Source organism: Mercenaria mercenaria, chromosome 17 (genome assembly GCF_021730395.1).
Source record: "Mercenaria mercenaria strain notata chromosome 17, MADL_Memer_1, whole genome shotgun sequence".
NCBI classification, from domain to species: Eukaryota; Metazoa; Mollusca; class Bivalvia; order Venerida; family Veneridae; genus Mercenaria; species Mercenaria mercenaria.
Window position 1 is genome coordinate 40,836,660 of NC_069377.1, and position 72,089 is coordinate 40,908,748.

Below are 72,089 nucleotides of genomic sequence, written 5' to 3' on the forward strand. Positions count from 1 at the left end.
AATATATGGATTTCTATTTATAAATCATATGCTTCTTTCCTAAGCAAAGCAATTTCAATGGAAGTTTCTCCATGGAACTATTTTTACTGAACGTAAGTTAAATTTAATGGGAATGTCTAATGGCCTTTGTATCACTTGTAAGGAAAAAGGAGAGAGCTTAAGGCATCTTTTTTGGGAATGTAAACATGCTCAATCAATATGGGCAAAAATATTTCCAGTGATAAGCAATATCGCCGATCAATCATCAAGTAAAAAAACAACAATACACATTTACTTATTTACGTTAAGAGTTACAACTTTAAAACAGTGCAAACTTGTTTATCGCCATTAGTTTAGTTTGTAGACCAAGAATTATAACTCTGATATGCATTTATTTAGTATTATGGCCTTTTTTGTACTAAGTTAATTTGAATTTCTTGGTTAAAAGTTTTGTTAAGATCCTTTTTTTCTTAAATGCTATATATCGGAGCTTTAGCTTTGAAACTTTGCAGCTTGTTTATCATTGCCTTTGTACGAACTATGGCTCTTTCTGTATTGCGAAAATTTAAATTTCTTGGTTAAAAGTTTTGCCTAAGTCAACTTTACTGCTCAACAGAAGAATAATTGCTTTGAAACTTTGCAGATTTTTTTATAATCATAAGGTTAGTTTGTAGACTAGGAACTTTTAACTCTGACATGCATTTTGTCAGAATTATGGCCCTTCATTTACTTAGAAAATTTCTTGCTTTAAATTGGTTCCAATTTTTTGTTGGGTCCACTTTTCTAAAATACCATGGTAACGATAGCTTCCTAACTTTGCAGTTTTTGTTTATTATCGTTAAATGAATACGTTGACCAAAAACTATTACTCTGATGTTATAGCTTTGAAACTTCTTACACGTGTTATCCCCTGCCGAAGGCAGAGATATATAGCTTTTACATTGTCAATCCAGCCGTCCGTCTGAAATTGAGAATGCTTATCATTCAAAATCTATTGTAGCCAGAATCAACAAACCTCACATATAGCATTATTTCCCTTCACCCAGTAAAAGTAGAATTATGTCCCTTGATTTGGTCTGATACAAATGAATACCCCTACAGGGCATAGGTGCTGGCGCAACTATTGTCAGGATTATTTCAGTAACTTCAGTTATTCTCTTTTAATTGTTTTACAATCCATTCATCAATTCCAACATAACAAAGTAATAAATTGATGCATCGAATATAGATCACTTGTGAACGATGGTGCATACACATCTTTCATCCGGATATCTTCAGCAGCTGCAGAGTTATTGCCTTTAATCTTTTAAAATTCATAAATACCCACAAAAATACTAACCCATAGGCGGAATTTTATGAAACTATATAAAATTTTAGATCAGTATAGGGCGATGGTGCTCACTCAAATTCTGTCAGGATATCTTATATATAGTATATTTAAGTTCCAGATATTAGCGGATGGTGGTCTCAAGTTCGAGATATTTGAGGATAGTGAATGACAACGAAGATGATAATGTTCCAGACAGAAAATCTAAGTATTGGAGAGCAGTGCACTATAAATAGCATATTTCAGTTCCAGATATTGGCGGGGTGGTCAATAAAGAAATTCCTTAAGTTCAAGATATTGGCGGGTAGTGAACGATAAAGAAAACAATAAATAGTATTGGAGAGCAGCGCAGATGCTTAAATTCTAGACCATAGAGTTATTACCTAAAACTCTCACCTGAAAAACTGAAGAAGTTGCAGTGATCGAACTCCTGCACTTATTGTTTAGTATAGAACCACCAGCTCAAAAATCCGATCTACAAAATCATAGAATGGTAGTATGCGATTCATTTAATGAAAAAAAAAGCATCACTGGCAGAGACGTACGATTATTTTAATATCGCTTTTAATTGAATTAGGTCTTTGTGACTTATTTGCTACTTGAGTAATAAAACAAGGATAAATATCAAACAGAGAATGTCACGTTTCACAAACTCCCCAAAACGAAACCCACAGCACGCAGATGTGCATACTTCTAACACACACACTCACATACAAAGCAAACACACGAGGACAAAACAAATACAGGAACACAGTGGGACACCGCCTTGGAACGGTCAGTGGCAAAAACATAGGCGTAACCAGGAATTTTCGGAGGGGGGTGCGAGTTGACATGTGGGGTAGGTGTGGGAGGGGGTAACCCCCTCCCGCAGGTGGGGGTATGGGGGGCCTCGCCCAGAAAATTTTTTAATTAAGAAGTCATTTCGTGCGATTTGGCGTGTATTTGAAAATTTACTGATGGGTAGATATGTGACTCATTTTGCGCTTTTTTTCTGTGAATAGTACATAATGTCTTTTTAAGTTCACGCAGGTGGAGGTATGGGGGCCGCCCCCAGAAAATGTTTAAATTTAGAAGTCATTTCGTGCGATTTGGCGTGTATTTGAAAGCTTATTGATGGGTAAATATGTGACTCATATTTTCGCTTTTTTTCTGTGAATAGTACATAATGTCTTTTAAGTTCGCGCAGGTGGGGGTATGGGGGCCTCCCCCAGAAAATTTTTAAATTAAGAAGTCATTTCGTGCGATTTGGCGTGTATTTGAAAGCTTATTGATGGGTAGATATGTGACTTATTTTTTTCGCTTTTTTTCTGTGAATAGTACATAATGTCTTTTAAGTTCAGATCAGTAAGTTAAGATAATGATAATAATACAAAAGTAATATCAAGAAAGACACACTATTTTAAAAAAAATATTTGACAGATGTGATGTGCATAGAATAATGTCATTGTTGTTTATGAAACAAAGTTTACATCGTACCATCTATTAGAAATTAATGTAAACTTAAACTGTTATTTTTATATATTTCATTCCACTATTGTGAAAAGGTATAAAGCTATACATAATCATTTTTGCATAAAAGTAATCCTCTGGGTTTTCTAAAAATCATATAATAAGATACAAAGAATAATTACATGTATATGTACACAGCTGAGAATATTTAACAAGTAATGCCTAGTTTACATTTGGCCTGCGATGTGTCTTCGGAGCCCGTAGACTGCCCGTATCCTCCTTTCCGTGCAGGAGGCGGCAGAACAATTTTTGTTCACGGGCTCCGCAGCCTCTACGATTTTGCTTAGTGAAAAGTTATACAAATTAGAAAATTCGAAATCCCGTAACTCGTAGACGTGTTGCAGATGGCATTGCAAATCCCTGCACGGGCATCTTTAGGAGGCCTTGCGCTGATCGTGCAGCCAACGCGCGATTTTTCGTGGATATGTTGCCCAAACGAAATCGTACGGAGATTGTAGACTCGTGGGACCTTTGCACGGCCCTCGCACAGCCGCAAGGTTGTCGCTTGCTGCCCGTGCGGTACCCATGAAAACGCACGAATTGTAAGCAATCATCGTTCGGCAACCCTACAGCGGCCACATCATCCACATTTTTCAGATGGTTATATATAAATGGCCATCTCCGACATGTTTTCATTATTTGTCGGAGAAATGATAGTTTTCCTAAGACTCAGAGCGGCATACCTGCGGTTGCAGTTGAGGCAGGTCAGGAGAAGAGCAGATGATTACAAGCCTGGTCGTTCTTGATGAGCAGCAGGCCCGACAGAGGCACAGGAAGAGGACGGTATGCGTGAAACCCTTGCTGCTGAGACGGGCCACCCTCGGACACTTGGACACCCTGATGCAGGAGTTGATGCCGGAATCCTATGGGGACTTCTAAGCTTACCTCATAATCGAGCCTACCATGTTTCGGGAGATGGTAGACAGACTGACCCCCAGAATTTCTAAGCACGTAGACTGCCGTCCAGGCTTTTACCTTGTATCTTCTCTGCGCAGCCTCTTCATGCACGGAAGCAGTACAGGCTTCGTACGATTTCCATACATAGAACCAGTACAAAAATGGCACGATGCTTGTATATAATGAGAACACATACGCCGTAGCCCATAGCCATCTACGATGCCCAAAAATCCGCAAGGAATTATCGCGCACCGCCCGGTTTAATGTGAATTAGGTATCAGCTATAGAAAGAAAAGAAATAACGCACGATAAAATAAATTTTCTGTTTTAGCAGCTGTACTAGCATGACACTGTATTTTTCTTACAATATATCTACAATTAAAAAAATATACTGAAAGGAAAAGGCACAGCTGTAAAATTTGATTTCATATGCAGTTCATGTAAAAATTACAAAATAACGTCTGTTAGATTTATTTCTCATCAGGTTAGTTGATAGATACATCCAACCTTCTGTAAAATGGCATGTTCTAATCTCTGGCCTGGCCTGGCCCGGCCTGGCCTGGCCTGGCCTGGCCTGGCCCGATGAGCTCTATTTTCGACTGGGCCGGGCCAGGCCAGGCCAGATTTTATTATACATAGAGAAATGAATGGCATAAAATCTAAATATACAATTACAATAGCAGGCAGTATTAACCTGCATTGTTTACTTGCTGCATGTCAACCAGTCCCCTGGAGAATCATTAATTAGCCGTCGTTCATCTTATTTGAAATACAGATTTGCACTGAAGAAAATGGTGTAACTAAATGATAACTACCCATTTTTTCTGTAATCAAATTATTTAAAGTCAACTTTAACACTTGGTTTTAAAACTAATGGCTAATTTCATTGATAAGTTTACCTGCTGCAATATAACTGAATATTTACATGCACTGAGAACACATCTCTTTGGGAATTGTAATTACAGGTTGTGTCCCTACTATCCTTAGCTGACCTTTTAATTGTTCAGTTGAACTTTTAATGTGTTTGGTTTAGTTAAGCTGATGTTCAATTTATGGAAGAGTAATGAAAATAATATTCATTAATTGTGGGACCTCTAACTCATTGTCAGGGTGTTGGCATTTTAGATTATTGATATTTTTCTTGCACAAAAAAAATAATGGTGCATTGTGTTTATGTTATTTCTAAGTGATATATTTCATGCTAAAAGATGCTCTTGAGCCTGTTTCACAAGACTTTGTATGATTTTTTTCCCACATACTTGGATCAATATAAAAACAATCTTACAAAAATATTCAGTATGTGTATAACCTAAACTACAAAATTTATATATCGCTTCCCCGAACCATACTATCCCAGGTTCTAGAACGGAGGTAGCATTATTTTAGAAATTGAAAGTTGTTGTCCGTTAGTATTGACAGGTGCCACTCTTTATTTTACATCATATTTGTAACCTGAACATATCTAAATTGACCAAAATAAGGGATCATTGAAAACCTGGGATGGGCTCATGGGATGGGCTGGTGGGATGGGATGGGATGGGCTCAAGGACATGGGCTGAACTTATCTGCCCCTAAAATTTTCTCAGATTCTCGAAGGTTTCTTAAGGTGAACAGTTCTCTATAAAATAAATGATACTCCAGGGAATTCATGCCATACTGTCAATAAGATCTGGTCGAGAGTAACAAAATGGGTTTATGTCTTATTCTATAGGCTAATAACAGTAACTACATTTTCTTATTATTAATTGTTATCATTATTATTGTTATTTCACTTGATCTAGTCAGTAGTACACTTAATAAAACAGTAATAATTTTAAAGTAATATTATGAAAAAAAAGAAACACGTAGAACAGTAATAATTTTAAAGTAATATTATGAAAATTAAAAAATATATACTTCCTGCATGTGTATTTATAAGTGTTACCTTTATGAAATAAAAGTAGACTTATATCGTGGAAAAAATGTATTTCAAAAAACAAAACAATTTGGTATAATGAAGAATTATGAAGATAAAGGGTAGAATTACATGTATATATGTCACAGGGAGAAAATGATGAATTCAATAGTTGACCTCTAACCCAAGTCAGAGAATGAACCTACAACATTAATTTGTTTGATGAAAATTAATTTTGAGAGAAAATATGAAATGGAACTTATGATCAATCAATTCTGAAAAAAAGTTACTGAAAATAAAAAGAAAACAATAATTGACAAATTTCAGAATAAAAAGATGACAGAAATGAATTTAATATATTAGACATATTATAACATATGAAAAGGGAGATTCTCAAACATATGGCAATTTTCAGTTTATTGGTAATCGATTTTGATGTTTACATTAACAAAAAGCGGACAATAAATGACCATATTTTGTTCCATATAATTACTTTTTAGTTCTACTTATCACAAAAAAGAAGTTTACATTAACACCAAGTGGACAATAAATGATTATATTTTGTTCAAAGTAATTGCTTTTTTGCTTTACTTATGATAAAAAAATACAGTCCATAATTTTTTCATCATTTATATTGGAACCGTAGAAGTACATTCTAACGGCATGTTCTAATCTCTGGCCTGGCCTGGCCCGGCCCGGCCTGGCCTGGCCTGGCCCGATGAGCTCTATTTTCGACTGGGCCGGGCCAGGCCAGGCCAGGCCAGGCCAGATTTTATTATACATAGAGAAATGAATGGCATAAAATCTAAATATACAATTACAACAGCAGGCAGTATTAACCTGCATTGTTTACTTGCTGCATGTCAACCAGTCCTCTGGAGAATCATTAATTAGCCGTCATTCATCTTATTTGAAATAAAGATTTGCACTGAAGAAAATGGTGTAACTAAATGATAACTACCCATTTTTTCTGTAATCAAATTATTTAAAGTCAACTTTAACACTTAGTTTTAAAACTAATGGCTAATTTCATTGATAAGTTTACCTGCTGCAATATAACTGAATATTTACATGCACTGAGAACACTTCTCTTTGGGAATTGTAATTACAGGTTGTGTCCCTACTATCCTTAGCTGACCTTTTAACTGTTCAGTTGAACTTTTAATGTGTTTGGATTAGTTAAGCTGATGTTCAATTTATGGAAGAGTAATGAAAATAATATTCATTAATTGTGGGACCTCTAACTCATTGTCAGGGTGTTGGCATTTTAGATTATTGATATTTTTCTTGCACAAAAAAAATAATGGTGCATTGTGTTTATGTTATTTCTAAGTGATATATTTCATGCTAAAAGATGCTCTTGAGCCTGTTTCACAAGACTTTGTGTGATTTTTTCCCCACATACTTAGATCAATATAAAAACAATCTTACAAAATATTCAGTATGTGTATAACCTAAACTACAAAATTTATATATCGCTTCCCCGCACCATACTATCCCAGGTTCTAGAACGGAGGTAGCATTATTTTAGAAATTGAAAGTTGTTGTCCGTTAGTATTGACAGGTGCCACTCTTTATTTTACATCATATTTGTAACCTGAAAATATCTAAATTGACCAAAATAACATGCAAAGTTTACCAATGGCATAGTGGCGTAGTGATAAGTTCTCCGACTTTCACACATGTTACCGTGGGTTCGATTTCAATTCAGATTGTTTTCATTAAATCAATATAATGTCATTTTATTGATACTGGTTTTATTCTTACAACATTTTATGGTAATAATCTACTATGTAGAAGAATGTCAAATACTTGTGTATTTCTTTCAATAAATGAACGATAAGTGATAATTTTCCTGCATTCTAAGTTTACAGAGGAAATTAAAAAAAAATGATAATGAAAATGGTCAAACAGGTGTTTCGAACTTACAGTCCCGAGATTGGTAGCTGAACGTTTTGTCAGCACAACTTTATCTGCATGTATGACCAGGCAGTAAAGAAATGTTTATATTTTATTTGGTTTTCAATATTTATATTTTTATTTATGTTTGGGCACAATTTTTTTTTACGGAAGCATACAAAATATATTCTTGAGTGCTAGTTCAATAATTTCGGACAATACTAAATAATCCTCAATAGACAAAATAATAAAATTAGTTAGGTTATTCAATTTGGGGAAAACCAAACCACCAGTCAAGGGTCAATTGAGGTGGAGATCCCCTGATAATAGTCATAACAATTAATCAGGCATCACCTTTAAATTAGACATAATAGTTATGTTAGCTACAGGCTTATTCCCAGGTGTATAATTTTACAGAGTGGGAGTTCAAAATGTATTTATATAATGTTTGAAATATCCAAACTTATTACAAAAGTCAGATTTTAAAGATAATATAGAAATCACTTTCACGAAATTGAAATCTATGGCCTGGCCTGGCCTGGCCTGGCCCGGCTCAGTCGGAAATTGGGCTCATCGGGCCAGGCCAGGCCAGGCCAGGCCGGGCCAGGCCAGGCCAGAGATTAGAACATGCCCATTCTAACAAGTTAGAAGACAAAATGTTGGCATTTTCTTACTTTGTTTCCCTTCTTGGCAGCCAGTACAGTGTGAGGCCCATTCTGGGAATTGTAATTAAAGGCTGTGTCCCTGTTACCCTTAGCTGACCTCTTAATTGCCCAGTTGAACTTTTAATTCATGTTTCTCACTACATATTTCTCTGACCTTGGGCCCACGATCCCATGACCTTCAGCCCATCACATCCCATCCCATGAGCCCATCCCACGAGCCCATCCCAGGTTTTCCAGGCTGCCCCAAAATAACATGCAAAGTTTACCAATGGCACAGTGGCGTAGTGATAAGTTCTCCGACTTTCACACATGTTACCGTGGGTTCGATTTCAATTCAGATTGTTTTCATTAAATCAATATAATGTCATGTTATTGATACTGCTTTTATTCTTACAACATTTTATGGTAATAACTTGTATGTAGAAGAATGTCAAATACTTGTGTATTTCTTTCAATAAATGAACAATAAATCACGATAAGTGATAATTTTCCTGCATTCTAAGTTTACAGAGGAAATTTAAAAAAAATGATAATGAAAATGGTCAAACAGGTGTTTCGAACTTACAGTCCCGAGATTGGTAGCTGAACGTTTTGTCAGAACAGCTTTATCTGCATGTACGACCTGGCAGTAAAGAAATGTTTATATTTTATTTGGTTTTCAATATTTATATTTTTATTTATGTTTGGGCACAACTTTGTTTTTTACGGAAGCATACAAAATATTTCGGACAATACTAAATAATAGACAAAATAATAAAATTAGTTAGGTTATTCAATTTGGGGAAAACCAAACCACCAGTCAAGGGTCAATTGAGGTGGAGATCCCCTGATAATAGTCATAACAATTAATCAGGCATCACCTTTAAATTAGACATAATAGTTGTGTTAGCTACAGGCTTATTCCCATGTGTATAATTTTACAGAGTGGGAGTTCAAAATGTATTTATATAATGTCTGAAATATCCAAACTTATTCCAAAAGTCAGATTTTAAAGATGCTATAGAAATCACTTTCACGAAATTGAAATCTATGGCCTGGCCTGGCCTGGCCTGGCTCAGTCGGAAATTGGGCTCATCGGGCCTGGCCAGAGATTAGAACATGCCCTGTAAAATCGCCAGATTCAACATTGAAACGTTAGGTAAAAAGCTGCGGGTGCTCAATCCATTGATTTTTGAGATATAGATGATAATCAACAGACTTTTTACAAAGGTTACAGCGTCAATATTAGTAAATATATGTAAATTGGCGAGCATAGCGAGCCGAAAAAAATCAGACTGGGCTTTCAAGGGTATTTTGGTGTAATGAAAATTGCAAGCTTTGCCGAAAAAGGGGGGTGCGATCGCACCCGTCGCACCCCCCCCCCCGGTTACGCCCTTGAAAAAAAAAACACTGGGGGGGGGGGGGGGGCTAAACCGGGGCTGGTTCGCACCCAACCTCACTCTTACCCATACCATGTTCCAAAGTCACGGGACAGTGTTAATATGTAAATAAAAGTAATCCCCGCCAGGTGAATCTCTACACACGCAATGGAAACAAAAGGCATGACATGTTAAACACAAAAATGCTCCTGTATAATTATATAAAACGCAAACCTTAAGAACCAAAAACGTATGTACTCAGTGCCTTTGCAGAAGGCAGAGTATCAAGAGAAACACCCCACTGGGCCAGAAGACAGAAATCAAAACAGTTCAGCCCAGGTGGGATTTAAGAACTGCTTCCCCTCTTCCGTCAGATACAATCACATAGGCAAGTGTAGTGTCCAACTGTAAACGGGTTGAACACTAAACATGCGGTGTGTCTAAAAACAGTTGTTGGGTCTTAACCTCTTTTAATAAAACGTTTTATAATTTTACCAAATACAGTTGGAAAAATACCATGACCCAAAATCTTGCGAAGTTTGTAAACAACATCCCCATAAAAATCGGTTTTTGAAATGCCTTCTCGCGAAGTGTCTTTAAATTACTACTGTAATAACCCATTTTATCTTAATTACTAGTTGCAGATATTTTAATTAAATAAGTCCGACCCGACTTATGTATTGATGACTGCGCTAATACTGAGATATTAAACACCTTAAAATGTTTGTTCATCAAGAAAAGTTCATGTGGCATCTGTGTATTAACTTAAAATTCTAATTTGGGTGGCAAAATGTGGCAAGTTGAACATTTTGTAGAACTATCGTTTGCACTTCTGAGAGGAAAGATGTGAGTTAGCCTTCTATACTTGTTTTGTAATCTCTTTGATTAATTTTTTGCGCTACATGTATGAAAGAAATTTGTAACTAATTAGAGCGCTTATCAAATTGCAAGTGTGAGTATATAAGCATCATTGTACTTCAATACAGTAGCATACTAAGATAAAATGCGCTAGCTCTAAATCTCGTTTTTCGTTCGACTATAGAATGGTACAAGGAAATTCATTGATGCAATCATCAAAGACGCCGCCAAGTGTTGTGTCTGAAGTACATTTACTGCAATATGAGAAATTACCTAATCATTACTGTATTAGACTGACTGGTTACAAATTATCAACATTAGCAACACAATATATGTTATAAACTGTTAAAAGAATAAACATGATAAAGAAGTATTACCATACAATACAAATCCTCTACCTGCAATGACCTTGACATTGCGAGTAGGTGATCCCTTTACTTACAAAATTAAATTAATTATTTCACCAACTAAGGTCAGCACCTGTGGAAAGTTCTTATATGCAGATGCATATTTATGAAGTTTCACATAAATGCAGTTTGTTTGGAAATGAGGAAAATTTAATGCTGAAAGTTAATTATTTCAGAGTTGTGGTTCACAGAAACCATTATTTTTATTATCATAATGTAATGAGTGTTTTCTATTCACTGATAAAGTTTAACGTGATCTGGTTATGTCATTTTCTACAATTTCATTGGATATTTGGAAAACATTGCTCTTTCGGAAAACTTTACTTAGAGTAACCTCCCTTATCAATAAATCGGATCAACATTTTGACGAATGTTTAAATAAAAAAACTATTTTCTGCTCTACAAATAAGGAGAGGAATGACATATAACATTACTTTATATCACATAATAATTTGCATTACATACATTTTTGATGTTTTCTTTTTGCAATTTTTTGTTTATTCACTAAATTTTATTGTGCAATATCATGGGTGCTTTAACACACTATTCACTGAGTTCTGTTTATCGTTTCGAAGCTATTCATTACCATCTTTACATGGTCCAAAATAAAAGTGTATCCCATATACTCGACGCCTCCTCCGTCGAATAACAGGTAGCATGTCTTACCTTTTACCGGTAAAAGTGATAAAATTCTATTAGAATTTGATGTAATAAATATGACCTTTGCTTTCATTGCTAACGAATCACAATTTATCACTTTACAAATAATAGTTTCTCATACTTTTCATGCAACTCATTTAAAATTTGGGAATGTCCAGAAGTGCTAATTTTAAGTGATTTGAAAATATATGAGGGTCGAAAATGTAGATGGGAAACGTCTTTTGCTCATTTTTTAGTTAGAAATAATGCATATTCACTAAAATAGGTAAATTGTTTAGGTAAATAACGCCAGTAAGGAATGATCAGATACTGACACCAAAATAACTCCATCTAAAATAAAATTATTTCGCTTTTTATAATCAGAGGACGTTTTAAAAGTACTTATGCTTAAACCCGTTTGTCTGGGTTAACCAGTTTATTGTTATTGCTTTTTATATAAGAAAATATATATAGAGAATAATAGGTTAGTGCCGTAGATGAGAAAGTTTATCTGGCGAGGTGGAGGAGGGTATCGGGTGAGACGAAGGAAAACCTGATAACGTCCGGAGCCGAGCCAGATAAACTTTTTCCATCTTAGGCACTAACCTATTATTCTATTTATCTTGTCATTACTTCATTTTCCGATATTTGGCAATTTATTTTACAAAAATAAGTGTGCGACAACCGTTTAAATGACGTCATATTTGTAATGACGTCACTTATATAATGACGTAATCACCGACACAGTAATGTGGTTACAATTAAAAATCGCAATAACTTCTTCGTTTTTGAATAAAAACTCATTATCTGACCACTCATTTTCTTAGTTCGGACATTTCCAACACAATGGTAATGGTTTCAATGCAAAATTTCTTATGACAACAATATCGATCATAAGGTCTCATGATCAACTGACCTTATATCACTGGTCGCGTGTCAACTGACCGTAGGCCTATATCAAAAAAGATATACGACACCCTGATATCGGGTCGAAAATACTGCAAGTGACAGGATAAATTGACATACCCTGCATGTTTTATATTTATATCAGTGCTTGTACAAAGAAACGCAATTGATATATCGTAACGAAGCAATACCACATTCAAATGAATCAGCATTATGAGAGGTAAGTAAATATCCCCTCTCCCTCCCCCTCTCCCCTCCGACCCCCGAACACAAACAATCGGACCTCCTTCAAGAGGGAGGCTTATTTTACCAAAAAAATAAAACATTAAATGGAGACCATAATTCCAAAAGTTCGAAACTATAATAACACAGAGTCCAACATTTCCAACACATTCATGGTCATTGTATTTTCACAGCCATTTCACAGTTTGACACTTCAGCTCCCATCTTTGTATAGGACCGCCGGGCCTGAACTGCTAAGTATTTGTTAGCCCACCGGGCCTGAACTGCTAAGTATTTGTTAAAGCAGCATGCCTCCAGATCGTTCGACAACAAAAAAATATTTTTTTTAGATATCTTGAAATAAATGCTATATTTCTTAAGAAGGCTTTAAAACTTACTTTATGTTACGGAACCACATGAGAATTTGCTGTTTTTACTACTTTTTACGATGAAAATCGAAAAGCGTTTGTCACGCTTTTACTCCAGGTAAACTGTCTCGATTATAAATATCTATATTTCGATGTAATTATTCACTACTTCAGCTATAGCGCTATCGGTTACGACGACGGAAAAATGTCTTTATTGCCGCGGAGGTCCGGGGTTCGATTCCTGGCGCGGTCATATATTTTTTTCTTGATTTGGAACTTTTAAAATATTTTAGAAACAAAAATTCATATTCTAATGTTCATAACATGACCAAACTTCAATTTGAAAGAAAGATTATTTTTAGCCAAATCTGGAGGCATGCTGCTTTAACTGTCTCGCGTCCTTCCTTCTGCAATAACATGTATATGCATCGCTAGGTCTTTTTGTAAAAAGGAGATCTGTACGTACGTACGTATCAAGCTGTATCAATTTAACGAACATCTTCTGCCCCCGCCCCATACCGAGATTTACTTTTCTATATATAAAGAAGGATATCCAGGAATTCCATACAAAATAAACACCGAAACATCCAATAAGCATGATACTGTAGCTAAACATATTACAGTTCAGGTACTCTTACTAATATTTCCAAACTTTTAACGTCGTTTCTTATTGTTGTCAAATAACATGTGAAGAAGTACTGTGATAAAGTGTATGAGAATTCTGGGATGAATCTATCAAGGCCCGGATCTAGGGCCGGGCCGATGGGGCTCGTGCTCCCCCCCCCCCCCCCCCCCCCCCCCCCCCCAGTTGAGAAGTGACCTATACTCATCAAAGATGCACCCTACTATTTTGGCAAAGGAAAAATATTTTCTCAAAATTTAAACACAGAAACGCAACAGAGGCTACCATTTCATACCTGTACTTCAATATTTTCCAGGGGGCGCCATCAGGCGGGGAGTAATCCCACTATTACCTAAAAATTTATACCTAAAATGCACCACCAGAGGACACCATTTCATGCCTGTATTTCGAAAATTTCCAGAGGGAGAGCCCCTGATCCCCTCAAAGGAAGGGAGTAACCACACCAGCAAATGCACCAGAGGCCACCATTTCATACCTGTATTTCAAAATTTTCCAGGGGAAACCCCCTGACCCCCCTAACATGGACAGAGCCCCCTCCCATAACTACCCATTCTCGGGGCTGACGTCTTCGTTCTAGACTGGTGTCCCCCAGTAAAATATTTCTGGGCCCGGGCCTGTCTATTCTGGTCAGATAACAATAGCGGAGACGTACTGACAAATTCATAACCTACCAAATTGAATATATCAGTACATACGATTTCTCATTTCTCTATTTGAAATATTATTGCTCTTATCGAAAAAAAAATTGCTGGAGGGAAATACAATTGTTTGGCTTGTAATTATGACAGAGCATTTTTACTAGTAGTATTGTTAAACGTTACAATCTGTGGACGTTGTTTGTCAGACCATCTCCTTTTCATTAGACAACATTTTTGTCAAGTTTGATAATACTGGTTTCAAATATTCCCACGGGAACTAAGTGCGCGCCGCTTGTCGCAGACTTGTTTTTATATTGCTATGAAGAGATTTTATGTTAAGTTTATCGCCGGATATGCAGACAGATGTCATCAATGCTTTTAACAGCACTTCACGCTATCTGCACGATATATTAAACATGGATAATCCGTACTTTGCTCTTATGGTTGCTCATATATATCCTAGCGAGCTTCAGTTAAATAAAGCTAACGATGATGATACCATTGCTTCGTTCTCTATTAATAATGGTATTATACGTACAAAAGTATGACATGAGAGATGGCTTTAATTTTGATATTGTCAATTGCCCTCACCTTGATGGAAATATACCCCGTGCCACATCATATGGGGTTTATATTTCACAGCTTATATGATTTGCAAGAGCTTGTAGTCATGTTGAAAACCGTAAAAAGTCTCCCCGTACTTCGATTCAGTGTTGTAATATTTTCTGGTCCTTTAGAATTATGGAGTCCATTCAATATTTATGTAATAGAATTCCGCTTAAGCTTGTGCAACGGGGCGTGAGAGGTGTTGCACTTTCCATTACTTCTCATGAACAGAGTCTACTGTTATTTTGCTTGGTTGCATTCTATGCTTCACCAAAGGAACTTTTTTCAAATTTTATCAACTATCACAAGAACAATCTTCAAGTGCCGTGTGTCTGCCGTTAAAGTTTCCCCGTACTTAAATTCACTGCGGGTATATTTTCTGGTCCTTTGGAATCATGGAGTCCATTCAATATCTATGTAATATAAAATTCCGCTTAAGCCGGTGCTAGGGGGCATGAGAGGACTGTTGTACTTTCCATTACCTCTCATGAACAGACTCAGTCAAACCGAATCTGTTATTATTTTGCTTGGTTATATCCTATGCTTCCAAAGGACCTTTTTACAGATTTAATTCAATCAACGTCATATTGTTATTACAAGAAAGCTTCTTCAGCAAGGCTACCGTTACCATAAACTTGGTAAATCGTTTGCCAAATTTTATCAACGGAACTGGTGATTAAATTCAAAAGTAATCTAAAGACTCAAAATTCAAGGACATAGCCATTTCCGACCATTATTTATTAAAATTATGAAACGTTTTATTGCTTAGAGGCTTGGACTCTATTGTTCTGAGGCACATTGCATGTTAAGTTTTCAGCCCTTTTACAGTTGGCCACTACGCTTTCTCTTTGATTGTGCGATGACGGAACAGGCAGGGGACTACATGGTAGCTAGCTCTTAAATCCCACTCTTGGGATGGATTTCCTGCCCTGCTTCGTCGTGTCCTTAATAGTGTTTCCATTGGTGCTCTTGCATTTGCAAAGTCATTGAGTATATGTTTATGGTTCTATGGATTTTGATTTATTATCTACGAAGAAGGAGGGGTATATTGTTTTGCAGATGTCGGTCGGTCGGTCCGTAGACCAATCCGTTTCCGGATGATAACTCAAAAACGCTTGATCATGAAAGTTGATATGGAGGTTGGTCATGACCAGCTGATGACCTCTATTGATTTTGATTGTAATAATGTTAAAATTCAAGTTCTAATCGAGCTTCATTCACCGCGTAAAACACTCAAAATACAAATATAACGCACGTTTATAAACTTTACTCATGTTAACTTCATTCAATCAGAACCAATTATGTTTATTATTGAGAGAAAATCGAATGTACTTTTTTTTCTTTTTAAAATTAAAAATTTTGTGCCAAAAAATCAACTTGACGCTATGTAAGATGCGAACTACTCATAACATTACTTTTAACCTTTGAATTGTTAACCAAAGCATTGAGACGACTGTTGGGACGTGTTTGGTGGACATTTTGGACAATGACTGTGTGCCTCAATGCAATGCTATTCTCTGACAGCTGGATGTGGAGCAGAGAATAACACGTCTAATATTGCCATGTCAAATACACAAATTTATTCAAAATAATCTACAAGAGGACAATTTTATCTAAACACGTGACATGAAAATAGCTTCCACAGTTAATATCAACGCTCAGCATCTAAGCTTTATAAATATCTCGTTTATGAATTTGGCTATTCGTACTCAAAATTTTTATTGTATCCATCTATTTGTAAGAAATCAAATGCCCATATATTCAAATGTTACCAAAGTTATATTATAAATTTGAAAAAATACTTATGCACATCAAATCAAAGCTCGAGTTCTACACGACAGAACAAGCATTGGGAGCTGGACAGGTGGATTGCAGTGATAGAACCATCCGCTGGACTACCTTACAGTGACAGAACTTCGAAGACGCCTTAAACATTGATAATTAATATACGATGTTCATAAATGGAACTATTTTTAGTAGCGCAGTAACATCGTTTTGTGAGTTATCTCATATGATTTTCAAAATTCTGGTAATAGGTCAAACCGTCCCCCAAAAAAGAAAAAAATTATGTGTTTGTTTCAGCATAAGATGGAAATATAAGAATAGTTCACCGAGTGAACAGAGGTTGCAAACTTCTCTCGTTTGCAAACTTCTTACGAGAGAAAATGTAAGATAGTTTTTGAAGCGTTGCAAACTTGGCCTAGATTTTATTAAGGAAACAATCTGATAAAGTTCAAATATATTACTGAACGAATATGGCTGATTATGTTTCAACAATGTAAACCCAGGCAATATATGCAATTCCAGGGCGTTTCTCTGATGGAATTGGTCAATTTTGTCCGTTTGCAAATTAATGCTAGATTCGGCCACTTTACGTTTTACATAAGATTGCTCAAGAATTCGACATTTAATGTTTTAACATACATAAAATATGACGATTTATAACGTATTATTAGTTAAGTTGTTGACGGAAAACAGCGGACCAAAAGTAAACACACTAGTTCACACTTAATAGCTCAGGTGAATTTAAGTAAAACCAATTGTATAATACTTATAAAAGCCTTTCCAAAATCGATCATTTCGACGAACTTTTCACTCCTTCTAAATCATTTTGTGTTTATATATAAACAGAAGCAAATAAACAAATTCATATAAAACTAGTTCAAGACAAGTTTAAACATACGCCAGACAAAACAGATTTGGTTTTGAATAAACGCAGTACAGTTTTATTGCAGGGTACTAGACGTTCCGTCAGGGTCTCACCATTATATTGGAAAAAGAAATAGAAACTGAGAAATCGTTTTAAAAATACTAAAGTGACACATCTTTACTAACTCTTCATATTTTAATGTTTTGGATAAAGTGGAAACTAAAATTCATGTAAATAAAGTAGTTATTATGATATCATCGAACAAAGCACCGTAATAAGTATTTTAAAACTAAATACAGCATTTGATTTTTTTATTTGTTCGGTTCTCTTTTTTATAGATTCTAGTTTGAATTTCAAAAACACGACAGAAATGTTTTTCAGCTGACACCATCTTTATATATAGACACTTTTCTTTGATGGTATTTCATTAGAATTTCGCTGTCACCAGTTTTCGACGTATTCGTCATCTATGTACAAGCCACCACCGTAGTCATCGGGTCGGATTAACAGATTTCTGTTAAGACTGACAGGTCCTGCCCTTTTCTTGCCTCTGAAATTAGAAAGTATATTTAAGTATCATTTTGGTGTTATGCTTTCCGACAATTCGCCACGTTCCTTCCAAATTTCAGTGAAGCTGAAAGTTATCTGGGTAATTATTTCGGAAGAAACAAGTGTTTGTTATTAATATTGAAAGTTGAAAGTATAGCAGAGAATGCCAAAGTCCACAGGTGTACATCAAAAGTGATAATTTCATGTTTCTGTTGTAATTTTGCAATTAGTTGCCTTAAAAGTCTAATAAATAAATTATTTCGTATGGGAATAACAGAATAGCTAGTAATAGATAAACTAGTTACATCAAACGGTCAATTAACCTGTACAATTTTCAACCGTACATATTTTCCTGTGATGCAAAATTAATACGTCCCATGTCTATCTTACCCCATTTTAGAGACCAACATAGCTAAAATACAAAATCCTTAAACGACTCTTGTCATGGCTACCTTGATGTGATTGATCTTCACCAAACATGGTCTTTAGCTTTCTTATACACACATGTGTTCAAGTAGCATTGTCTGGCTCCTGTTAAGGACAGCCAGAGTTAGAAACAGAAAAAAGTCTTAAACATTTTTTATGAACTGTTTAAGGATCTTCACAAAACTTGGTATGTAGTATCTTCTTATTGTCTTAGATTACTTTTGTTCAAATGTTTATACTTTACTACTTTTAGGGCCACCTGAGTTAAAAGTAAAGGAAATATTTACACTCCTTCTTCTCATGAACCAGATGTTGAAATCGTCAATAAATTTGTTCAAATGGCCGCGTTTATTGGACTGATGGGTATTTACCAAACTTGTTTCATGGCATCTTTGCATGTGCCGTTCTCTATTTTGTTTAGATGTTTTCGTTCATAAGGGGATGCCATAGCTAAATACAGAAAAATATATAACAACTTCTCGAGAACCGCTTGAAAGAATTTGGCTAAGCTATTGTATATACTTTTCTCAAAGAATTTCAATTGATTTCAGGCAGGTAAGGGCTGCCAGAGCAGACACATATTTAAACAACCTCTTCTCATACATGAACTTGATGAACCAAACCTAGTTTTAACTACCCTTGATTGGACCTCTCCTTAGTTATAATGATTATACATTTTGGGGCCGCTTTCAATTGCTTATTTATGAACTGTTTAATGGATGTTCACCAAACTGTTAAAGCAATGTCAAAATATAAAGTTGAGCAACTTCGATTCATTTGGGCACCTTGTTTTTAAAGTCATTTTGACGCTATAAGATACGACTTTGAGTCAGTATGTTACGGTGTGTTTTTATGTGGGGGCATAAAAAAGTAAATTAAAAGGTTTGAGCCCAGTTTATGTTTGAGCGCGCTATAGACATTATCATTTGAGCCGCGCCATTAGAAAACCAACATAGTGGCTTTGCGACCAGCATGGATCCAGACCAGCCTGCGCATCCGCGCAGTCTGGTCAGGATCCATGCTGTTCGCTAATGGTTTCTCTAATAACAATATTCTTTGAAAGCGAACAGCATGGATCCTGACCAGACTGCGCGGATGCGCAGGCTGGTCTGGATCCTTGCTGGTCGCAAACCAATTATGTTGGTTTTCTCATGGCACGGCTCATTTAGAAAAATGATTCAGCTTATAGTATCTGCATAAAATATTACAGTTTACCGTTTGATGTAACTAGTTTATCATTTCCCTAGCTAATCTGTTTTTCCCATATGAAATAATTAATTTATTAGACTTTTAAGGCAACTAATTGCAAAATTATCTGTAACTTAAATCACAGACTCGCTAGCTTAATTTCAACATTCCGTCTTCAACTGAAGTGAATATGATTGCAATTCTTTGAGTATGAAAGTGCAATGTTCTTCGTTTCAGAAATCGCAATAATATGTCTGGCTTTTCATACAATTGTTCCGTATCAAATTTGTCCAGTCACAGGGTAAATAAGTCTAACCGATGCCAAAACATATATTTACCTCGGCACCAGTAGGAAGTATTGACACAATGTATTTTGTTAGCCTATTGTCAGACGGCCAAGCATGAATGCGTGATGACGCATATTTCACTGAACGATTAAGGCAGTTCATATCTCTTGGCAATCATGAAAGAAGTGCCAGATTTGATACTGATGTTTGACGAACACTTAAAAATTGGCAAAATATTACGTTTTATATATTTTACAAATTCAGTTGGGGAAAATTTCCATTTGGCGAAAAACGTGAGTTTTTTCCTATTTCCCGAACGAGAAACTTGTTATCAAATATAAAATTTTGATTCCCGTGCGGGAAGCAAAAATAGCATTTTGGACTTGTTTCAACGTGGGTGGTGGTGGGGGGGATAGACACTAATTATATTCTTATGCATCTAGCTTTTTTAATAAAACAGGCCAGAAATGGTGATTTTGTTTCCTGAAGGGGCAGCAATTTATTATATTTAGTAGCAACTTTCCTGTTCGGGAAGTACTGAAATCCCCATAGATAGTTTCCGGAAATGGATGTTTCCCCTACTGTACTTTTCTCGTCGTTTCAGTAGGGTAAAAATGAAAGCTGGTTCCTAGTGATATAATTTCTATTTTGCAATCGCATGGTATCTTGTGTGATACTCGATAAAAGGACATTATGCCTTAATGTCATACTTGAAAAGTGAACTATTTCAACAAAATAAACACACAAAATAAACATGTTTTGTGTATAAACAGTATAACGACCCTTAGTAAGAACACTACCACTAGCCGCAGTATCAAGTTATGGCATCTTTAATCAATGTACAACTTGACATTTATAGTTGTGATGCAGCTGTACAAACAGGGTATTTAAACTTCATTTAATTAGGATTTTCTACGTTAAAGTTAATATGATTATCAATTGGCAAAGATGCCCACGGTATATATTTAACATTTCAAGGTCATTTCTTAGATACAGAAATTTCTTGCCTACCTGGCGGGAAAAGTTTTGAATTGCACTATGTCGTACCAGTAATAAATATCCCTATGTTTCCATTGGGGAATACCTTGCTCTTAAGTGGGGTCACTATCGTTTTAGCTATTTTATGACGTCTTAAGCAGGAAATAAAAGAAAAAATATATGTTATCGTGATCTACTATAACGTGATGGACAAGAAAGATCGTTTTGCATGTCTGCCAGTGAATGGCAGCTGTTTTTCCAACCCTCGGGGCAGCATGTACAATAAACCTTGCTAGCACTCGACTTCTTATTCTATGCTGTACCACGGGTATGGAAAACCCTGTCTGAAACAGAGAGGCATGTATGATCCTTATACTCTGAAACAATAAATATGTGAAACCATTATGACAAGTGCAAAACAGCAACAGCCTCCCATGTTTGGTCCTATATATTGAACATTGAGTTTGATAACGTATTTTGCATTACCTTGACCCGAATTAAATAGAGATATTTGTATTCGGAATGCAAGCATAGGAAAGCACTCTGTCACTAATGAGTTCTTTCGTTATTTATTTCTAGAATTACGCGGAAATGTTTTTAACTTAACATATGTTGAACAATGTACGATTATTGCCACTATGTGATTCATTTTCGCACATTGTAATGGGTTTAGCAAATCATACCAGCATTGACATGGTTACAGAATTGACAGAATGCGTTATTATGATGAAAATGTAACCAGTTTCCATTGCAAAGTTAGCTATAGTACGTATTGATTCCATTTGTATGTTATTTACCCTCACCCCTTGGCACATGCATGTTCACTCTGTAATATACCATAGTACTGATAGATTTGCTAATATATAATAACTTTAAAACACGTATCCATCACACGTCAGTAATCATGTTATGCAAAAAGAAAAGCATGGAAATGCACTTAATATTTTTTCCAACTGCAAATTACAAAGACGACCAATCCATTTTAGGGTCGCAGGGATAAATGTTTCTTGCTATATATATCCAATAAGTTAGAAAAATTTGTTTACCATCAAGATACATATACAACTGAAGTGTTATAACTAAATACAGTTAAAAAAAACTGAAATTAAGTATCATAGACGCTATGTACTAGTAGATTTCGTTTTTGTTATTAATTAGAATTATTCATCATTAATTCGAACGTTCTGGTCAACTGTTTTGTTGTATTGTTAAATGTATTGTTACTTTTACCGTTGTATATTTCTCTTGTAATTCCAAATTGAATGGCCATTTACTTGTGTTTTAATGCTTTGCTGTATATTTGTATATATATTGTAAATGGAAGAGACTGAAATAAATAATGATAAAACATATTATCCAGTGCAATACTGTGAACACCACTTTTTATCATGCATGAGAAATTCATGTGCACTTTATACATTGCTGATGCTAGTGAAATACATCTATGACATAGGATTATCTAAAGTTGAAGATTTTTGAATGATGTTTACTTTTATACACTTGCAAATGCTAAACAATGTATGCATAAATCGTTATTTAGAACTTCAACTGGTATACTCATATCCTTGACGGCCAGCACATTTTTATACAATCTCGCCAGGCATACGTATGTTTTTGACAACACAGAAAACAATTTCAGCCGACCTTCTTTTCCCGGAAATAAATGAACGGCTAAACTTGAAAACGAAAGGTCCACAGTCAGGGTTCAGGCGCAGGGCTCACCCCATCTAAATGTATGCGCGTGGACATTTTTCTTTTTGCTACTGGGGAGTCAATTTTCAGGGGTCCGTAACGGAGCAAGCGTATATGGAGTTTTTTTCAACTTCGTCAAATCGTTCAAAAGGTCCTTTCTGATGTTGTCTAAAAGTGTCGGTATATGCTTAAACTATCGTGTTCTGCTGTATTATTATTTACAAAATTCTTGTAAAAAAACACACGTTATTTTACCCAAGAAAGACACTAAAACACGACATGTTTGGCTCTATCGAATAATTTAATACAATTGTCATGAGCTTGGGACTGTTAAAACTAATATAGTTCAAGTAATCTCCGACTCTAACGTGATTACACTGTGACTCAAAAGATCGAAGCCTTGAATATAGTATGCGTATTTCTATTGATAAAATGAGAAAATATTGTTCTAATTACGTGAAACCATATTAATCCACCTTTGTGATTAATTATTTTTGCAGATTATCCATGATACAAATACAATATTAAATGATGAAAAAGATGCATATTTAGAGGTGAAAGTTCGTTCTACTTAACATATAAGAACTAGTTCAAGCAATAGTGAAGTATTATAATATAAAAATCCTAGACCGGGAACCCCACGGTTGAAAGAAGTGTGAAGGAAGCGATTTATATCCGTGCGTACAAACCAGAGCTGAACAGGAACGGAGGCCATTTCAGTCTACCGCACATTTGGCACAGCACGTTACTATCGCTCACCCCTACATGCGGTGTCAGTCAACAATAGGATGAAGTCTATTATTCACATACGAAAGCTTCTAGGTATAATTTTGAGTATACTTCGTGTGTGAAAACCTTAGACACTTTATTATGCCTTCTACATGTCAATACCTGAACAATTACTTTTTATCAAGACTCGTTGGGTAATACAGTCAACGTATCTTTAAAAATCAAAGTTTACTTCCGTGAATAGAGAACTGTCATCTAAATCACAATCTGAATTATGATCAATACCACACAGTTAAATTTCCTTAAAAAAGCTAACCCTCCATTTTTAGTTAATATGTGTATTTTCGCCTAAAATAAAACATACTGTTATCCGAAATTACCACAGCTGAACTTTTGTTGGATGATCATTAATTACACCACCAACAAATTGTTTATTAAAGTATTATGTAATGAAACATCATAGCTATCGCACTCGTTCCAAAGTTGCGGGTTACCTATTGGGTTGCAGAATGGAACATCTTGAAGAATAAAACAACATTGCATAAAATCTTTTGTTAGCCTTTGAACTAATTTCTAACTGCACGAAACATTTTCACTTGAGACCAGACATTAGAAACAGCTATTTTAGTATAATTTGTTTGTTCTAAATTGATACCTTCGGTGTTTATTTAGTTCATAATGTATATATAGTAAATCTATCAACTTTTATTTTCATTAGTCTCCGTTAAGCCTTACGCATCATACTTTTACGGCGCTATTTATTAATGTTTGTTGAGCAATAAACCAGACTCGATTTGTATGTGACGCCATTGCTTGCGTTTTAACGCTGCTGCCTCAGCGTGAATTCATTTTGCATTTGAAGTATACTGAAATTATTTTGTACTGTAGTGTTTGAATAGAAGCAACTGAGCCACAGGCTGTGTAACATCATATATCAAACATTTTATGATTTTATAAAGTCTGTTATCGACTGACATTAGAGACATTGATTTAACTTGTTGAAACAATGAATAAGGTTACTATGATATAAGAATATATATATATCTTTTTAATTTTTGGATGACTTATTACTACTTATCTTACTTAAACATGTGCGCACGTTTGGATACCTTTTTTGCCTGACGAATGTTTTTCGGGAATTTTTCCGCCGAGCATTTCTCTACAGGCAATTTAGATAAAAGGAAATTTTGAGTTTTTTATTGTTTTGTTAGCAAATAATAGTGTAGTTTACAGATATTGTCTTGTGCAGTATCCCCGCTGAAAGTGGTACTAAAATTGATCTTACTATTTATTATTTGAGTAATGAAAAACCCACAAATTGATTGAATGTACTTTAAATTACTCAACATTCCTTTTTTCAGTGACTCACAAAGTCCGTGAAAGTAACGAAGTAATCTTACTACTTAAATGCATAAATTGTTGTCTCTTTCATAGTTTGGTTGTAAAAGTGCTTGAGATTTTCCATATAAAAAGTCACTCTCGAATTAGAAATAATGGTGCCAATATATTGTCGAAACTGACTGACTCTATGCCCATCTTCTCAATACCAATGTTGACACAGACTGTGCTGACACTGACTGTGTGGTTAATTTTACTGTAGGACTTTCAACAAGTATAGCTTTTAAAAAATCTAGAAAGTGGCTCGCTGAGCTCTTGTTATGAGAGGGCAGGGACGGAGCTCATGAAAAAGGATCTATGAATAGTACTACCTCAATATTATTTGCCGATGCAAATTTTGCCACCAATCATTATTATCACCAAAGAAGCAATCATTCTGCCTAAAAATGAATACAAACGTTTATCCAGTCCCTGAAATACTTCCAGTGTTAAGATCCTAATGGCATTTGTTTCAAATACGCAAGCTTCTAAGTGCTCAACTGCTTTATTTATCCTAAGTTCATCTAACTGTTAAGCTCATTTCTGCAATTATGGAGAAGCAATTGATGCAATATTCTACTTGCGATAGATTGGTCCTTGGCGTTTTATTGAGCTCATTTCCTTCATTAATGATGGCCGCGGCCTTATCTTATAGGCATACAGACACTAAATAGGAAAATGGCGCGAAAAAAATGGTGGTCGCATAATGGCGGATTCAAATAGTCCTCAGATTTTTTGCTCTGTAAAACTATTTTCCTTATTTTTCTTTGCATTTTTTTTTTGATGTAATCACATAACAGATCTATGCTTGACATGTAGGTAGCATTTTCATAATGAAATAACAACATAACAGAATTTTTCATGGAAACTTAGATCATACACCACCACTACAATGTGGGGTCTCATTTTTTAGCTGATTTTGCAGTTGTGTGTTTGACTGAAAATATTTTTCTTGCATCAAACATGACCCCCACTTTTCTTTTGATTTTTATTCAGCACTGACAATATTCTTCAAGAAAATGTAAGTTGCAGAATTTTAAAAAGGGTCCTGATATGTGCTGCGGCCACTGGAAATGTATCAGTTTTATATAGAATAAAGAAGAACAGCTATTTAGTGTGTTGTAACCTATAGAGCACTATGGCTTTTTTCATAAACGAAACGCCATTTGCTTTAGGTTGCTGGTTTGCTCTTTGTAATTGAAGGAAAGAGCTGGGAGCCAGGAGGCATTTTAGGTAGTTTTTCATAGTAAAATCCTAGTCTGTTCCACTGATCTGTCTAGCAATACAGATATGTAATATGTAGTATAAACGCGTGGAATTAAGAGTCTAAGTAAAATTCTATCATAATACTGTCTCGCAAGAAAGGCAAACTGTTAAATATAATTCAACATTTCACACGTTCCGGACATGAGGCATTCGTACTAAATAGTCCAAAGAGCAGTCATCCATTATCTTCATCTTTGAAGAAAACCTATCACAGATTACGGACACTACCTTACCCGGATTAGATACATTAAATGAGCCGTGCCATGAGAAAACCAACATAGTGGCTTTGCGACAAGCATGGATCCAGACCAGCCTGCGCATCCGCGCAGTCTGGTCAGGATCCATGCTGTTTGCTTTTAAAGCCTATTGGAATTGGAGAAACTGTTAGCGAACAGCATGGATCCTGACCAGACTGCGCGGATGCGCAGGCTGGTCTGGATCCATGCTGGTCGCAAAGCCATAATGTTGGTTTTCCCATGGCACGGCTCAAATGAAAAAGAAAAAGAGTAATGTGTGGGATTACATACACTACCTGTCCATTTTCCTGAAAGAAAGTTCCGTGTCTATAGGAAAATCTCAAGAACATTTGAGGCATGCCAAGAACTCCAATTTAATGCATCAGTTCAAATTGTCGACTTAATTTGGATGAAATAATATGTAGGAAACTACTTTGATTTTTTTTTTGAAGTATACACTAGTTTATGGCTATTCATTCTATTGATGTTTCCGTCAGATCTACTGGCAGTATTTAAATTAGGTAGTGTATTTACAACTGTAACCGTCACATCATTAGATGTAACTGTATTTCAACAGCCCACAAAACGCTGACCCTACTCCCCTTCGTTTTAAGACATATGCGCTGGCCCTTACATGTAGTAAGTAATCAAAGAAAAGAAGCAATATCATTTTTGTAAAGTTCCGTTACTTTGTAATTACCTAATATATCGTTTGTCATCGGCGGCGAGGTTTTTTAATGCATGGTAAAAAAACCCTGGTAGGATTGCTATGGTCCTTTCTTGTTTCATCATGGTACCCTACGGTCCATCTACGTGACAATGTAAACATGGATGACGAACAAGGGTTAAGGGCAGGACTTGATAATTTTCTCTGACGCCGGTCAGTATTATCATTTTGACCTTTTTAGTAAAAACAATTTTAGTAGTTTGTTTGTGTCATATAATACATATAATATTTGTAAACCAATTCCTAAAACATAGAAATATATCTCCCTAGAAATAATTCTGATTTTTCAGAAACACTTTGGATTTTCTACACGCAATTTAAAGAAATAATACTTTGTTAAACAAAATGAACAAACTTGACGTATTTATAAATTTAATCATTGAAATTGCTCTGTCTGTATCTTTCTTGTAATAGTTTTTGTAATTTTCTTTTTTCTACTTGGAGAAAACTAATATCATTACAAACATAATAACAAAGTCCAGATAAATCTGTTCGAGCTTTTGTTAAAAAAAACCACACAAGCACCGAAGTAAATGTTGCAAAATCTAATTAAACTGGCAGCTTAAACAATATTTATTTTCAGTTTAATTTTTTTTGTAAAAACAATCTTACAAATTTCTATTTCTACTGAGTTTACATTCGTTAAAAAAAAAGAAATTGAAGCCTATAAACACGCCCTGGTGTCAGTCATTATTAAATATATTTTAAGATATATTTTGTAAAAATATTTTATATAAACTTCATACTCTTTTTATCAAAGTCTTATATCTGTTTATTTTTGGTTTGGTGCCGTTCTTCAACAGTATTTCAGTTATCATATGTTACAGAGGACAGTTAACTTATTCCTGGATACTGTACCAGTATTAACCTTATCTCCAGAGGTACCTGCAAGCTTCTCGGAGCTGGAGGTCGAATCATTTCAGACGGAATATGTTCTACCAACTGGTCGCAGAAAAAACGCCTTGCCAGAGTATCACATTTAATACCACACAATACCTAGATCTATACCCTCCTCACCTAGAGATAGACCCTAACATTTTCATTGATAGAAATACGTTAAATAAAGTATAGAAATTGATTTCCAAGTCCTTGAAATTAACAAATATGATTTCACAAATGTGCAATGTATGATAATTTTGCTAATATCAATAACAGAAATTTTAAGATTTAATTCAAAGTTGTGATCCGCAAAGAATGTCAACTCTTGCCTTGGGCTAGTACTTTAAAGCAGAGATATCTATTAGTTTACTTCCCTTGCAAATACACAATAGAGTAGAAAACGAAAACGGTTTAATACACATTATTATACATTTTTGCACAACAAAATCGTTTAGGATTTATTACTATGTGTTTGATTTACCTCTGAACCACTGGTTCCTATGATTTTGTCAACTTAATTATGGTAAAAATTAACTTTTAACAAGCCGATAATAAAATGAAATACCAGTAAGTATTTTATAGTGCAGATAATACAGTTTTGCTTGTATCGAAGTGTCACAATAGAAGCACTTTTGTATACAGAACACCTGGTAGGATTAGTAAGGTGCAATTATATTGATCTCTTTTTCCTATGCCTACCTCACCTAGCTATGCGGAGTATAAGGGCAAACATTGATTTAAATGACGAGAAATCTTATACCGAAAACATATACTTACATTCGTCTGAAAAATTCTGAAGGTTGCGTTGTCCCTTTAAGGGCTTTTTGTGCTTTGTAATTCATCAGAATGAAATCACCTGCCTGTCTTCTACGTCTAAAACAAAGTAAAAAAGATTGCATAAAAATCGATAACAATAAAGTAGATACGTGTAGAGTTTTGGAACGAGTGCTTGGACCTAAATAATGTACTTTCAAATCAGTACTTTCATTAAATGCGGAACTCACATGCAAAAAGCAGGTAAATTTTACCTGTTGTGCTTCATATTTAATTCGACTATGCTATTGTAATTTAATGCAAAAGGGTTGTTGCACTTTTGCACTGTTTACACAGAACACTGGAATACATCGAGCAATGGTTCGAATATTGTTTTGAAAAAGCAGCACATTTAAAGAATTACTTGTCGTCAAAAGTGTATGCATTAGTATTCAAGACTTCCCGATGAAGAGGTTTATTTACATATTCTACAGTTACTTGACTTAAACATATTTCGCTTGTGCTCAGTGACATGTCATTCACCTCTTCGTCAATTTTCTTTTCCTTTTTAACGCTCAATTTGTGGCGGTCTTCACAATCAGTATTGACAATAAAATTTAAATGGAAGTGGTACGGAAAACACATGTCAATGTATTTTTTTCTGTTGTTTTGTTGGGTTTAACGTCGCACTGACACAATTATAGGTCATATGGCGACTTTCAAGCTTTTGATGGTTGAGGAAGGCACCAGGTGCCCCTTCCAGCATAATTTCATTACGGGCGGGCACCTGGGTAGAACCAGAGACCTTCCATAAGCCAGCTGGATGGCTTCCTCGCATGAAGAATTCAACGCCCCAAGTGAGGCTGGAACCTACATCGGTGAGGGGCAAGTGATTTGAAGTCAGCGACCTTAACCACTTGGCCACTCCCGCCACCGCCCACTCCCCCTATATGTCCATGTAAGTAGCTTGCTACATAACACACACGCGCACGCTCATTAAACAAATGGTGAATAGTATTTTCTATTTTGCAATTATTGCATAACGCTTTGCTATCCTTCAATAAGTTTTGACAGTTGCGTTTTATGTTGAAGAGTTTTTGTGTGTATTGTAGTGTGTTCAAAAGGGTAAACATGAGAAAATAATAATTATCATATAATATTTTAAAGATAAGAAGTAAAAATGTGGTGTTAGCTTTGGTCATGAAATGCCTTTTATTACCCTTTCAAACAATACGACAAAAGCAAACGATAAAACTGTTAACGATTTTATAGCATTAACAAGTCCTCTTTCATGCTTTTCTGGGAATTTGTAGAACTAAAATGAGCCGTGCCATGGGAAAACCAACATAGTGGGTGTGCGACCAGCATGGATCCAGACCAGCCTGTGCATCCGCGCAGTCTGGTCAGGCTCCATGCTGTTCGCTTTTAAAGCCTATTGGAATTGGAGAAACTGTTAGCGAACAGCATGGATCCTGACCAGACTGCGCGGATGCGCAGGCTGGTCTGGATCCTTGCTGGTCGCATACCCACTATGTTGGTTTTCCCATGGCACGGCTCAAATGTAATTACCACGTCGGTGTGTCTCAGGTTACAGCTGTGAATGAATCCGTCTTAATTTGTATTGTTCAAACTAGTAAACAAAACTCTGCTTATATTTTGTTTTCATTTCGAGGAGGACTGATAAAACATATACAAACCAAAGACTAAAAGCGTCGAGAAAGTTTGGAATGTAAATACATACATAAACCAGCATACATGTCATTTTTCACTTCGCTGCTTAGGCATTACAGACTTTATTTTAGACATGACAGTTCGCAAGATTAAAGACATGCTTTTTTTTAATGCAAAATAAACTGTTAAAAAACGATGCATGAAACATCTGTTTTAAGTTGAATTATAGTTAGTTTAATGGTTTCTACAATGAAAGTAATCAATGGTTTAGAATCTGGGTTCTATAATTGTTCTCACAAAATTAAAAATAGAATGCAAAGAAAAGCTAACAAACAGTTTGTTAATTCAATAGCAACGATTCTCAATCTATGCACGTATATCAGATGGTTGAATATGAATCTAAGAGTCAAATAATAAAGAATTGCACCGAAGAGTCACTGATCGAAAGTGATGAAGAGGTTTTGCCTAAGATTTCAAGTAGAGCTTATGTCATTAATCATTACGTGTATACAAAGACTGCAAAAAACTTAGACAACCTTTCTGTTGCACGACAGGGATAAATCGTAACTATGTATGCACAGACTGTAGAAAGTTGAGACAACTAGGGAGAAATCATTGTAATGTATACAAATACTGTATGAAGATGAGATAGCTTTTCTGTTGCTTTTATAAAATGATTTTTTTTTCATCTGACTAAAAAAAGCTGAGACAACTTTTCTGTTCACTAATGGTCTTAATCAGTGTCGTGTGTAAAGATATTTAGAAAGCTGACATTTAATAATCTGTCACTGGTTAAAGATGCAGATAGGAATATCCGGTTCGAGGGTAACTGTTATGGCGATAACGAGGCTCTGGCGGTAAGAGTCTCGCTTACAGCCATAATAGTTACCCTCGAGCCGAATATTGCCATCTGAAATTACAACCAGTGGTAAATTATTTTTCTTGTATTTTACAAATTATAGAATAAATAAAGCAAAAAGAAATACTTTCTTTTTAGCACTCTTTCTTATAGGAGTGTAGTTACACAAAATGCGGGAAATTAACATCCGTAAGCAGAACTGACGTCATGACGTTTCAATGACAACAAAGTTCCGATTTAAGCGTAGCGTTCTTTTTTTCCGTAAACAACTTATTTTGAATCGAGAAATATACTATAAGGAATGGAAAACAATTATCAAGATATTTGATTTTTAATCGCATTAAACGTAAACGTCAATGCACGAATTGCTAGCTGCCAGTAAAAGTACTAGGGTAATCTGGAATGGGTGTGCCAGATGGGTTTTTCCAGCGTGGGTGAACTCACCGGAAATGACAATATGGTGTGCAAGAACAACTGTTCTGTTGCACCAATGGTATACATCATTGAAATATATAGATATGTCTTGCACGGGCTATATTTAGGAAACCCACTGTGCTATTTTAAGGCTTTTTATTTCACAGGAAAAAAAAACAACAAATATAATGCCTGACCGAAAGCAATGTACACAAATCTGCTGTTGACAAACGTCAAGATTCGAGATATTAGGTTCCTATCCGTCCGACACAATACTACATGTATAATGTTTCTTGTATAGACAGGGGAGTGATTGTGTTGGGCACCGAATTTGTACTGTACCCTGTCTCTTACAAGTCCTTTAGTACCTTGGTGATATGGCCATGGCGTGGCGCAAGCTGTTGTGTTCTGTCCAATATGATGTCGAATAACGCGATGGTTAAATGCAATGACAATTTCTGGTGTTTAACAGACACAAATTAGTGTAGTTAATTGAATACCGATAAAGATATTCGATAGCCGTGACTGAATAGATAATTTTGTTAAGTCTATACGCGCGCCAAACTAATATGTTGTGTGACACAAAATCATTTCATTTGCTATGGGATCTCATATTGCATTCCCACTGGAATTTTTTGTGCTCATTTTACAAAAACTGAGGTTAGAATAAATTGGATGTCATGACGTATTAATAAATCTAAGGAGCGGGAAAATGTGGGTGTAGAAAATAATGTTGCCTTAAACGGATGAAAATGGATACCAAACAGTCAAAGAGTCGTCCCGTTAAAGTTTATCTATTTTTAATGACCAGATGTAACAAACAGAAATGTAGAAAAGTAAAAGCAGCAAGCAATAAGTAACACAATAGCACGCATTTCCATTGTAGATAACACTAACGTGACACTTTGTAAAATTACAAAATCCTAAGATAAGATGGTTTCCGCTTAGCCCTTAAACATATGTGTTTATTTTTCATAAATAATGACCATCTTCTTAACAAGAAGTAAAATGCTCAGTTCAGTTAGAGCGATAACATGAAGGAAACATGGTGCCAACTGTTAAAGAAAGTGCTTCAAAATACGTTTTTATTTTCCGAACGAGCTAAGCTACTAACAGAGCGAACTGGAAAAACATGAATGAGTTGTAAATCTGGCAGACATTCATGCGTTTATATGTCCGTTTGTGTATCTAAATTTTGCCATGTTATATGATATAGTGGACAATACATATATGTTTAAGTATAATTTAACTTCGTTATCTTGGACTCCACGGAACAGGCAAAATTTGTTTGAGTTAACAGTAGTTCGAGCCATTTAACAATATAAATTATATTGGAATTTGGCGGGACCTGACGATGAGTTCGAGCGAATGGTGATGTACGAATTATCCGAGTTCGAGCAAACGAAGTTCGACTGTATATTCAGTTTATCCCATTTTATAATTTTCATGCACTGTAACTTAGGTTAGGCTCCTGGTTGCTTAGAAATAATTGAAAAACGTTATTTCTGTCACTGTATATAAATTTATTATTCTATTTAATGTCAGATTTCCAACGTCTCCAATAGCACAATATGTTATAACATTATATTTGAGAGAATTTTGTCCATACCAACAAAATTATTTTACCATTTTTACATGAGGCAAATGACATGGAAAATCACTTTTATTTCTCGAGATAATTTATTTGAATCAGTCACAGAGAAGTTAAATATTGTGGTATCACGTTTTTATCAAACAAGTCATATGATATATAACTGACGCACTGAACAGGTATCGCTTAAAATAGATGACCGGTAAACGGATTAAGCTTCGTTAAGTAAACAAATAGTATAAAGAATTGTCTAAAGTCACAATTCCTAGAATAATAGCTAAGGCCTGTGATAAATCATTACTGAAGGTTAAAAAAGATTAAGAGATATTTTAAAGCTGTACGTTACTTGACATACTTTTCTAAGAAAATTTACGGTGTTTGGTACGCTGCCATTTCTATAAATAGTTCATGGTCACACTTCAAATATTTATTTGGTGACGTTAATTAAACATGCTGATATTACTTCCAATAATAACACATTTATTTATTCCAGAAACAATCTCGGAATTGACCTGTATATGGATTAAAATGAAATCTACTTTAAGATCTTAGCATAGAACGCAACCACGTAATATATTAGCAGACTCGTGGAGGACATGTTTCTGCAGGATTCGAACTTCGGTTGTCTGATTCATAACTGTCCGACATATTTCAAATTGGCACTGTTTCAAGAGGTGGAAGCCTCACTGTTTACTTCCTGTTTAAGATTTTAGAATTTTAACGCGAAAGTTTAATGTTTGTAGCATCATACTGGTTATCAGTCAGCAATCCAAAATGAAATCTAAATTCTAAACATTGTAGTAATATTTATTGCAGAAGCCACTATACATGCATTGAAAAATACTATATTTGCTAGCTAGAATGTACGATCTGATGTTAAGATCATATTTGTTCAACATACACACTATGGTGTGTCACAGATACATCATAATTCAAACAAAGCGCTTGGCATATAACGGACAGTTCTGCCAAGTGTCCACCTGTGCCACAAATGATGCCAGGAGGGAGCACCTCCAGGTATATAGTCACCTTATCTTTCTTAGCAGACAGTATGACCAACTTGCAAAGTTTTTGTCCAACAGAAGACTACCAACAAATTTGGTCGTTAATTTCATCTCCTAAAAAACATCATTGCCAACGTTTCCGATCAGTATGATCAAAGGTATTTAAAATTGACATTAACGAGTTAAGGAAATAAATCTATCCAGTCCTACACATAAGCATTAATTCAATTTGGCTTTCCCTTGTGGCCATTTTAAATATCATTCACGTCTGAAAACGTTTTCTAAGTCATATGTACTGTAATTTTTTTCACAGATTATTAAAAACAATAATCCGTAAACAAATATACTTTGATTTCCTTAAGGACAAATACAAAACAATTATATTGTAAAGGTGACAGGTTTATTCGCTGGAGACGTCTAGACAATTAAAATTTACTGGATCTGTTAGTGATGTTGATCACGACGTTTCCAAAAACTGTATGATTTGTCTTCGAGGAGGAACGAATTGCGTCGCGTTTTTTTCCTGATATTCAGTTTTGAGATTTAAAAGACACTTTTATAACAACGTGCTTCGGCGGGTTCTGTAAAGATATGTTTTGAATAAAGAGAAACTGACTGCTTTGTTCAAGCCTGGCATGTTGTTAAGAAAAGGAGTTCTATTTTAGAATTATAAAATAATGTTGAAAATATTTTTGAGAATAAAAATCCTCGAGTATTTTCCCCAGTAATCTATGAAGTTATTTAATCAAAATGAGAGTGTCTTCTCTTTCTTTCAGAATTCAAACAGGTCGATATGACTCTCAATGAGAATCCCAAGAGAATCGAAAGAAATCTGCGATTTTGTATAATTGTGATAAGTATGACATTAAAGACGAGTGCCATTTGATTTTGATTTGCGCATGTTAGTCTAATTTCAGAACAATATACATATTACTTTATTTAAAAAAGCATGTTTACATTTACAGAATTATCAGTAACTGATAAAAAAAGAATTTTATTAAACTAAGCAAATTTTGTTCAACACGCTATGCTTTTTAGAACGTGTGTTAAGCTATGTTTTAGAACGTGTGTTAAGCTATGTTTTAGAACGTCTGTTAAGCTATGTTTTAGAACGTGTGTTAAGCATAGATAACAGCTCATCCTCTCTGATGTTTGAATGAATATATATTATGGTTTGCACTAGTTGAATATGTTGGTATATGATATATTCGTGTATTTGTTAATATGTCATGAATATGTCCTACTGTACAAAACAAACAAGATATCTATTTTGTACTGTAATATTTATTGAAGATGATACTAATGAGCTACGTAATAAGTTTTAGAAAAGCTCTTTCCCAAAGTGTAGACAATAGATAAAAGAATGATTTATAGAAGGGTTAACGGCTTGTATCAAAACGCCAACTTGTATTTATTGATTAATTGTCTTGAAATTCACAGACATTTTAGCTCAGCTATTCACTGAATAAGAAGGGCTATTTTACTCGTACCTTCTTCCCACAGCCCCGCCGCCTGGCCACTCCCATTCCACGCATTTCTTCAATATCTATTTTTAAAATTTCTCACACTTTTTTTTATATCTGACGATAATACAATTTTGGCACAGCGGAGATTGGCTCTAGTTGGTAAAAATATTTGTCAGTAATATACACGAACATGTGGTTGTTTGCACTGCTTGGCGGGTATTAAATTACACTGACAAATTTCAAGTCATCTGACGACATTTCTCATTTAATGGTTGAGGACGACCACAACGGACCTATCCTCCATGTATTAATCACGTGTAGATCCAATGATTTCATTGCAAGACAACCAAAGCGAAAAAAGAACACTTGGAGGCAAAAGGAAACAAAATGTTTGGACTTACCTTTTGTGTGTATTTGTGTCTTGTTTGTCTGTCTGTTTTTCAGCCAACGTATGATACATCTCTGTTAGTATTACCATCAGTAACAGATATATTGGAATTTTAGACACAAAAAGTCTCTCTGAAAAACAGATAGAGAATACTTTAATATTTTTATTAGTTGTTGAAATCTGAACTTATTCGCAACGGTTAACAGTCTTGACGTGAACACATTTTTCACGCATGACCGACACGTATCCAGTGTAGCACCACTCCCTGTTTAAGTACAAAATGTAAGATAAATTTCATTTCGTGCTTGATTTTTTTTTTTGTCATTATGAAATGCCATACCAAGGAGTTCATTAGACAGTTCAAGCAGTTCGGAAAGTCTGTAAATTATCTTTTCATTTGATGTGGGTGATACATTAATAATGTCTAAAATTTGATGTTCCAGCCGGTTCATTTCCGACGGAAAAGGTTTATTTCCGACCAAAAACAAACCTGATATATTTTGCAAAAGCAAATTTATATTGGCTCGCTAACGTTTCTAATGGAAAATAAACAAGACGTTGCCTCATCGAGAGAAAAAGAAGTTTAATTATCGTTTCATTTTATTTTATTGATAAACAGGCGAAATATATCACTACATGGCAAATATGGCGAATACATTTGAGCCGCGCCATGAGAAAACAACATAGTGGCTTTGCGACCAGCATGGATCCAGACAAGCCTGCGCATCCGCGCAGTCTGGTCAGGATCCATGCTGTTTCTTTAAAAGCCTATTGCAATGAGAGAAACCATTAGCGAACTACATGGATCCTGGCCAGACTGCGCGGATGCGCAGGCTGGTCTGGATCCATGCTGGTCGCAAAGCCACTATGTTGGTTTTCTCATGGCGCGGCTCATTTAATATTGGTTGGCATCCTTCAGTTGGTGTCAACTGTGGTATTGTGACCTGGTATAATACTGGTATAATTACGATAATACAGCATCAAAGAATTATCACTTAGAAACATTTATAGGCGCAAAAAGGCAGAACAGGATTTTTAAAACACTGAAGTATATACCTGAAAAAAAAAACCCAAACCTATGGCCAAGCACAAGAGCGAAAACTTGCAGTTGTTAGATGATTATGTCCGAAAGAAAAATAGTATATATTATTGAAAAGAATTTGCTTTTGTGAATTCGCATAGGACATAGAAATTACCGAGTAACATCAAATAAGCGGTGCGGTTGACAATAAGTTTTCAAAGATTTCAGATTGTCATTAATGGCATAGAAAACTACTAGTATTACTTGTACAAAAAAAAAATATTTTCATAGCTTACAATTATTACACAATTGCATTTTAATAAATACGGTGAAGTTTCTAAGAAGCAAGAAAAACTGTACTTTTTCTTTCACCCCTTATACGCATATTTGATACAATATACTTTATATAATTTTGAGTTCTTGACGTTTTTCCTCTTCTGGAAAAATTTAGTTATAACGAATTTGATCACTTTACGTTACAGGCTACTCCGCAATGGACGCCTTTTTTTTTTTGGGGGGGGGGGGGGGGGGGCAGACGGTATATTATAAATGTATAAATCTGCATTGTAACATGTATCTAATTCATTGTACCTGACCAGGCTGGCAAACAGCACTTAAATACAAGCATCTCAGGTTTTTATGCTGTCAAAGTGCTATTACTTGTTATTGTTATTTTCTTGTAGACTTGTTACATGCCATCTAATATGCAACTTAATTTCAATCAGCTGTACATAAAACGTCATAAATCCTTCCGGAAATCAGCTTTTAAATAATACAATAAAGCCGAGAAAACAATATCAATAATTTCTGGCTGATTTTCTTTACTTTTTGTATCGGAGTATTTTTATCATTACCTAGAACTGTAACGTAACATATTTCAATCCACGTAACCTTTAATATTCATGAAAATAATCAAAATAAGTATAGATAAAGTAAAAAGGTAAAAAAGGTAGTTAGAAAAATTTCCATTTAGATTTTCACGGGGGAAGAAGCCATATTTTGGAATTCTTTGTCATAAAGCAAAAACATCGTAACATAAAAATGTATCTGAAGTTTTTAAATAGCTCATAATTATCTTGTTACAAATGAAACATGCAAAATTATTTAAAAAAAAAAAAACAACAATAACAACAACTTTATGAAAGTATGGTAATTGTAAGTATGTGGTAATTCTCAGCAATACGTCAGTCAGTTCTACAATGTAACTGAAGCATTAATCATTCAAATCCGGAACAGCAGTTAACATAATTGTTTAAAACCCGACTAACACATCTAAAAATTTAATAAAACAGGACCCCTCCTTACTTGAAATTGATTTGCGTTCATTTAATTAATTTGAGCAGATCGCATGGGAAATAGCTATTACACTTCGTACAAAAAAGAGATTTCTTCGTAAACTCGCTTGTCTATCTAAAACTGTTTTAATTATGCAGTAATATGCTTTTTCTATCTTTCAGTCTGATCCTAAATTGTGCGTCATCTGACATAATTCGAAGACCAGAAAATATAGTTTCGGCGTTCAATAATTCAATTTTACATCTTGAAGCGATGAGTATGTTCAAGACATAAAATTGAACGTTTGAACGTCGAAATATGCTCTCTACTCGAATATATATATAGAGAGAGAGGATATTTGTTTGTTTTGAGTGAATATGGAATATATCTCACTGAGAAGTGAGAAAATTTCAAATACATTTTCTCACTTCGAGGTGAGATATATTCCATATTCACTCAAAACAAACAAATTTTCTTTATGCTCAATTACGTTGAGATGTGCATTTTGCAACAATTTTTAATCTCAGATGCGCGTAAACAGACATGACGTCAGACGTGTTGTGACGTTAGAACTACGCACACAACATTTATTTTTTGCTGCATAACGTTATGAAATTCTCATTAAGTAAAATAATTTGAATCGAGAAATATACAATAAAGAACAAAGTTCGATTACAATTTTCATCCTGTTTTAAACAAATAATTTAAAATTCATACACAATGTATCAGGGGGAGGAGCTATATCTCTCACAGTGTGAAAATATAGATTTCATATTTTCACAGTGTGAGTGATGAGATATAAAATATTTAACTGACAGAATACAGTATTTCATTAGTTAGCATAAAATGATTTGCTGTACATTTCGAAAATCTATCGTGTAACAAAGGAGTTCAATGTTGTTTCCGCACTAGTTACAATATCATATGCTTTTGATTTTGGTTTGCAAGATATGTAGAATAATGATATTTTAGCACATGTCTTCCTTAGATTAAATATATTAAAAAAAAAAAATTGTTCAGTCATTTTAATATATCTATGTACTATCCTGACTTGCACAGGCCTTATTTATTTTATTCTTCTTCTTGTCGTTTGCGGTTTTTTTTATTACAAACCCAGACGAAGAAGCAACGATGTGACAAAATAAACTCTCCATTACTAGGTATTCAAATGGAACCGCAACTCCAAAAGACCAAATGATAAACATCAAATCTTAAATGTAGGTAAAACTTTCTAAAGGTAAATAAATATTTACATAATTTAAAAAAAAACATTTTAAATCAAATATAAGAAAACAAGTACATACCTTTGTGAAATTTGCCCATTATACGTTAAATAAATGTATTTTAATGTTTCCGGATGTCGGAAAAAAGCGCAAAACAAAATATATTTCCACAGATTTTATAACGCTTAATAAGTTGTTGTTTTAATACTCCGTAGTGGCACTAAAAAGTCAAGTATTTATAACAGCAGTCCACCATCTGTGAAGAGCTTTATTAAATTTCGTCATCGCATAAGTCGTCTTGCCATTGCGCACTACTTCATCTCGAGGAGTGACATGAAAATCCAATCAGACCGACAACAACCTACTCACCAATTTATAGATCACTGCGCCGTTTTCAAATATGGCGGAGGCGAATATATTGTTTTGTTGGCGATTTCGTCATGATTGCTGCAATTATTTGATTGAAAGGCGCAAGTTTCAGCGGGGAACGGTACAAATGGCCAAGAGTTTCCAGTTTTATCCAGCTTATTGAGTCAATATTTTGCAGACGATCAACCAGTAAGTAGATATTTGATTAATGTTATCAACACAAGCAAATACGTAAGTTGTTATTTTTCATCTGAAGACAAAATATAAAAAAAATATTTATGTGACATTACACACAGTTGCCCAAGCAATTATTTCTACTAATGCAAAGCAGCCTTAACATTATGAGCACTCACCCTTTGCTATTGTGAAAACACTCTATCTAAGGATTGATATGAGATCTTTAAGAGAAACAAATTAATATTTCAGTGCCGAACACAAACTAAGTGGTAGATAGATCGCAGCAAAAGGAACAAACAAACACATAACAGTCCAGGAAAGTGTAATAGGTCTTCAATAGGTACAAACCGCCAATTACACAACTAGAAAACTTGACATTGGGTTAGTCACTTCCATGTTAGGTTAAACACGTTAGGATAAGCAAGACAAAAAACTTAGGAAATACGATTTGAAACAAACCACAGATTGTGATACTCATGCGAGTCTATGTAATATGTGAAAAAAATTCTTCTAAGCCTGATCATTCTTTAGGCTATACAAAATGACACTATGTATAGTTATTATTTCATGTAGTCATGTAATTATAGTGGAACATTTTCTCCCTTTACATTTCAGTTAATACCTTTATCAATTTCAAAACTTTATCTAGGTTAAAATCTATATATTAATACTTGAACAAAAATGATTCACTTATATTTATGTCTATTGTTTATTACTAAGTACCCAAACTGATTTTTCATTATTGAAATTGTCTTAATTAGATGTTACAAGAACTACAAAACTAGGAAACTGTATATAGATTATTTTTTCAGTTAAAACGCATGTTGATCTGTGATATTAAATTTCTATCTTCCTTAAAAACGAATATGTTGTTCCTTGGTTCCCTGAAAAGTTGTGCTATGTGCACAAGTGATAATTTTGTGCGAACTATTTTGTCAACAGATATAACCATATAACCTATTTATATCATAAAGTTACTGTATATGCCCTGGATAACCGGCTGGACAAAATAAAAAAAAAAACGCTGGAAAAATAACCCCGCTGTAAATGGTTAGGTAGAGTTTTTCATTTATTTCTGTTGATACGAGGCCAATCCTTAAACTTCGGTTTGATAGGTTTGTTAAGGAATAGACATGGCTTATATTTACCACTTCGGGTCTGAAAACGATCGTTATATAACGTTGTGCACGTTACTGGTACAAAAATAGGACGTAGGGTACATCCGGGAAAATACGGACGATTTTTACAACCCTATGCGCTTTATTACACTTCAAGTAAGAGCTTTAAAGAGTTGCGCTAGATCGTGGTGTGACTGGAAGTGAATCCTTAAAACCTTTTTAACGCTCTTGATTTTAGCCATTCTAAATTTGAACCCGAGGGAAATATCGTCAAAAGAACTTTCACTGAATTTTGACCGAATTCTGTTTCTGTACGCCCTTTTCCGATCTGCTTCTGATTTTCTATTCTTATATAACTCTTCCCTTTTATTTTGTCTTTGCCAATATCCTTTAGGCCTCACCAAATTAAAAAGTTGTTCATCGGATTTGCCGCTCGTATATTTTCAGAAACACAAAAAAAAATGTTTTTTTTTTGGTTTTTGGCTTGCGCTCGCCCCATTGAAAAAAATCAATCCAAAATTTTTTGGTGCGCTACTTTTTACGGACGTAAAAATGTATAAATGCTTATAATTCCAGTCCCAGATTGTTCTCAAATGGATTTTAATCAAAATAAATACATACTACGCACACATCATCTTTAATAAATCATAACACTTATATTTAGTTGCATTAAAGTTATTTCCCCTTTATGCAGTTACGCCATTTTCTCCAAATGTTTACCAAATTACATGCTACAAAAATCGATTTATTTCATTGAAAACTGGATGAAGAAAAACTACTAATTTATTTGATAACATCAATCTACATTATTTTGGTAAGGGTAAATACTTATTGATGCATGTCACTTATCTGTTTTCTGTTTTTCCTGTCCAAATGATCAGCATTTGCATACGAAAGTTGGTGGGTTAAGGAATTTACACTATGAGTTGTTTTCAGAACAGTTTCGATTTTCAAATTTTCCAATCATTTAGTAGACTAATGTTAATGCACGTTAATCTCCATTTCAGACCTTAATTGAGACTTTGTTTCAACAAATTTAATATGTTATGAAAGTTTAAAGTTAGAAAAAGAGCTGTACATAAGACATCATGCTCGACTTTTCTGAATCAGAGCTTTGCCAGTAAAAGGGGCATAATAGTCAGAAGCTTTGAAAGTACAGAGCTATTGGTCATTATATAAAACTTAATTAAAAATATTCTATGTTAAAAAGGGGCATAACTCTGTCTAGATTCAGACTTAAGAGTATTGTTTCTCCTGGTGTAGACTTTGACAGTAAATAACTGTTCCAATACTCACATAGATAATTGATGTATCAAAAACTTTGTAAAGTCAGCTAAGAATGCTACATTTCATAGCAGTAAATGTTCAAGTCACATATGTATGTGATATGTATGGTGTAAGGTTATGCATTGTTGTTTATTACATATTTTCTAACAGCATTTTCAAAAGCATGCATTATTTGATTACAGTGTACTGTATGACAATGTTATTACCTTTTTTTTCACGAGTTCGCTTTGTTGTGCGTCTGCAGGTCAGATTTTCTCAATCCCTGGAGACTTACTTTTTAATTTAAAAGGGCTATACATTCTATTTTAAGGTTTTTATTAGTCAATCGAGGGCCAAATGAAGACAAATATATTTCTTCGCTCTTCGCTCGCTCCTGATTTTCTCAAAAACAAAAACAAATATTTAAATTATTTTTTCGCTCGCCGCCTCAATTTTTTGCAGAAAAAAATCCGATGAACAACTTATCAATTTGGTGTGGCCTTAGCCTGAAAAATGTTTCGCCTATTTTCGTCTAGTTCTGCATTTATGCGTCTTTCTCTTTTTCGTATGTTATAAACGTCTTTCATTTTCTGCTATGTGGCTTTGTTCTTTTTTGGGTTGCTGTTCTCTGTATAATTTCACCTTCAATAGGCCTACCTTGTCGGCAGATGTCGCGTGTAAATCTGTGGAACAGTATATCATTAACTAAGTCCCTGTTGCAAAATACATTGCACGTATGTTGCAAATTGCATGTAGGCCTATATGTAGATCTATATTTTTATCTATTAATTATCTAATTAACTGCTATATTTAATAATAGTAATAATAATAATAATAATAATGATAATACTAATAATAACCATCATCATCATCATCAGAATTTGATTATCAAAGACCCAGTTTCAAGGGCCATAATTCCGAAGTGCCTGGGCCGAATTGGCTAGTTATCGAACTTGGCCGAGGATGAGAAAGATGGTCAGACAGACAGGAGTAAATCAATATGTCTCCCACACCACTGTGTGGTGGGAGACATAATATTCTGTAGCCTTTAAGCAACCATTTGCAACTTTGTTAAATTTGGTGTATTTTTTAGTATTTTACAGTAAAGCATGTACTTATTCCGATTTGTAATGTGCACAGCGTCTATTAGTATATTTTTCGAAATTCTCTAGAAATTCTCTCTCAATTTCTTCAGTCTGAAAAAAAAAACCCGAAGTTTTACGCAGATGTCTTTGTTTTATGAACAATCTATGAAAAGTTTAACCATTTGGTTTAACAGATGTATCTATTGGAGCATCGGAGATAAATTTCCGGGTTCTCCGTTCTTTCTGAAAAATAAAAATTATAAGCCGTTAAATATAGGGAGTCGGTAGATGTCGCACTTAGGGCTTGCGCCTGTTATGAACGGCTATATAGCAATAATTCGGGTCCGGAGTAAAACTTTGTAACACAATAAAGTAAGACTCACGAAGGTCTATGCTGCATTCTGGATTCATATTTATAATATAGTGTTGTATAGCAGAATCTTTAATATCAAACCCACTTTTCGTTTCAAAATCAGTTCAATGCTGTACTATTTATGAAACATTTCTAGATGCTATAAAGTTACCCGTTGTATACCGATTTCAAAATGGTGTACATCTGCTTCTATTGTTCAGCAGTCAGCAAAGCAAATCTTAGCATGTAATATCAAATGAATGACAATATAAATTAGATCAAACGATAGTAAAAGGAATGCCTATGAAAAGCAATCATTTACACCTGCAAAAACTGTGGAAAGGGTACAATCTATAGTAGCCCGGAGCAGCACCTGGGGTCTTCCTCCACTGTAAAAAGCTGGAAAAGTCGCCAAACGATCTGGATTATGTCGGTGTGAATGTAAACCAACCAACAAACCTATAAAATAAAAAAAAATTATGGTGAAGAAATGGCATTTCTGTAACTGATTAGGTTTAAGTCAAGTCACTACCAATCATACGTTGACTGACATACAAAGGTATGCATATAGCCACCGGAGTTAATGGATAGTCCATAAACGGAAACACCCGAGTTCAGCGACAGTATTACAGTAATTTTTTCTTCACCCATACATGTCTAACGGCTAATTTTCCCCCCGGAAATTTCATAGATTTATGACAGCAGTTTGACAGTTTATTTTTTATTTTTTATTTTATCAAAGTGTGCCTAAGAATACTGCAGATTTGGCTGAAAATTTTATGATGCACTTAAACGCAGCTCAACACAATTATTTTGATGCAAAACATTTTAATACATTATTTAAGAAATAATATATCTCATCCAGTGATTTGTCGTTGAATAAAATCAGTGTTTGGAGTTCAGATGCGAAGGAATTATATCACGAGGGCGCAGCCCGAGTGATATAATAATACGCATCTGAACGAAAAACAATGATTTTATTCAAGATCAGATCACTAAATGAGATATATTATTCCGATTCTTACACGTTACCAATGATTTTAATTACATCATTGACGACGTCCGTCAAATATTTGCCTGTTTTTGTTGGTTTCTTTTTCAACTCTCCGCTTTGCCGTTTGACGCTATGACGTAATAATTGTGACGTCAGAACAGTGAATTGTTGCAAAATAACTCACAACTTTCAGCCTTCTTTGTTTAATAGGAAAATGAATCGGATCGTGTTAAGAATTTTCTGTATTTTATTGTCATACCCCCATTCTCAGGCAAAAGTTGCCATGTCTTCATTAATTATGTTCACGTCTACAACTGAAGATAATTCGCCCGATGGAATTTAAGACATGAAACGGAATGGAATGCATAGACAGGAAAATTATTCCCAGGAAAGATAAATGGACGCCCTTTCGTAACTAGCTACTCCATTGCAGTAGTACTATAAAATTGCCAGACGGTGCGTTATAATTCCTGAGATAGGCAATTTTAGCATGTTTTTCTTTTACGAAACTGCGTGGATCCCTGCACCACCATCACCACCCACCATTCGCCCGCAAACCTTATAGCCTATTAATAGAAGTTTTTGCTGAAATGAACGAAACGGCGACAGGCAAATTAGAAGACTGCAACTTGGACTTTTTTTTGAAAAAGTAAAAGCTGACTTTGTGTCAAAAATTCAAAAAAAGCAAGGATAAATATCCTTCAGGTAGGCGAAAGCCACGTTCCAAAAACACAGACTCCCTAAACGTTAACCTAGCACGCGGACGCGCACACGACCAACACACACACACACAAAGCAAACACACGCGGACAAAACAAACAAATATATAAAGGAACACATTGGGGCACCGCCTTGGAACGGTCAGTGACAAAATCACCACTAGGAAGCTTAAACCGGTTAATGGAGCACATACCCCACTTTTACCCCCATCATGTTCAAAAAGCACAGGACTGTATAAACAAAAGTTGTCCCCCGCCAGGTGAAACCTTAACAATACGCAATGGTAACAGAAATATCAAACAGGGAATGCCACGTACCAAAATCGCAGCCTCCCCAAAACGAAACCTACAGCATGTTACGTAAAACACAAAGATGCTCTTTATACATTTATATAAAAAGCAATCCTTAAGAACCTAAAACACGTGTACTAAATACCTTTGCAAAAGCATCCTTAAGAGCGCGACAAAACTGGCCAGAAGACAGAACTCAAAATAGCTCAGTCCAACTACCGATAATAACTATTAAGATTTGTTTGTTTTTAGGTTTAACGCCGTTTTTCAACAGTATTTCAGCCATGTAACGGTAGGCAGTTAACTTAACCACTGTTCCTGGATTCTGTACCAGTACAAACCTGTTCTCCGCAAGTAACTGCCACTTCCCCACATGAATTATCAGAGATGGAGGACGAATGATTTCAGACACTATGTCTTTTATCAATCATCGTCAGGGAGAACATACGCCCCGACCGGGAATCGAACTCGCGACCAAGCGATCCATAGACCAACGCTCTCCCTACTGAGCTAAACTATTAAGAGTCCTCCATACAATCAAAGAGGAAAGCATAGCGTCCAACTGTAAAAGGAATGAACAACATACATGCGGTGCGATTCAAAACAGTTGGATCATAGCCTATCTTAATAAAACTTTTAATAACTTTACTAAATACAATAAATTCAGGTCCAAAGTAGAGCTATAATGTATGTCAAATGATTACGCAACAGTCTGTACCAGTTCACATGCAAAATATCTTCAGAAGTCATGTTCCCGTACCTCCCAACCTAAACTCCTGATTCGCACGTGACGAGTGATTCTAAATGAAATATACAGCTACATGACAATTTAAAGAGTAATTGCTTTGAAGCAGTGTACTTAAACGTACACACACAGGCATAACTCTCAATAACGTGAGAATTATTTTCTATAATAAGCAGCAAGTGCGCATGATATTTTTGTGTTCGAGTCATGTTACCATTTTAGCTCACCTTAGCACGAAGTGCTCAAAGGTGAGCTTTTGTGATCGCCCTGTGTCCGTCGTCGTCCGTCCGTCGTCAACAATTTGACTGTTAACACTCTAGAGGTTACATTTTTGGCCCAGTCTTAATGAAACAGAATGTTACCCTCAATAAAATCTTGGACTAGTTCGATATTGGGTCATCTGGGACCAAAAACTAGGTCACTAGGTCAAATCAATGGAAAAGCTTGTTAACACTCTAGAGGTCACAATTTTGGCCCAATCTTGATGAAACTTGGTCAGTATGTTACCCTCAATTAAAACTTCGATGAGTTTGAAATTGGGTCAACTGCGATCAAAAACTAGGTCACCAGGTCAAATCAAAGGAAAAGCTTGTTAACACTCTAGAGGTCACATATTTAGACCAATCTTAATGAAACTTGGTCAGAATGTTACCCACAACAAAATCTTGGACGAGTTCGATATTGAGTCATATGGAGTTAAAAACTAGGTCACTACGTCAAATCAAAGGAAAAGCTTGTTAACAGTCTAGAAGTCACAGTTTGGCCCGATCTTAATGAAACTTGGTCAGAGTGTTATCCTCAATAAAATCTTGGACGAGTTTGATATTGGGTCATCTGGGATCAAAACTAGGTCACCAGGTCAAATCAAAGGAAAAACTTGTTATCACTGTAAAGGCCACATTTATGACTATCTTCATGAAACTTGATCAGAATGTTAATCTTGATGAGCTCAAGGTCCATTTCGAATCTGGTTCAAAAACTAGGTCACCGGGTCAAATCAAAGGAAAAGCTAGTTTACACTGTAGACGCCACATTTATGATCATATCTTAATGAAACTTGGTCAAAATGTTAATCTTGATGATCTATAGGTCAAGTTCAAATCTGGGTCAGGTGGGATCAAAAACTAGGTCACTATGTCAAATCAAAGGAAAAGCTTATTAACACTCTAGAGGCTACATATATGACTGTATCTTCATGAAACTTAGTCAGAATGTTAATCTTGATACTCTTTATGTCAGGTTCGAATCTGGGTCATGTCGGGTCAAAAACTAGGTCACCGGGTCAAATCTAAGGAAAAGCTAGTTAACACTTTAGAGGCCAAATTTATGCCATATCTTAATGAAACTTGGTCAGAATGTTAATCTTGATGATCTTTAGGTCAATGGGTCAGGTGAGCGATACAGGGCCTTCATGGCCCTCTTGTTTGTAATCTTTGGCGTTTTTTGCGTTTTCAGTATTTTTGCACTGACTTTTGATGCCATTATTTACGTCATATAGTTTTCACGAACGACTACGTAATGTGGTTTTAACTGTGTTTACCGTTTTTGCTTTCAATTGAAAATAAACTCGATCAGGTTGAACTGTTCTGTTGCAGTGATGTAAAGATTTTTGTTACGCTTGTCTTCTTGCAGCGGAACAGATTAGAAGTTTTCGCGTTCAAGTGGTATAATAAGGGTCCGTCCGGACCCCCCAAAACGAAATCCACAGCAAACAGACATACACACACCAACACACACACTCGCATACAAAGCAAACACACGAGGACAAAACGAACAAATAAAGGAACACAGTGGGGCACCGCCTTGGAACGGTCAGTGGCAAAAATACCACTGGGAAGCTTAAACCGTTTATGGTGCGCACCCAACCTCACTGTTACCCCCATCATGTTCCAAAGACACGGGACAGTGAAAACTTAAATTAGTATAATAAAAAGCTAGCCTATTATCTACTTCTTCATGGTAGATCACTAAAATAGATAAAGTAGAAAATCCTAAAGACGTTCATAATGAAATGCCTGAAAAACAAAGACAAAGACTTGGGTTTGCTTTTTATATATATTTAAACACGAGCATTCTTGAGATTCACCTGGAGGGGATTACTTTTATTTAAACTGTCCCGTGTCTTTGGAACATGGGGGGGGGGGGGGGGGGGTAAGAGTGAGGTTGGGTGCACACCATAAACCGGTTTAAGCTCCCCAGTGGTGTTTTGCCACTGACCGTTCCAAGGCGGTGCCCCACTGTGTTCCGTTGATTGTTCGTTTTGTCCTCATGTGTTGGCTTTGTGTGTGTGTGTGTGTGTGTGTGTGTGTGTGTGCGTGTGCACGTCTGCGTGCTGTGGGTTTCATTTTGGGGAAGCTGCGTTTTTGGTACGTGGCATTCTCTGTTTGATATTTGTCTTTGTTTTTTTGGGTTCGTGTTTCGGAGAACAAATTTCGAACAGTACCAAAATCATAGAAAGAAAGAATTGTTTTGCATGAAAATTGAACAGCATGTTTAACATTTATATTATTCTACAAAGCCATTGTCAATTTACTCATGTATATACTGAATTCCAGAAAGAAACTGCATGAAAGAGCCACATTTCTGGACAGTTCAACGCCTTTACAAACTTTTTAAAAAGCTGTTACATGTCTTCGTTTTGATGCATTTGCAACAATGTCCCAGTGCTGATACTTTACATAACTAGGTGAAACATCGTTTTTGACAATTAGTTACTTTTATTGCTTTACAAATGGCATTCTTTTTTAAAGGGACGGCAGCTGTTTTAGAATATTTTAAGTATCCAAACGGTAAAAATGTATTGGTTCGTTTACTAACTTTTCTGTGTTTTTTTGATATACTGCTTAACTTGAAACCGTACAAAATGTTTTTAATCGTATACTAAAAAAGACGCCTTCATACATTGTTCACACAGCCTCGCAATTAACGCGACCGCATGCCTGTAACAATCATCCTTAGATCCTTACGTTTTCCCTATTTTAGTATTAGAAAAAAAACAAGGATAAATATCCAACAGGGAATGCTGCGTTCCAATACACACACGTGCAGCACATGCAAGGCAAACACGCGGACAAGGAACACAGTGGGGCACCGCCTTGGAACGGTCAGTTAGGGAGTTTAAACCGATTTATGGTACGCACTTATGTTCCAAAGTCACGGGACACAAAAACACTCCTCGCCAGGCGAATCCCTGACACATGCAATGGCAACAGAAGGCATGGCATGTAAAAAATGCTCATGTAAATTGTATAAAAAGCAAACTTTATGAACGCATGTACTCAATGCTTTTGCAGAAGATAAAGCATACCAAAGACGTAAAAATGGTACTAGTAGCTTCCTCGCTTGGCGCTCAGCATTAAGAGGACAGTACTAGGACTGGTCAGCCCGGTATCAGTGTGGGATATCCTGTCACGTGTCTTCAGAGTGATATTACAGTGAGGCAGCACTGTAAAGTTGGGCATTGTGCTCACTGCTACAAGTAGACACCGTCGTTTATATGACTGAAAAAATGTTGAAAAAGACGTTAATCCCGAACACACATACGTTTTATGGTTTTGTTTTTCAATTCAGCTGCAAAGCCACTTAAGAAATGTTACAGCATTTTTGACAACCAGACTTCCGAGGACCATAAAATCCAAATTCTTATAAAACAACAATATAATGCATATGATTTAAATGTAACCGGACTTACAGGTTTAAAGCTTTTTCGATAGATCAGAAGTTTTATTCAAAACTTCATATAGAACAAAAGAAAGCGAATTGTATTAGTAACCGACTAGACTGAATGCACTGCATATGCCAATATCTGAATATAATCTGAAAAGTAGATCCCTCGGAAGCACCGAGAACAATGCAAACAGTGAAAATTGCAGAATCGGTTTGATTGAGTCTGTTCATGAGCAGTAATGGAAAATGCAACACTGCCCACGCCCCCTAGCACCGGCTTAAGCAGTATTCAATCTTCAAATCTAAATGAGTTGAAATCAATGATCCCGAAGGACCAGAAAAATATAACAACACTGAGATGAAGTCGGGGCGACTTTTTACGGTCGCCACACAACACTTAACACCCGCTGTTGTGAAGTAAATATAATCTGAAAAGTAGATCCCTCGGAAGCACCGAGAACAATGCAAACAGTGAAAATTGCAGACTCGGTTTGATTGAGTCTGTTCATGAGCAGTAATGGAAAATGCAACACTGCCCACGCCCCCTAGCACCGGCTTAAGCAGTATTCAATCTTCAAATCTAAATGAGTTGAAATCAATGATCCCGAAGGACCAGAAAATATAACAACACTGAGATGAAGTCGGGGCGACTTTACGGCCGCCACACAGCACTTAACACCCGCTGTTGTGAAGTAAATATAATCTGAAAAGTAGATCCCTCGGAAGCACCGAGAACAATGCAAACAGCGAAAATTGCAGACTCGGTTTGATTGAGTCTGTTCTGAAGTTACATATGAAAGCAAATTGAACAGCCACAGCTCTAAAATGTCTTAGATATAGGATTGTCTTCTAACACAATATTCTTATTCCCCGTAAAAGCAAAACCAAAACGAAACACAAAATAAATACATTTGCGACTCATCACCATTCCTGTTTTTGTAGCTGTCTACAGGCCCGTAGCCAGAGGCAAAACAATTAAGGAGGTACTTTCTAGCGGGTTCAGTATATAATTTGTTTTTGCAAGGGTACAGTTTCGATCATCTACCTGCATTTCAAACATATTTATTACTTTTAACGTTTCGGAAAAAATAGATGACATCAAAAAGATTTACGTACGTTTTAGTTTATTTAAAAAAATAGCACAAGTATTTGCGATTTTGTCATTCTAACACTAGTTTAAAGGCATATGGTCATGCTTGTTTGGTTCTTAAATCTTCAGTTTTCAATTAAGCGGAGCACATGTATATATGTTCTTTTCTAAAAGAACGCTTTTTTATCACGACTGATGTGAAACGAAATTTTGAAAGAAGCAACATTTTCTTTATGCATATATTCATAAAATACACAATTAATATTTGATACATGCTTGCAAGTTATGTCCAAATAAATCAATGTTAGAAAAAAAATATCCAGTCAGATCGCATGACTTTGTATTTTGGAATAAATACTCCCGAGATCGTATCTTGTAATAAAAATTCAAACAATTTCCCTACGCCCAGATCAATCCCATAGCTTTAGAACGTCAATGCTGTTAGCCTAAAAATTTTACCTAGTTTCAAACATTAGCGTAATGCCATTAAGGCGGCCTTCTCTAATGACAGTTCTTGATTGCACAATGAACATGAACCTACTGGTGGTGGCAGTATAAGCTGAAATATGGTATTCATAGTAGGATAATATCTAAAGTGGCATTTGTATAACCCGTTTGTCAAACTAACGGACCCATCAACATTAGACATAGTAGTTTTTAATCGAATGAGTATGAGTTCTTTATCGAAGTTACTTAGAACAGGCATTTATTCAGAAAACAAAGTTATATGGAATTTTCAAAATCTTGTGTTTACTTCAAATATGTTCCCTTTTAAACACCTATTTAAAACATTATGTAACTCCTCTGGAAACCTTTCGTTAATACGCAAGAAAGGAGTAATAGTTATTTATCCGGAAGAAGCCTGACAGACTTTCACAGTCTCAGAGCTGCCAGCATTTGCATAATGTTTTTGCCTTCCTGTGGTTCATTGTTTACAAGGGGTATCCTATGGTGGCATATTTCTGCCACAAGATAGCTAGGTAGCTATCACGATAATATTGTAAACGTTCCAGGAAATGTGTGTATTTTTCTGAAAACATTTCAGCAATAAATAATATTTTGATTTCCAGGAAACTTTCGGTTATCAAAATATCAAATATATTTCTAGCTTCCGTCTGGGCTTTTAGCAAATCACAATCTTTCACTTGCAAATTAACAGACAGCGGACGGATAACCTAAAACATGCTGTATTGAAACGGCTCCAATAATAAATTCAAAGTTTTCCATTGCTTGAAAGAAACGGCTAGACAATTTGTTGACGAAATCTGACGCTGAGACAATTTGTCAGTTGTTGTTTATATCTTGATTTCTGTTGCATTGAGACGTCGGGACGTCTCCAGCCATTTGTGATTTTACGTTTGCCATAAAAATGGGCATAAATGTTCGAGATATTGCATTTTTAACAAGGTCGACCTACATTGAAATGTTTGTTACATTCAGTGTCCTTTCGTAAACGTAATGGTTGAAACTGAACATATATAATTCTGTTCATTAAAACATTAGAATAATAATATTTAGTAGCCTTTAAGTAACCATTTGTAACTTTATTTGTTAAAATTGGTGTATTTTTTAGTATTTTACAGTAAAAACGGTGCTAACAGGCATATACTTTTTCCGATTTGCACCACATACCGACTGACCAGCAGATGTGCTCATGATACAATTATAATGTGCCTAGTGAATCAACACGGGACACCCACCTGATGTCTGTCAATGTTGGCAAGTTCCGTTTAGCTACTGAACTTTAGGCAGTCCTCAAGTAAGTCAGAAGATTTATCGCTCATCGCTCTTTTTAAAATTTCTTTTCTTTTGCCGAATATTTAAAGAACAAAGTCATTTCTTTGAAGGTGTTCATAAAATTACGCATTTCAGGTACTTATGTGCATGATGCTACTGTCACAAGATTTAAATAATGACTTGCAGTGAGTGAAGTAAACAGATATTTCAGTGTCAAAACAAACTTTAAAACCGGAACGATTATCTGTAATTTGAACATGTACATAGAACCATAGCATCTATAAATGTATGCTTAACTTAAGAAGCATCTTCACTAAATTATCAGCCAGAATTTAAATGAATCTTTACTTGAATAATATCAAAATTTTACAACTTGCTTTAAATATTCCTTATACCCCCATCACACCAAGCTCGTTTTCAGTACGTTCTAAAAAATGTAACCGAACGGGCTCAAACTGTGTGGTAACGGAACAGACGTAGTAGCGACGTTCTACAGTCTGTCTAAGAACTTTATGGACTGGGTTGAACGGGAATGGTGCTCCAGAACTTTGAGCCTACTCAAAAATTTCTGCCAATCATTCCGTCCTGCAGTTAGACGGACTGACAACGTACCTAAAACGAGATGGACGTACTAAGAACTGAACCGCCGTACTTCGATCGTACTAGAGACGTGGTATGACGTAATGCGATCGGGGGTCAATTTAAGTACGTGTGCACACCGACCGGATCCGTTTCTAGCTCGTTTAACCCGTTCACAGAAAGACTTAACTCGACCGCATTACATCCTTAGTGCGTCGTTATTCCGTCTGAATACGATCAAAATAAAATACTAAGTTTGCAATACGTTTCAAAACAGTTCTAAGAGTTTACAATACGTTCTCAGTACGCTCCGCACGTTTTTAGTACCTTTAGTACGTTTATTCACAGTTCCTACAACGTCGATGCCGTCTGCAGTATAATTACACAAGTTAGGGTATAAATACATGCCGTTGTCGTACAGGTTCAAGATTTGCTCACAAGGTTTAGCCAAGTTTATGCCTTTTGGTTTCGGACTCTGTCCTCCTTCATCCTCGGACTTGGAGACAGAGTCGTCAGAAGGTGCAGGGAATATATTACGACACTCATCCTCTCGACTTTCACGTTCAGAGACTGACTCAGGAGACTGTATCGGCATTGGTCTTTTGCTGCTTTAACACTTTACACCCTGTCTGTCTGGCTTCACTTTTCTTTTGAGTCATATTGATACTTGCCTATTGTTGTAGTTTTTTTTGTGTCTTGAGAGGTTGAAGAGACAAACGAGAATGAGAACTGGGCGAAACGTGATGGCTTTTAATAGCCATCGGGCCAGAACGTGATTGCAATTTACGTTCTGAACGTACTAGGGAGAGATAAGGACGTAACCAGAACGAGTTAAACTGTCTGTGAACGAGTTGGTCGAGTTAACAACTACTTAGAACGTATTTCGGCGTACTCAAAACGAAGTAGGACTAGTAACATACTTCTTTAATCTGACTACAGACGGACTTGGACTGCCTACAAACGGTGTTCACATGAGGTGAACGGGCATTTTTTTCCGAAATGAACTTACTATAAACGTACTTCAGACGGGATAAAGACGCAGTGGACGTATCGAGAACTGTTTAAGAACTAACTATGATCGCGTTATGGATATTTTCCTGCCAAATTTCAAACGTTCTAGCCAGATCGCAGCCCGTTTTACAATATTTTAGGACGGGCTGGAACGTTTTGAGAACTAGTTTGGTGTGATGGGGGCTTAGAAAATCTTGTGCGAAATTTTAACATATCTTATACCTTTTCTCGACTGACGTAAAAGCAGCAGCAATGCGGTGTTAAGCCTTGACGCAATGACCTACGGAAGGATAGTAGTTCTTACTCCAATAGCGTCGGCCATCGTTAATGGAATTATTATTAGTTATGTAACATTATTAGAACTGAAATATTTTAGCATACCTTTTTAACTGATTGCGATCATTAAACCCTATGCGTCACCTAATATAGTTGGCCAATACTCTTTTACTCTCCGCGTAGAGGCGTTACATGTAATTTCTGTTTGATACTTGTAATTTCTTTTTAGAATAACTTTATCATTTTTGATAATTGTTTTTATTATTTCTGGAAACTCGCCACAGCGATAATCTCCCCTAGCGATAAATATATCTCTCATGTCTAACAAATTTCACGAGACTTCATGATATAACAAAGAAATTCATATCGCTTTTTAAAAAAACAAAATCTTGGTCAACTTTATTTCTTCCGAAAATGCTCAAAACAATGTTAATAAGTAAGCTAAATAATTTATATAATTAAAATTCGATTCTTCAGAACTTTTGTATAAGTACTTTTGTATAAGTTTTTTGTTTGTTTTGGGGTTATCGCCGTTTTTCAACAGTATTTCAGTCATGTAACGGCGGACAGTTAACCTAACCAGTGTTCCTGGATTCTGTACCAGTACAAACCTGTTCTCCGCAAGTAACTACCAACTTCCCCACATGAATCAGAGGTGAAGGACTAATGATTTCAGACACAATGTAGCATGCACGGAACGTCTGTGCATGGGATATGATTCGTCTAACCCTACACTTAACAAAATGAAGTAGTAAAATATTGTCAAATGTGCAGTTAACTCCTCCATGAGGACGTCCGTAGTTTTTTTGGTACATCTGATAACTCGATCGTGATGTCTAATGATACTAACTAGTTTATAAAAAATAGTTTGCACATTTCATACAATCCTTGCCTTTAATCTTCTACCATCAAATAGGAGACCATAAAAAGTATTGATTGACCATTGTTTAAAACAGTTTGAGTTAGGGAGAGGTAGCCATTCTGTACCATTAACTAATGAAATAACTAACTAAAACACTGGTTTATTACTGATGCAACTGTCCCTTTGCTTTAATCAACGACACATTTGAGGTACTGAGCAAAGTGGAATTAGGCTCTGAAAATTAATTTTGTATTAACATAAAACACTGTTGCAATGTTAGAAGCAATATGACAATATAACATACGAAAACGAAGGATTTTGTCTTAAATTTGTGCAAAAAAAACACACACAGGACAGATTGATTTTTTTTTAATTCAATATGATTCTATCGTCGTGCATGTATTCAATGAAGTTTGATATTGTACCTCATTCTAAAAGAATGCTAATATGTTATTTCTGATATTTCTTGTTTATAGTAGATATGTTTGGTAATATTACTTATTAACATAGTTAATAAGGTGTACAGAAAATAAAATCTGTGAAAAGATCCTTTGGAAGCATGGAACGCAACCAAGCAACATAATAGCAGACTCGGTTTGATTGGGAGTTCACTTTCTTGATAGTAAATCAGCATAGTAAATTGCATAAGAAACATGATACGTGAAGTTATAAGGTCTTTTAAATTGCTAGTATGTTCACATAAGACTAAAGTGGAAATGTGGCTTATTTTGGAGAAGTCGATTCTGATATGATACAAACGGACCAAGTTTTAAATATAAACACGCCCCAATATTGAATATAACACTGAAATAAAACTAATACATGTAGCAACTGTAGACACTTTTCAGTAGGTAAAAACCATTAACTTGTTGTCTACTCTAGCACTGTGTTTATTATAGGTTTCTACGGTCAGTACCACCGTTAGAGGTAAATACTTTGTAACTGAATGATAATTGAATAATGAATTAGTGTGAAACTAGTTTTAAAAGCTTCACCTATGTAATTATTAAAACATGTAGCAATTGTAATACCTTATACACTTCATATACGTTTCTATCTTTTTAATGATTTAGAAATTTTAACACAAAATCATTTATAGAAAATTAAGCCATTTTAATAAAAGAATTCAATTCAAGGCATAACACAATTTTTCTGTACATGTACATTTCCTTACACTTTCCTATATATGGCATAAAAAGGTGACATTAGATATGTATGACATAAAAAGGTGACAAAGTCTGTATTATACAGAAATTTTGGTCTGTAACTGACCCTCAGTTGGTCGTTTCGGTCATCTTACAGTCAAAGCAACAATATTACTGACAAATGTCAAAGTTGATTACCTCTTGTCGATGATATGAACAAACAAGAGCTCGCAAAGCGAGGCAATATACACCTGAAGTTCTAGATAAAAGTAGGAGGACGTAAGGTTTTAGCAAATTTTATTTTGATGTGTGTGTGTGTCGGAGTGATGTAATGTGGCCGTGGAGGGAGGAGGGGGAGTTGCGGTCACGGTGATGGAATACAAAGGCACAAGAAAATAAATTTATAGTTTTTATTTTGGGAAAAGCTGAGGGCGTTAGTCATATGTGTGCCTAAGGAAGGGGAGTAATGTGGGATTTTGCACTCCACTCACCCATTCATCATATGATCTGTGCAGCCTGACTTGGACTTGGAACCTGGTAATACCGTTCTGATTCTCTACTGGCAGAGCTACTGACCTACATAAGTGCAATTTTTCTTTCGGACCTTATAATGATGTCCTTTCGTTACATATAAGTGAATAAAATATGTATTTAAATTTCCTCATGGAAGTCCTATGGTCAGCCATAGGGGTATTAAATTCATTAACGATTTCAATTTTCTATAAACGATGCATTCACCTGATTAAAAACGCATAGTAGGGTCATAGGTAATCGGTATAATTATAGTATGCAACTTACTACTCTACTCATTAATATTATATTGTAGTTCATGACCGGAACGAATTTTCCTTAACCCTCTAATATCTCTTACATTTACAAAATTTCCTTTTTAACTTATCTGCACCTACATATACCTTTAATATGTTATTACAAGATAACTAATCTTAAAATAACTGTAGGGTTAGGCCACAAATACTTACTTCTAACGACGGGTTTAAAAAAGTAAGTAAACATTTTAAAAACAGTAAAAACTATTTGCAGAAGAACTGTTGCAAGTTACTGTCTGAAACAAAGTGAGTAACTTATTTACTTTTCACTCTCTTTAACTATAGGATTTTCAACCGGTGTGTAATTCATAATTTACACGTATATGCTTGATGTAATTAATATGTTACATGCTAATGTATACTCTGGTATGTTGTAAAGTACCGTAAGATATTGCAATTTTCCTTGGTATCATTTGGAAGTAACCTTTTGTGATTATATCACTGTTTTATTTTAGGAAAAGAAATATCTCTAAGTAGAGGTAACAGCAAGATTCAACATTTTATTATTTTTGTAGCACCAGACCCACTGTGTAACATTCCAGTACAATGCCTCTACACAGTCTCAAAAACTAATTTATCAAAACAACTATTTAACTAAATACCCATGTACATTTGAAATAATCTGCTTAGATGACGTCACTGTAGGTTTCCCTAGAACCTTTTGCAAGAACTCGAGCCAAAGCAAGTTTCAAATGATTCAGCCTCGGGCCACTTCGTGCTATTTTCAAAGCCATCTGTTTACTAACAATTTTCTGTTCATAATGTGACCAAATTGGACTGTGCCTCTTTTTCAAAGGAATGTGTAGCGAAAATAGAGGAAATGATGGCACTGTGGGCTGACAAAACCTCATTAGATGGCTGAACATGAACAATAAGCTTCTGTAAACTGCATACATCATGTTCAGCATTATGAGCAGTATACTGCTCCTCAAGAATACAAGTAACTAGATGTTCTTGACTGTGTTTTTCAAAACTAGGAAGCAGATTCCTGAACAGTGGAAAAGTATCAATGATGCCACCAATAGTTTCAACAAATGCTGACAGAAGATTACATTTTTCAAAAGCGCGCATGAGACGTGGACAATCGAAAGTTTTAAAGTTGTGGCCTACCAACAAACAGGATTTTCTTTCATCGAGCCATGCCAAAAACAGGACCAATTCTCTTTTAAATATATATGCATTTTTCTTTGGTTTTAGGAAGGAAATGTTCACATTAAAAATCACCTGTTCACATCATTGTTAATTTTCAAAAAAAAAATAAAATCTTTATTAATCATAAATTATTTTCCATACTGATCTAGACAATAATTGATCTTTATTGTTTCAATTTACTAGTACTGGAAGTATTGGTATATACCAGGTGTAAAGAATGATTTTCTGATGTTTAAAGCAGGGAATTGTTAACACAAGTTCTGGAAAAAGTTATACTCTCTGCCGGGGGAAATAGGCCAAGTTTTAACATGAAATGGAGGCTCTTAAACTTCAAGTTTAAAGGTATCTGTAGTGAAAAATTAAACGTATAGAAATGAATAACAAATTTAAAGTTTCAAAAGTAAAACTATATATAAGAATAATGGTTCATATGGTTCTCATTAATTTTTCTTAACCATTGTCACGAATATTTTAAAAGAAAAATATACTCCTAAACTTTTGTCTTTGTTTTTGATAATTTTTACTTTGGCGATTTTATCAGCTCTAATTTCAACCTTCGATTTCAATGTTTTGTAAGGTCATCTGTCAAAAAACAGTGCTTACTTTTTTTTTCTGTTTTATAATAAAGTCTTTATTTAACGAGGCAGCATACTTGCCGAAGCAATCTTCCGTATTTTCTAACAAAGTACTTAAATTTCCTTCAAAATAAACTTCGCCTATTTCTATGAAAAATGCAAACTTTGCAGAAGAACTGTTGCAGGTTACTGTCGGAAACAAAGTGTGTAACTTATTTACTTTCACTCTCTTTAACTACAGGGTTTTCAACCGGTTTGTAATTCATAATTTACTCCTATATGCTTGATGTAATTCATATGTTACACGCTAATGTATACTCTGGTATGTTGTAAAGTACCGTTAGATATTGCAATTTTCCTTGGTATCATTTGGAAGTAACCTTTTGTGATTATATCACTGTTTTATTTTAGGATCCCGGTGGAAAAAAAAACAGAGTAAGTCGGGTTAGCGGAAGCAAATCCATTTTTCTTGGCCCTCAGCATTAAGAGGGTAGTGCTAGGACTGGTCAGCCCGGTGTCAGTATAATGTGACTGGGTGGGGTATCATGTCACGTGTCTACGGCGTGATATTCCAGTGAGGCAGCACTATAAAATTGGGCATTGTGCTCACTGCTACAAGTAGACGCCGTCGTTTATATGACTGAAAAATTGTTGAAAAAGACGTTAAACCCGAGCGCACACACACACACACACACACACACACACACACACACACACACACGCCTTCGTTTAATACTTACTCTCTTCTGTAAAGAAGACATTCTAGCAAAAGTGCTGTAATATGTTCGCTACGAATAAAATTCTGTATTTTTACTTTTTGCATTGAAAATGTATGTACAAGAAATGTCAGTCCATGATAACTTGTAATGCTAATCGTTCTCCAAATGAGGTTTTGTATTCCCTAAGTTAACCATACACATCTTAGTCGTATCGCGACATGCCGGTTTCATTTGCATTCTATCAGGCCGAAGCCGAATAGACAATAGCATGAACTACGTGTGGAAAAGGTAAATGGGTTTGGCCGAAGTTGAATGCGTACAAGTGTCAACGCCAGAGATGGAAGTGAGTGCGTTTATTATATTGTTTTCTATTTTTAGTTCCGTGTAGATTTGAAAACAGGGAGATGAACACACTGCTTTTGCCCAATTTAGCAGTCTCAGTTAAATATATATGGGAGTTGCCATATTTTCACAACATTTGTTAACCAGTTTAATAAAATATCGTCTGCCACATTTCACGAAGCTAGAAAAGGCAAAGACGAACGACATGCTCACGTTATTTAACAGTTATCCCGCAGGGTCATATTCAATTCGATTCACGCTCTCAAACTGTTTTCGGTAATATCTTGAGGAAAGACCTGCTGTCATATTAGATATCAATCAATGGCCCCACAGGAACCTTTGACGTCTGAACCTGTTCCTTCACAGTTCGTAAGTGAAGCAACAGCCGCTCCCTGTAAAGATTATATTAGACAGTAAATCATCTCCAATGACACTGATTGGTAGAATGAACCATTATGTAGATTTGTGCGGATTATTGGTTTAATACTTACTTTATTTTTGTTATAATATTCAAACAAGCTCTGTTTTTCATTAAACATGGCAACAGTCGTCTTAATAAAAGTAATATAAGTAAATAAATATAAATATATAATATAATCTCCCTTTAACCGGTTAAAGTTTTGATATTTTAATCAATGCGTAGAGAAGAAGTTTTCCTGATTGATTCCTCATATGCATTCGTAAAATAAATGAATCAAAGGTTGTGGCCCAAAATGCAATAGACCGAATGTAACATATTTTGTTGTGCTTTCTGCAAAAGCTTATTTATTTAGCACGTCAGATATGTTGGTGTTTAGATGACTTGAGTCAGATTCATACAGAATCAGATTTCCCGTGTTTGTTGTTGTTGAATAAGTTTTATTTTTTATTGGTTTTGAAGTCATGAAGACAGTGAACGCCTTATGAAAATATTAGCATAGATTAAATTCCACAACTTGCGATAGGACTTGGGTGTAAAATGTGTTTTTCTAACTGTAATAGATTATTCCAAGCATTCTATCTTTACATTTTTATTTCACGGTAGATTATGCATTTGCTGTTGTTATTCTCAACATTACTGTGGAATGTGCCTTAAAGTCCATACACCCGTTTATGGACTCAAAATGTATTGATGATTAAATTGTCTGAGCAAATGTGTGATACGATATGTCAAACATGACAACTTGCCCCAGTTTTACAGTATATTAACAAGGTTAGCTTCATGCAAAAGTAAGTCAGTCGTTTTAAATGTTATTGTTACCCATGTCTAAACTCAGTATAGTATATAGACATATCATCGACAGCAGTCACCTAGCAATGATAGATTTTACTGTATGCCACTCTTCCTAATTTTATTGTAAGTAGCAGTGTATTAAACGATGGAAGCAGGATTCAGATCTGTGGTTTTTTTAGTAAAGGTTCCCTCGACATAATTTATCTGGACGTTCTTAAATTTAAATGCTGAAAATTTGAAATTCATCTACCAAATCTGCGAAACATTCTTAATGGTAAAGTACTTAGTAGCTAACATCTTCAAAACTACATCACAGAATACGTGACATGGGAAATCCATTTTCAAGCTTTGGGGACACTTCGGCATCTGTCTCTGCTTAGCCCATGTTTACGCAAACACAATTTATACAACTGAACAATTTTTTTTATCATTTCGATGTAAATGAGATGTGTAACCAAAATTTGTAGTCCTGTTTGGCGCCATATAACCTATACTGTGTTAGTGCACCGTAAGACTCAAATAAAATAAAATGAATAAAATAAAACAAGGATTTCTGGTGCTAAATATGCCAGCGAGACAGGTTGTTATATTCTAACTAATTTTTATGTCCATATGTACTGTAAAATAACGTTTCAATTGTTAAAATATTGTTAAATATGAACATACACTTTTAGGATGCTAACTTAACTCTCAACTGTATAAACTTATTTGTCCCGTTTTTTTTTAAGTAATAAAAGCATTTTGGCTGGAGCGTAGTAATTTGAAGAAGAAGAAGATCATAATAGGCATTGTGCTATTTAATTCTAAATCCATGTCTTAATGTGTCTTTCGTATCGTTAGTTACTATGTCCCATTTTATCAAAATATACCGAAAATGTTGAAAAAAGATCAAAAATGCGAAAAGTAAAACCGCAGTAAAACAATTAATTTATGTCTGGAAGACTACATTGATAGATCGTTCAAGAATAATTCGCAAATTGTATATACGTTATTGTTTGCATTTGTCCGTCTTGAGTTAATTTATAGCTTTACCTTGAAAATTATAGATGACTGTTAGTTGTTTTCACATTAACCGCAGACAATGCACACTTACAAAGAACTACAAATGATTTGATGGATGTAGCATTTGATTTATATCCTTTGTGACTATTAATTAGTTATTTTGCAACAGTCGCCGCAGACATTTTATACGCTTGCCAAGAACCCACAGACGCGAAGGGAAACAACCTTAACATTAAATTTTTAACAGATGCATGGATTTTAATGGAATCACTGCAGACACTTCACGCTTCCTAAGAATTTTAAATCTTAAACACGCAGAGCCGAACGAGAACAACTGTAACATTAAATCTACAAACAGATGTATGGCTGTTAACTAGCTATTTTAGGGAATCACAGCTTACAAAGAATTCTGAATCTCGAACCCACAGGACCGAATGACAAGTCACGAAGGCCGTTATACATATACCAATAGTTATTTTATACGTAAATATGGCAATAAGTAAGCTTTTAAACTATGAATATTGTTTTAAAAATAGACTACAGCCAAATAAAGGCTCCACAGTCCCCAAGACTAGCTGGTAAGACATTAGATATAACTTATTAATGAAAACATTTGTTGACGTCAATTCAGTGTCTCAAAACAAGAGAAATAAAGTAAAATGATTAATTCATAACGAAACGTATAAAAATGTTTTGAATATTAGTCTTTGCTGTTCGAATGAAAATGTTTTTTTTTGTTTGGTATTGAATTTAGCGGTAAATAGAAAAAATGTTTATATACAATAAATTTGTTCATTGCTACAAGAATATATGTATGCATGCACATGGAGACTTCATGAATACCAGTACGATGTAATTTTTCTAAGAAATTTCCCTTTATTTATCCTTTCTGTAGCTATGCAACTTTTAAACAACATTCTGTAGTGCCTGGACAATTAATCATTCAGTTATATAACAACGTATTTATTACAGTTCATATATATCAAAATGAATTTGAAAATCGTTTTCGGGTATATCCAATTAAAATTACATTTATCGTTTACATTTTATCAGGTAAAACGGCTATAGACGAATTTACAACGTTGTTGTTTGCCCTGTTGTTTAAGTGGATGTTTTGATTTTAATGCGTATGCGCTTTTCGCGCTTGACAAAAAGACTAAGCAAACCTACATAAAATCAATATATTACGAATTGTATAGCCACAATAAAAAAAATTAGGATAGCACAATTTATTTTACAGATTGCTTTGATTAAAGACAGAGTAACGTCTTTTTTCTTACTTTTTTCCGTCCTCAAGCATTCTCAAGTTTAGATCCACTCACAAAACAAACATTAATCTTGTTCCTGATACATTTGAAAATGAAATATTTTCTTTCATTCTATCCGTAAAAAAAGAGAATTTTTCTTGAAATGGCTATAATTTTTTAAGGGACGTGGCTCTTGTCACTGAAGTTGCTGTTTTAAGTAATATACGTAACCATTTCGTAACTGACGTCAAATTGATGATCAAGACCATAATATTGGATTTGTTTGTGATTTTGAAGATGTTACCTAATTAGACCAGGGTGTTAGAGAGTGTGGGAGACTATTCGAGGGAGAACCCCATCCTGCAATATTTCGGTATATTAAACACTTAATCCTGCATTCTGCTGAGTTTTAAGAAAAAGTCTATTCTGTCCAGAAGTGTTTTACTCCTTTACCTGGAGAAAACTTTTGAGTTATGAATGAAATTTTTATTATAAAGAGTTAAAAATTATAAATATTGTTAGTCACATTCTTTGCTTAAGAGCTCTTCTCAATAAAATGGTCATTTTGTTTTGAGAAATTGATGCAATATCCTCCCCCGTAAAATTTTGCAGTTTATGCATGCTTAGTCCTGAATTCTAAGAGGATTTCAACACTGAAAATTATATTTGTCGATTAAACTAATTTTAAGTTATATAATGTTAACAAGCCTTGAAAAAAGGTATTTTGAATAGAAATCTTTATTAGAGTGCGAGATCCTTGTAGGAAGTGGTACTGTAGATAATTTTGAATATATAAAAAGCAAAATACTGAATTCTACTGAGCTTTTAGGGTAAAATTATCAGTATGGTATTATAAATAAGAAGATATATATATATACACTCAAAAGATGGTGCTTTCCACCCCAACCTCCCTGCTCTTACACCTATTTATACAGTACTGTTCATATACTGAAATTGTCAGTGTTAAAACATATTGCAGTCAAAATAAAACCACAAAGCTTTAATATTTTCAAATCAATATCGCACTATTCTTCAGCAATGTTCTATATTCAAACGTTTATGAAAATGCTGCTCTTCCGTAATAAGGAAGAAAAATGTTATATTATATAGCCATTCACATTTATGACACAAGAAATTATTTTGCACAATTATTTTTTAAAAAAAACCCTGACTTACTAGCCCAGTAAACATGTGTTGAATATAGACCTGTCATATAGTTCAAACTATAGCCCGGCAATTGATGCATGAAAAACAAGGGTAAATATCCGACAGAGAAAGATACGTTCCAAAAACGCAGTCTCCCCAAACCGCAACCCAGCACGCGGATGTGCACACGACCAACACACACACTTACAAGTCATGTAATGATGGATAAGATACTACCAGATATACGTGCCACACGGAATGCCGCTGTCCCTTTTTATGAATGTCGTGTATTCTCAATGTAGCAGATAAGATACACGAATGAAGTAAAAATATCTTCCTAAACTTCAGACTTGTGTTTAAAAATAAATACACCTATCTTATACCAGACAGGCCCGCCCGCTTAGCTCAGTAGGGAGAGCGCAAATCTACGGATCGCGGAGTCGTGAGTTCGAGCCCTGGGCGAGGCGTATGTTCTCCGTGACGATTTGTTAAAAGACATTGTGTCTGATATTATTCGTCCTGCACCTCTGATTCATGTGGGTTGTTGGCAGTTTCTTGCGGAGAACAGGTTTGTACTGGTACAGAATCCAAGAACACTGGTTAGGTTAACTGCCCGCCGTTACATAACTGAACTACTGTTGAAAAATGGCGTTAAACCCAAAACAAACAAACAAAACCTTATACCAGACAAACAAATAATTGAAAGTCACGGACATGTATGATTAATTAAAAATCTTTTATGGCTGTACAAGATAGTTCTACTTTTTTCCCCAGTGTAGCATATACAACAGAAGATAAATTGGTCGATGTAGCTATTATGCAACGCTTTTCTATAGAAAACAAACATTTTTATCAAATAAGTTATTAAAAATAATTCTGTACTATTTCTGAAAATTAGTTTCTCACATGGAAAGAATTTACAACGAAAATATTTCCGTGGCTACTAAATCAGAACAGCCCCTGCAATCTTATTTATGACTTTGAGCCATTTACTTTCAAGACATAAAGTCAATTCGTAACAAAAAATGCCAAAATACTTCAGAAAATGGGCTCTTATTTCGTCAAATTTGATCAAATATCGATGAAACTGTTGTAGGATGTAGAAAGAGGAATTTAGTTGATATGTCAAAATAACGTTTTCTTTGGACAAAATATAACTGCAAGTCCCCACGGCAATGTCATGTGACGTCATCCGGCCAACTTTTGTCTCATTTTCTATACTGTATTCTTTAAAACATTACTTGCCACTTATTTATTTCAAGCTATATGTTCTTAAATCGGGTAAATATTTGTGAAATGTAAAGGTTATATCAAATTATAAAAGTAGCATTTTGTCTGTCATCGTCTGATAAATATTTTTAAACAGAGGTCTGCAATAGAATGTTTTGTTATGAATCGAGGTTTTAGTAGGGACAATAACCTAAAGAAAACAACATTTTACCAGTGGTATGGGAGGCAGACAAATGGCCAGGAGAGTATCATTGACGGCTCGCAGTTCAGACGTCAAAAAGCTCTCCTTGATATGAATCATGCAAATACTGGATATGTAGTTGGATCTTACATTGAAAGAAACAAATATCCTTTATGTTGTTGTCTTGTCAAGGATTACCTCTATTTGAGCTAGTGTGCTGAACTTAGTTTGTTTTATGGTTATTCATGCACAGTATAACTTATTAGCTCACCAGAGCACAAAGAAGTGCTCAGGTTGAGCTATTGCGATCACTCACCGTCCGACGTCCGTCCGTCCTTCCACACTTTGCTTCGAACGACATCTCATCTGAAACCTTTCAATGGAAGTTGATGACAGTTGGCCTGGATATTCCTTGGATGGTCTTCTTCCAAAGTTGTTCAAACGGTTCCGGTTTGTTGCACATAGGGGCTGCTAGAACTAAAAATTGAAAACTACATCTCCTCCTAAACTGCTGGTCCGATTTTGAAATAATGTCATACAAATGATCCGTGTGTAAACCTCTGCCAAGAGTTTTCAAATTAATCAATTTATCAAAAAGTATCGCCATCAGAGGGCGTGGTCACTTTTCCTATATGTATGTAGTTGTAAATTTAAAAGTCTTCTTGTCAGAAACTGCTGGCCCAATTTTAAAATAATTTTACACAAATGTTCCTTGGGTGATCCTATATGAAGATTGTTCAAATTGTTAAAATTTATGTCCGCCAAGGGGCGTGATATGCATGTAGTGGAAACTTTAAAAATCTTCTTGTCAGAAACTGCTGGCCTAATTTTAAAATGATTTCCCAGAAATGTTCCTTGGATGACCTTTTTTAAAGATTGGTTAATTTATTTTATTCGTCAGCAACATGGCCCCCAGAGGACGTGGTCACTTTTCTCAATATGTATATAGTAAAAACTTAGAAAGTTTGCTTGGATGAAACTGCATGCCCAATTTTAAAATGGCCCTTGTGTGATCTTCTACCATGATTGTTGAAATTATTCCGATTCGTCAAAAACATGGCTGCAAGGTGGCGTGGTCACTTCACATTCAGTGTGTCATATGTTTACTCAAGGTCAAATATTCAAGACTAGGTGAGCGACTTAGGGCCATTATGGCCCTTTTGTTGATTTTCATTTTCAGTGCTCTTTTTAAAAATATTAAAATTTAACAAATTGCTCCTTCGCTGGAACTTTTTCTGAGAACAAAATTGTAGAGGAGTTAATCAGTTAGGTGTGGCCTAATTAAACAAAGTGCAGTTTTGCTTTACAAAAATGCCTGACATCTCGAAATTGTGTGGAAAGAATCATTCAAGTAGTATGACTTGTACCATTTGAACTAGCATCACAGATGTTGTTCAGTTATATGATTAGATTATCAATAGACTTAAATATGCATGTATATAAATACAACAGATTGAATACATTGAGATGTATTTTGATGAAAGCTATGACATTGTATTACCTTGTTGCACTAGCGAGAATAATCCGGTCAGGATCGCTAATGGTGATCTGTAACAGTCGTAAACTTTACTGCGGTGGACCGTCAAAAGGCGACCAAAGCCTATGCAGAAAGTGTGGTATGAATTCCAGTTAAACTGAGCATAGCACATAATTAGGTCATAGTAGATTCTGTGGTGTAATACGGCTGTTCACAAAAAGCAGTTTCTAGTCTTATCTTTTAATTGTTAAAGTTCTATTATAATAAGTGAGGTTTAACTTGAAAACTCAAAAGGTATGTATCAACCTATATGATTCAAACAACCACTACGAATAAAAAAAGCGACACGAAATCCTTAGTATACGAAGGAATAATGAGCAGTCTAGTTTGAGCTTGACATGTCACTTATACGGCCAGAACTTCAAATTCTTGGTGTTTTACTTACTGTCTCATTGATTCCTTTAGTCGCAACACAAGTTTCATAAACGTATTAGTAATCTTGGGCCGTGTGTATACGCTAGAGGAAGATTCTAACAGGAATGCAAATTGTCATTTGATCTGATAACTAATAGTAGAATGGATTATTCTAAAACATTATATGACACTCTCCCCTTTCTCATGAGTTCATTATTTAAAGAATTATCTGGGAATGAATAAGGAAATAAAAAAAATGATTAAATGAAAAAAAAATCAACGGGGCAATTAACGGAATATAAAGGTAATTACTGAGGTTAGGCTTAGTGCTGTTTTATTTTCTGATCCTTTGCAGTCACGAAGTCAGTTCAAGGTTATTACAAAATAATTCTGCTTAAGGCGAGAAGTGTTGCACACTTCGTAACCTCTCAAGAACAGACTCGTTTAGACTAGGTCTAGCAATATTCGGTTGCGTTCTATGCGTCCAAAAGATAAATTTACAGATTTTGTTATTTCTAAATATTCTTAGACATCATGTACCCTTGTCCATTGAGAAGTGCCACATTTGATGATGATAATTTTGGAATTTACAAAGAGAATACAAGAATCCATATCATCAATATGGAATGTCATTACTACTGTAAACTATGGGTCTGATACATTGAAATAGTAATTAAATACAACCTGTTAGTCGTGAATATCATAAATGCAATAAGCTGATTTGTTTTCTTTGTTTGTTTTGGGTTTAGCGCCGTTTGTTTTCAAAAGTATTTCAGTTTTGTTTTTTTAGTATGTAACGGCGGGCAGTTTACATAACTAGTGTTCATGGATTCTCTACCAATACAAACCCGTTCTCCGCAAGTAACTGACAACTTCCCCTCATGAATCATAGGTGGAGGACGAAATATTTCAGACGCAATGTTTTTATCAAATCGTCAGGGAAAACATATGCCTCGCCTGGGGATCAAACTCACGACCCCGCGATCCGTAGAAGTACGCTCTCCCAATTGAGCTAAGCGGACATCGTTGAAGCAATTATTTGGAAGTATACAAGAAGTTAATAACATGTAGATGCTGTCTTTACAGCAAATTGTTTTACTGTACCAAATAGGTAAGTTTATTTTGATCTGCACAACTGACAATAATAACCTACATGTTCAGTATACTGATTATTTTGGTATTGTTATTATACGTAAGATAAAATGTAAGTTATACTGATATGATTTATTGTAGTATTAGTCTGCAAAAAACTTTTCGAGAAATTTTGATGATTATCTACTGTCGTACCTCTGTAATATGGATAAAGTTCGAATGAATGCCAAGGTCGTAATTTGTGCTTCTCTGATTTTTAAGAGTCAATGTAAAATGTCATTGATGTATTTCGTACTAAACTGGTTTAAAGGTTATTAAACCACCGAACTTCTGTAAGCCAACCAGACTACTCTTCACGCTAAAGAATTCAACACTCCTAGCAGGTTTCAAGCCCACAGTGCTAAATGGCAAGTATTTCAAAGTCAGCGACCTTAACCACACGGCCACGGATGTCCCTGTTTGAAAATGTAATCACTCTTGATCCTGTTCGTACTACATAACATCAGAACAAAACATAATCAAAAAAGGTATTTAAAACTTCCTTTTCTGTTTATTTTTATTTCAATTCTGGTCTTTCTTGGATCAAGTAATCCTTCAATGTTCATTTAAATTTGAGCCACGCTTAACGCTTTCAAAAGATCATCCTATATTTTTTTGTATGCGATTTCGAGGAAACTGCACAAATACAAGATGCCTACCCCATAGCTGAAATTAAAATATCGCAAACGTTTAAACCACGAGAGCGTTAGCCCGAGTGGTTAAATACTGAAGCATCTGAACAATGAATCGTGGTAAACTAGACGATAAATCACAAGAAGGCCTTGATTGTTTTCATTCTGACATGCTGATTGACATATTTTAATAAGTATTATGCTAGACTTCATTTACCCGAGGAGGAATGTATTGGACGTAATGCGGCAATTTGACGTCATAATTGACTTCATAATGCCTTCTTACCGGTCCGCACGTGAACCGTTCTTTATCGCAGAATATACAGAGCTTGATATCCTTCTTTGCTTAACTGGAAATCAAACCGAGCCGTGTTAGAATATTTTTTATCGTCATAGTCGCATGGTCGAAAGACAGTTGACCGCAAAAGTATAATTAAAGAAGGATATAAAAAAATTTACAAGGTTTCTTCAATATTTATATAGGCCTTAGCTGTAGATATAAATGCATTTTTTCTTACCCCTTTAGAAATGCATGATTGGCAAAGACTTTGCAGTAAACTTACCATCCGACATGCTTCAACAAATACTTTTTGTCCAATTTATTTAGCTCAGTCAAATTTCGTTTACAACATTGAAGAAGCAACAGAAAGACGTATGACCTGTATCATTTAGCAATTATCCCACATGGCCATAAAATTATATTCGGTTTGCGCTCTCAAACTATTTTCGAAGATATCTTGAGGAAAAAACCTGCTGTCATATTAGATTTTCACAGGTGCCTTTGACGTTAAATCTTTCCTCCACAATATTTGTAAGAGAAGCATCAACCGCTCCCTGTAAAGATATTAAGCAGTAAACAATCCCAAATGGCACTAGCTGGCATTATGAACCGTTTCTTTGTTTCGCATATGTCATTGCTATTGCTTTCATACGAGCATGATTAATGTGTCTATTTATTTTCGTAAAATAATTCCATATTAAAATCCAAAATTGTTAAACACTTTGTTTTGTTTTACCTCCCATAAAATTCTAGCATTTGCACTGGTTGAAAAGTGGTCACGTGGTGATCCCCTATATTTCTGTGGGGGTCAGTAGTGGGTCATGTGGATCTAAGCTATAAATAAGTGGTCGATGAAACAAATTGATTGTAGGTTTTGCTAGTGACCCTCAACGTATATACATGTATGTGGGGTCAGTATGATAAATATCCCCCATTTTTCATACTGATGCCACATACTCCTGTGGAAGGTCGCTAACAAAACTAATAATGTTTTGCTCCTCAAGAAGAATTGCATCAACATCACAGCTAATCTGGTGTGTTGGTACTGTCTTTATGTTGCATTTGAACTCGAGTAATGTCATACGGCAAGTTGTATATAGCACCCAGGGACATTACCAGTTATGTCTTAAACAGCCTAGACTTCTTCTGTGTGAAAGGGCTTAATTCAGTTTACAGTTAATACTGCCTTCTTTTTACTTTGTAAAATGTTACAGATGGACATGTCTGTTAACCTCTTTATGTTACGGACCCGACAATTATTATTATGAAATGTGCTCAAACTTACTCTTCCTGTTATAGTATGCGGGATACGAGTGGACAAGAGTTGATATTTCAACACTTATTTTAGATACGAACAAGAACGATTACACATAGAAACAGGTGAATATGTGCAGTTTTCTTCAAAATTAGTTATATAGGGATGAATTGAAAGTAGCTTTAATATCAGGAAAATTATTATTCGCTTATATGTAATTAAAAAAGAAACGCTTGAAATATTAATTTATATTTTTTCAAGTGCCTTTAAAAGGGGAAGCTGACTGAAAAAGAAAACATGGATTTCCAAACTCTAAATCA

General features: G+C 35.2%; 1 protein-coding gene across 2 annotated transcripts; it reads right to left on the reverse strand.

The window, feature by feature from the left end:
* Positions 1 to 17,759: 17,759 nt before the first annotated feature.
* On the reverse strand, positions 17,760 to 44,934 carry LOC123536605 (uncharacterized). 2 transcript variants are annotated; one of them, XM_053528012.1, is made up of 4 exons: positions 44,880 to 44,934; positions 35,959 to 36,076; positions 28,577 to 28,672; positions 17,760 to 18,015 (listed from the first exon to the last, which is right to left on the reverse strand). In XM_053528012.1, exons 2-4 carry the CDS (start codon positions 36,033 to 36,035, stop codon positions 17,907 to 17,909), a joined length of 282 nt encoding a protein of 93 aa, XP_053383987.1. In that variant the 5' UTR covers positions 36,036 to 36,076; positions 44,880 to 44,934; the 3' UTR covers positions 17,760 to 17,906. The 2 variants fall into 2 exon arrangements, with proteins under 2 accessions (XP_053383987.1, XP_053383986.1); XM_053528011.1 differs by lacking the exon at positions 44,880 to 44,934 and adding an exon at positions 39,546 to 39,794.
* Positions 44,935 to 72,089: the final 27,155 nt, after the last annotated feature.

Excerpts from the sequence above, each read along its gene's own strand:
- LOC123536605 (XM_053528011.1), bottom strand. Across the intron at positions 28,673-35,958 it reads GACACAAATACACACAAAAG|ACGTAGAAGACAGGCAGGTG; the intron begins GTAAGTCCAAAC and ends ACTTTGTTTTAG. Across the intron at positions 18,016-28,576 it reads TCAGAATTTTTCAGACGAAT|AGGCAAGAAAAGGGCAGGAC; the intron begins GTAAGTATATGT and ends TTCTAATTTCAG.